At 44.1% G+C, this 71691-nt stretch overlaps 2 protein-coding genes across 5 annotated transcripts in view; both read right to left on the bottom strand.

Moving 5' to 3' along the window:
* The window catches only part of Slc45a3 (solute carrier family 45 member 3), a 20034-nt gene extending 16401 nt beyond the window's left edge, over positions 1-3633 (bottom strand). The window contains exon 1 of one of the 3 annotated variants that reach the window (XM_021170009.3): positions 3568-3633. The gene's annotated coding sequence lies outside the window, so the exon portion shown is untranslated. Of the gene's footprint in view, positions 1-3544 lie in introns of all 3 variants that reach the window. The other 2 variants (XM_021169982.2, XM_085840917.1) reach the window with 2 other exon arrangements.
* A 23806-nt stretch (positions 3634-27439) lies between these two features.
* Positions 27440-50851, bottom strand: Nucks1 (nuclear casein kinase and cyclin dependent kinase substrate 1). Of its 2 annotated transcripts, none has more exons than XM_021166964.3 (7): positions 50581-50851; positions 44776-44825; positions 42052-42157; positions 39454-39509; positions 35527-35679; positions 34040-34186; positions 27440-32695 (listed from the first exon to the last, which is right to left on the bottom strand). In XM_021166964.3, the coding sequence occupies exons 1-7, from the start codon at positions 50595-50597 to the stop codon at positions 32523-32525; spliced, it is 702 nt and encodes a 233-aa protein (XP_021022623.1). In that variant the 5' UTR covers positions 50598-50851; the 3' UTR covers positions 27440-32522. The 2 variants fall into 2 exon arrangements, with proteins under 2 accessions (XP_021022623.1, XP_021022614.1); XM_021166955.3 differs by having other exon boundaries at positions 34040-34189; positions 50581-50848.
* Positions 50852-71691: the final 20840 nt, after the last annotated feature.

Genomic DNA, 71691 nt, shown 5'->3' with positions numbered 1-71691 from the left:
CTGCCATTCAAGGAGGGAGGGAGAAACACAGACCTCATAGCAGAAAATGAGATTAAACAGGTAATTCTGGCCACAGGTCAGGACACTGATAGAGTTCTGTCCCTAGCCCCTGCCCCCAGGCAGGGACACTCAACACTAAACAAAGCTGGGCACTCCAGCTCTGTCGCTGTGAGTCAAGTGGCACCAGCATTTGAGACACTGGGCCTGGTACCAACTGGTCCAGCCTCCACACGCACTGTACAGCAAACAGGGCCACTGGCTTGTCAAAGGAAGTTAGGCTGAGAATCTAACTCAGTGACAGAATACATGCCTAGAAAGCTGGGCTAGGTTTTCCTTGTGGATACCAAAGAGTAGCATGAAAGACCCCACACCCACCCCTACCCCCCAAGGCTGGAGAGAGAAGACAGAGCAGAGTCCTCACTGCAGGGCACCCCCCCCCCCACAGTCTTCCTAAAATAACATGTAACCTTTCTACATAGAAGGCTCTTAACCTTTCAGGGCAAATATTCACCTCCTTTGCCTCACGCAATACCCTCCCCCAGCCTGTGAGTATACTCTTGGAAGGGAGGCAAGCAACGGTTTCTGCACTAGTCATAAAACCCATCAGGAAGTAGAGAGAGGGGAAGAGATCAAGATGTCCACCCTGTCTTGGTCTGTTCTTCACACTGGACCCAGAATTCAATTGCAAATGTGTTACTGGTGGCTTACATATGTTATATATGGTGGTGTTCCCTGCCTGGCTAGGAAACCATTTTCTAACTTAATCCACAGTGATCGACTCCCCTGTCACCAACTAGCAGCAGCTGACATTTATCAAGCTCGCAGTAACCAGCTGCTCTGCTCAGAGGTTTACCTGTAGCCGGCTCCTTAATCCCCAAATCCTGGAAGACAGGTCCTAGAATGCTTGGTTTACAGAGGACAAAGCAGAATCAGGAGACTGATAACTTACTTTGGAGGAAATGGGATTCAAGCCACTTGCTAGAACCAAGTCTCTTAGCTACTTAAACTTCTCAAAGCCCACAAGACCTTGTCTTCAAAGAAGTAAGCCTAGAACAGTCTCTTTAAAAAAGAAAGAAAAGAGCAGGGCTCAAGCTGAGCATGGTGGCATACACCTATAATCCCAGCACTAGCGAGGTCAAGACAGCTACATAGACACTGTCTCAAAAAAAAGAGAAAAGAAAAGAAAAAAGAAAACCAGAAAGCAGGGCCCCTAGAGTATTGAACCATCTGCAGACCATCCATCCAGATGACAGGTGATAAATATAATAGTTAAAACCAACATTCATTGAGCATTTTCTACATTTCACACAAAACAAAATAGGTTTTGTTTTGAGGGGATTTTGTTTTGTTTTGTGTTGTTTGTTTTAGACAGAGTCTCACATAAGTCAGGCTGGTCTGGAACTCATTATGTAGTCAAAACTCTGGCCTTGAACTCCTAATCCTCTTGCTTCTGCCTCCCAAGTGTGCTGAGATTACAGGTGCAAGCCACCACACTGGGCTAAAGACGCAGTTGAGTTCTACATGTGTTATTTAATGAAGTTATAATTTTAGACTGTGTGTGTGTGTGTTTGTTAGTGCTGGTTGTATTTGCCATCATTAACTTCAATCACAAAGCTGTGCCGAGGGTATGATCATTGTCATCATCATGGTCCCCACTTTGCAACAAGGTTGAAAAGTTAAAGAGACTCGCGGAGCAGAACAGGCAGCAGAAAAGCCAGCTTTGGGGCAGTCTGCATTCTCATCCCTGAAGTGCTGCAAGGTTTCCGTCCAGAGGTTACCACCAGAAATCAGTCTTACTTCCTTGACCTTGGACCATTCTTCTCTACCTTTCTGCCTTTCTCTCTCCAGGGCTCTGCCTAGGCCCAGTTCTAGCTTGGGACCAGTACACATCTTTTCACAAACCAGCAGCCTGCAGGGCATAATGTACTACCCAAGGACCTTGTCAAGTTCCTCCTCTGTTCCTTTAGGGTTACTCAGTGAGTTAGAGGGATTGGGGGAGGGGGTGGGGTGGGGGGTGGGGATTTCACTCTCCACTCCAAAAGTGCATAGGAAAGCTTCTCTTGGCAAAGACCCTAACTGGGGCCTGCATGTCCACAGCTGTACTATTATCTTTAGACTCAGCCAGTGAGTCAAGCTTCATTTTCTGGGCACTTTTGGTTTTAGTACAGTCTTGCTTCCAGGCCAGCCCCGGAGTTGGGGCAGGCGGGAGATAAGGGAGGAATGAGAGGATGAACTGGATCCAACAGAAAGGCCAGAGGGTTCAGATCCCGTCCCACTTACTCCCTGGGACACAGTGTTCTGTGTGGTTCCTCAGCTTTCTGTCCAGCATCTAGCTCCTGGGCCCTTCTCTTCCCAGCTCCATATGTCAACCGGTTCTCCATGCCTTAGGCACGTGGGCCCACACCGAAGCTTCAAACTCTGGGAAAGGGATTGTGCTTCATGCGTAGGAAACAGAGGCTAGAAACCTTAACAACTTCACCCTCCTAAGAAAAGCTTCCAGAAGCCCAGCCAGTCATTCTGAGCTGCATCTACTCTGTGCCCGTCTGCGAAGCCCTAGTTTGGCTATTCAAAATTCAACTTAGTCAACTAGGATTGGGTCTGTCACAGCTGAGCATCAAGTTCTCACCAGGTACCCACCGGGCCAAACTCTTCCTACCTCCAATTCATACTCCTAGGGAAAGAGGAAGCACCGAGTTCTCCGTGGCCTTGGACGAGTCAAGTGTGTGTCATGAAGGAGGGGGCTGAGTCGGAGGGCAAGGGACAGAGCAGTCACAGGGTTCCCTGTCAGGGAGCGGAGACTAAGGAAGAGCTGAGCCTGCAAAGCTCCTGGAGTCTCTCCACCGGGCGTGCTGCCGCCCGCCGAGCGCTTTCTCGCTCTGTAGAGTACTCCCCATCCCCACCTGAGCCTCGGGACACAGCAGCCACAGCCGGAGCTGCTTTTACTCTTCGCAGGTGGGTAACGGAGGCAGAGAAGGAAGGCGCAGGATCGCATACGTACACTTACACTCATTATCCCAGCCTCAACTCCACCAAAGCCTTGTTCAAATTCTAGGGTCAAGAGAGCTGGGTCCCCTTCTGTCTCAGACCAAGGCTCCCGGTTGAAGGACCTCCCAGGGCTTCCCTAAGTGTGGACCGTGCGCGCCGCGGTGACTCATCTGCCCCTTTCGGGCGCAGCCCAGACAAGGGAAGAAATAAACGCAACTTTCCAAAGAAAACTCTGCGGCGGGAGGCTGCAGCAGGGGCGGCCGGCCTTCCGTCGGCCTGGCCCGGGACTCCGCGGCTCCGATCGATCCCGCCCTCCGCGCGCGGCCCGGGACAGCGGGCACCACAGCACAGCGCTCCGGGAGGAAGCGCACTCAGCGCGGACCGGAGCGGGCGCCCGCCCTAGGCACCGGGTCGCCAGGGGCCGCGCCCTCCCCGCGAGCCTCCGCTCGCGCAGGGCCGGGACGCCACGGAGCGGCCCCATCCCGCGGGGTGCTGAAAGCCACCGCCGAGCACGGCCACCCGCGCGCACCTTTCCCGCCGGGACCAGCCCCTCCCCTACCTGGCCCGGCGCGCGGCTGTCACCTGGGGCTGGCGCGTGCGAGCTCGGACCCCTGCTTTCCCAACGCGCGCCAGCGGGCGCCTTTTAAATCTCCAGGTTACTCAGTGGGGGGAGAGAGCATGCGCGCTGGGGCTGCCAGGAGGGGGGCGGGGCAAGGCGGGTCGGAGGTGGGGGGGTGCTGGGAGGGGATGGAGGGGTGGGGCCGGTCCCCAAGGGAAGAAAGCGGGAGGTGGAAAAGCAGTCTCCTTTCTGGTCGCGACCGGACGGGCAGCCCCCGCGTGGCTCCTAGACTGCCCTGTCATTACCTAGGGCCGTGCACCGCCCCCTCTGCCGCTCGCCACCAAAACATTTAGGTAAAAACTACCCAGCTCCACGGGGTACCTCCCCTCTGCTCCTCAAGCCAGTCTGCGACCATTGCCCGCGCGTGCCATTCTGGACATCCTGCTGTCCAGACACAGCTGCGACCCACCCGCAGTGGACCATGCCTTCAAAGGATCGGTCACATTCTGAGAGCTACTTTTCCTTGCTCTCAGAAAGCTAACTCAGTGCCTCTTTCTGCAACTCAAAGACAAAACTCCCACTTCTTTTTTCTTCTTTTACTTGTGGTTGCATATAAGGAAGGAGAGGTGATAAATTGCCACCAAAATGTTCCCAGTCAACGTTTCCAAAATGCCTGGACTGGCAGGAAGCGGGTGCAGGTGGGAGGCAGAGCATTGCAATCGTAGGCTAACCCCGGGGTGGGGGTGGGGACTTTATTGTATCTCTTTCATCCATGGATTTGTCAAAGGTGGAGAGAAATTCACTTAGGCGACTTGTTGACCTCAATACCACAGGCTAGACATTTCTGCAGATATTTTTGGTGCACGAGACTAAGTAATCATAAAAATATCAAAGGGAAATGTGTTGTTGATGAATATTATATATTGGGCTAAGGATTGTTTTCATCATCTCGGTATGAATATAAACAGACATTTTTCCCTTTGTCGTTTTCTCTGAGCAAGATAGATATAGCCAGAGCTTACATATATGAGCATTTACATCGTATCAAATATGTGTGATGTCTCAGTGAGAAGAAGTCCACAGGAAGATATGTGCAGGTTTATGTACAAATACTACAGCATGCTGTCTTGAGACCCTGAGGTGGATCGGGTATCCATAGGGTCCTGGGACCATCTGCACTACAGAATCCCAGGAGATGCTTTTGACATGGAGAACCTGGATGGCCTTAGATGGGAACTGGCCGCTATGGTGCTGGATTGCAGTGTTTTGTTTGTTTGTTTTTTGTTTTTGTTTTTCGAGACAGGGCTTCTCTGTGTAGCCCTGGCTGTCCTGGAACTCACTTTGTAGACCAGGCTGGCCTCGAACTCAGAAATCCGCCTGCGTCTGCCTCCCAAGTGCTGGGATTAAAGGCGTGTGCTACCACTGCCCCGGCCTGGATTGCAGTGTTAACCAAGTGTTAACTATTGTGCACCGTGGGGGCAAGTCCTTCCCATCTTCTGGGTTCTATTCGAGGCAGCTAGTCAGCTATTCCCCAAAGGCACCCCCAGGTAGGAGGATAAGGACAGAAGAAAATGAGAGATGTCAAAGGGAAAACAAGAAATGGGCTAGTGGGGAAGAGAGCATATGTACAGGGGGAAACAGAGAACAAAATGTTAAGAGTCTACATTCCGAGTCATTACTTGAAAACCTTCTGGGCATAGCCTCCCTGGGAGCACATGAACATTCATCCTAACTGGGATCCTGGCTTTCCAACATTTTTAACATACTTATCTGTAGCCAGTAGAGAGCCCAGGGTGGAGTTCTGGTGACTCCGAGGAAGCCAGTGTCCCCTTTGCCCCAGGAAAAAGGGGCAGGAGTCATGGGGAATGCCAGGTCAGGTGGAAAATTACAGAGCCTAGAGAGTGGACAGTGGTATTTTCCAGGCTTGTGAGAGCAGTGGGAGCAAGAGTGTTGTCCCACCTCAGAGGACTGAGTGTCCTCTTAGTTGTCCTTTCCTCGTGCCTTGCTAGAGGACTGTATGTATTCTCCTGGGTGGCAAGACACAGTGAAGAGGGGGAAGGACTCCAGAGATCCAAGACCATCCCCTAGAAACCTGCCATCTGAACAATTGCCTGAAATGCTGTTCCCAACAAAGGTACTTTCTTCCCAAGCATTTACTGCTGGGGCCTGTTCTAAAATCCCTTCCCCTTCTGCAGGTGTCAGTCAAATTGATACTAGTTAACCAGTATGCCAGGAATGGTTTCTAAATGCTTAGGACAATCCGGACCTTACAGAAACCAAGGTAATTTCTCAGTTTAATTCCTTTCTCCCAAGTCCCCAGTCACAGTCTCCTGCAGAAACAAGGAGTCTGTCATCTAGCTGTGATTGTAACTTCAGAGCTCAGAGGAATTCATCACACCTGTGTTCCTCCCCACCACGCTGGGGCCTGTGTGAATAACTTCTCAATTCTCCACTAAGTCAGCTATAGGAAAACCATCATGACCCCTTTCCTTCCTGTCTTCTCCCTCCCCCATTGCTCACATGTGCACACACATACTAAAACCCTACTCCCTAGCCACTTCCCATTTATAGGAAATGGGGGATGATGTGAGGAGGAAGGCCATCCTTGGGGAACTGCTAATAGTCTGGCTGGATATTGGAGAAACCAAAGATGCTGGCAAAATGCATTAGCAGCTTCTGCCCCACCCCCTCCCCATCTTCTCCCCATTATCCTTGGGCTCAGAGCGAGCAGCCTCCTTTCTAGGAAGATGAGATACCTAGCTGAGAGTGGTAGGGTTTGCTGAGAAGGCTGAGAAGCCAGGAAGGACCTACAGTTCCTTTGATGTTCTTCTCTCTTCTCCCCAACTGGATAATCCAAAGACTATGGTCATATCACGGTGTCTTTGCCGCTTCTCCTGCCTGCCTTAGGGAGAGAGTGAGCAGTCTCTTGAATCAGAAGGACCTGCAACACAGTCAAATCCATGCTCGAAAATTGGAAGAAAGAATGGACCCCTTGGGTTCTTGGGAGTTTTCTTACAACAAAATAGCCAGAGATGTGTGTTTCAGAAGCATGCAAGTTAAGTTCGTCTCATTATTCTTCATAGTAGGAAAAGGCTAGAAACAAAGTATAGAATAACAAGACCCTGGTTCTACAGATTATGGCATGTCCACACAATGAAATGTTCTGCTACCAATAACAATGATGACAGACTGGTAAGGGTGACTGTAATCACAGCATTCCAGAGGCAAAAGCAAGAGGAGCCTGCATTCGAGCTAGCCTGGGCTACAATAGTAAGATCTTATCTCAAAACACTAAGGAGCAGAGGTATAGGTCAGTGACAGAAGATGTGTTTAGCATAGTCCTGAGCTCCATCTGAGCCAAGGGAGGAAAAACTGGATAACTGTGATTGGGAAAATGTTTGTGATGTGTTCTCAAGTGAGAAGAGTTGGTTACAAAATAGCATGCACAAGATAGAGATTTGTCATTTACTCATGGAATAGGATTGAACCTTGAAATGGAAAGGGGTGCCAGTGGAAAGGGCACTCAGAATAAGATCCTGTTTAAGCAAATAGCACCCCAGTATTAATTTCTCAGTTTTGGTCATTTTGCTGTGGGAAACTGGTCCAGTGGAGAGGAATTCAGTGTCAACTTTGTCTAGAATTCGTTCAATGTTTTTTAAAAATGATTTTAAAGTTATATTTTCAAGGAAATGATTTTTTTTTTAAAGATGTAGCCAAAAAGGTGAATACTGGGTTTTGTTTTATGTTTGTTCAGGAGAGCTATTTTTTGTTGGTGGTGTTTGGTGTGTGTGTGTGTGTTTGACAGGGACAACAGGGACTTTTCAGTTTCTCTAAGTTGTTTTGTTCTTAAGGAGCTGGACCTGGCAGTGCATGGCTTTAATCCTAGCACTTGGGAGGCAAAGACAGGTAGATCCCTGTGAGTTCAAGGCCAGGTTCATTTACATAGCATATTCGAGGACACTTGGGGCTACATAGAGAAATCCTGTCTCAAAAAGAAAAAAAAAAAAAAAAGATTGTGAGTGTGTGTTATGGGTGCTCTTGAATTTGTGTGTGTGTGTGCATGTGTTGTGTGTGTGTGTGTTCCTGTGGTGGGATACATTACTCGTCTTCATCAGGAGCCCAGAGGCTGACTGTCTTTCTTACCTTACTCTTTTGAGACCAGTCTCACTGAATCTGGAGTTCATCAATTGACTGGGCTCTCTGGTCAGTGAGAGCCCCAGGAGCCTCCTGTCTCTCTGCCTACCAGCTCTGGGATTACAGTCATGTACTGCCATGCCTGGGGTTTTTGTTTTGTTTTATTTTTTATTTATTGTGTGTGAGTGTGTTGAGTTTTGATTGTGTTTTGTTTTTTTTTGTTTTGTTTTTTGAAACAAAAACTTACACTATTGCTCAGGCTAGCCTTGAACTTGAGACTCTCTCTTTTCCTCCAAGCCCATCTTAATAAGCATGCATTCATTTATTTGCTTGTTTGTTTATTGTGTGTGTGTGTATGTGTGTGTGTGTGTGTGTGTGTGTGTGTGTATGTGTGTGTTTGAGCATGCACGTGCGCATGCTCTCGTTCATGTGTGTAAACTTGCAGGAGTTGGTTCTCTCCTTCCATCACGGCAGTTCTAGGGACCAACTCAGCATTAAGCATAGTATTAAATGCCTTAACCCTAAAGCCATCTTGTTGGTCCAATACATGCTAGTTTTGTTTTTGTTTGTTTGTTTGTTTGTTTGTTTTGTTTTGTTTTTTCGAGACAGGGTTTCTCCCTATAGCCCTGGCTAACCCAGAACTCACTTTGTAGACCAGGCTGGCCTCGAACTCAGAAATCCACCTGCCTCCGCCTCCCAAGTGCTGGGATTAAAGGTGTGCGCCACCACCGCCCAGCCCAATACATGTTATTTATAAATAGCAAAAATAAAATGAAATGAAGGAAGGAGGAAGAAAAAGAGAATTGAGTAGCCAGCACTGTGACTGCCTCTGCCACCTGTCTCCAAAGGGCTAGAGGTAGGGAGACCAGAAGCCAGACAGACGGCCAGGGCTGAGCAAAGTCCCTGACAGGGGCTCCATGGTGAGCAAAGAATCCAGGAGAAGCACTTTGGAGAGGGTGAATAAAGAACAGCCAGGGAGGATGCAGGGCAGCCAGCTGGACCAGGCCTCCCAGCCCTGAGCTTCCCAGCATGCCAAGCTTCAGGACGTTATGAGAGTAAGAGAAGAAGAAATCGAAAGCACTGACAGAACCAGATGGCTCCACTTCCCTCTCCAGCTCAGCTCAGGGATGCTCTTGGCCTCTGGGTCTTGGAGGTCACTGTGCCCCACCCTAATGGCTATCACAGGCCAGAGGGCCTTACAGCTATTGACAAATGAGGTCTTCACCACATAACTCGGGTCACAACAGCAGGCCTGGAGAAAGCTCCCCTTAGAGAATGTTCTGGAACCCTTGCGTGAGGAATCTGTCCTTTGCCTCCTTGTTGAGGCTGTTGGACTCTCCCTCTCTGACCTGACCAGGAGAATCTTTGAGAACCAGGTGCCGCCCCAGCTGTACTTTCAACAAGCAGGGGCAGAGTGTACGGGGAGAACAAACAGAGCAAACAAACAGGATGGAGCTCAGATACGGAGTCCGTTCCTGCTGCAGAAAGTTCATGGCTTTTTCATGGACAAAGTCAGTGTGTAGAATCTTCAGAGGGCAAACTAAAACCAGAGTCATGGGGTGCCAACCAGAAACAAAGCTTTTGAAGAGGTCTAGAGGGAGGAAGAGGAAGTTCACCTGGAGGCAAGGCCCAAATGATTTCAAGTAACCTTAAAGATTTATTTATTTATTATTATATGTAAGTACACTGTAGCTGTCTTCAGACACACCAGAAGAGGGCGTCAGGTCTCATTACGGATGGTTGTGAGCCACCATGTGGTTGCTGGGATTTGAACTCTGGACCTTCGGAAGAGCAGTAGGGTGCTCTTACCCACTGAGCCATCTCACCAGCCCCTCAAGTAACCTTAAGCAAGGCAGGGCAGTGAGGCATTGGGGCATCAGGGGACGGAGAGAGTGGATGAACTCTGTCTCTCTCTCTCTCTCTGTCTCTCTCTCTCTGTCTCTCTCAATCCCTCCCCGCCCACCCCCCACCCCCATTCTCTTGCTTCACAGCTACCACATGAACAACCCATGGTGCCTCTTCTTGTAGGAGCTTAAGTAGGAGGCTACACTGGGATTGGATAGACACCTGGTCAAGGTATTCAAGTCAGGCCTGTGAGATCATTGCATAAAAATAAAGCTGTCTCCCTCCTTATGGAGGTAAGGGAATCCCATCCTCCCTATAGGTCCCCAGTGTTAGTAGCTCACCAAGCTGTGTGACTGCAGCAGCAAGCCTCAATGCCAGGGGAGATACTGTGTGTCTTTGTGAGCACTCGAACACTGAGATCCGATGAGGCAGCTCAAATTGCCTGCAGGGCTAACTTACCCCATTCAAGAGATCACAGAGCTCCAGTAATTCCACTTCCGTGTGGACATGGAAATCCTTCACCAGTGAGCCTCTGCCACCAGGAGACTGCTACAGTGGAGCAAATGAGGGCTGCGGTATCACAGCTCAATAGACAGCACAGCTGCCATTTCTTGCCCCACTAACATTTATTTAAATAACAAATGAAAGCCACATTGGGCATAGGGCTCGGCGTAGGGTTAGATCACTCACCTGCAAGGGTCAGATGAAGGATGCTTTTAACAAGTGGAACATATCTGGGCTCAGAGCAGGTGTACCCATTCTGTCTTTGGTATGGACTCCTAAATTTGGTGCCTTGATGAGGTGAAAAATGGCTTAGAGTAGTTTCTGCCCCACGGAGACCATAGTCAGCCCCAGGAGGCTGAAAGTGGTGTCCAGAGGCGACTCAGCCATGTGTCCCCAATCATAAACTCTGCAGGCTCTGCACCAAGCCTAGATGTAAAGATACTCCTGGCTTAGCGGGCCAGTCAGGGAAGTAGGCAGAGTACAGAGCCACTGGGGCTTCTAGGATGCAGTTGGGGGGTGGTGGTGGGGGGAATGGTGACCACTTGGTCCTGTGCCAGGCTTCACCTGGAGTTGGTTTTCACAGCTATGACTAAAGTATGTAGGGACCACTTTGACAGTTGGGAAAATTGAAGACAGGCAACTTGCCTAAGATGGTAGAGCTGAGGAGAGTGAGAGCCTTGAGTGACCTGTCCTGCAGTGTGGGGACTGGCTCAGATAACCCAGCCATGTGACAGCAGCAGAAGGCCCAGACAGAGCTCACACCAGCTGAGGATCACAGAGGGATTTGGTTTGGCTGTTTTCTATGACTCCAGTCGATGGAGTAGGAAGAGCAGAGGGGTCAAGCAAGGGGCAGGAGGGTACAAGGAGAAGCTCTGGGCTCACAGTGCAGAGCACGAAGAGAAGTAAGTCTTCTATACTGTCAGTGCTTCCACAGTGTTTGCTCAACTGGTCTGCTGAAAAGCAGAAAAACATTGGAACCACAGCATGAAAGATGAGAGGCCTATGGTGTCTCAGCAAGCTATAAAATCTAATCTTGTTCCTGTAAGTGTCTAATGTCCCTGAATCCAGTGCAAGGTAACCCAAGGGTAGCAGGCAGGTGAGATGAACTGGCTCCTTCTTCAGGGTCTGAGGATGCTGAGAGTCGGGATGGCTAGCAAAGGCTAGGAGCTGGTGAGCAAGGCCAGCACTGGAATGGCTCTGGTTGTATTCCCTGCTGCAGCTGGTCCCTTGTGTGTCTGTGTCTGAGGAAGCCAGCGGGGCTGATACCAAGTTAAGTGGCTATAAAGTGATTCTCACGGTGCTGATGCAATGTTCAAGATAACAAGGGAGCAAGTCATTAATAACCAGGTTCTGAAGGAGCCTACAGCCACAGGGTGCACACAGCTTATCTGGCCTCTGGGAAGGAGGGGCAGCCCAATCCAGGTATCTGGGCAGGGACATGGGCTCCAGAAGTGATGGTGTAGAAGTCTGAGGGCTCCGGGGCAAGAAAAGGGAGCAGGGATAGCTATCTTAGTTCAGTGAAACATGGGAAGACAGATTACAGAGCAGCACGTGAGACCACATCAGCCGTCTTAGATGTATAGGCTTCATCAGGAGTGTTGAGGACATACTCAGCAGACACTGACTCAAAGGAGGGGCAGCTGTTCCTTCACCTCCCTCCTCTCTTCTTCCAGCTGGCTTCTCTCCTCCTACCCCAGCTCAATCTCATGCCCATATCCAATACAGGTACTCTACAGACCTGGTGGGGCATGAAGACCAGAGCAAAAAGTTAGGTCTTACTTGAGCTGGCTTGTCTACAACCCCTACTATGTGCTAGGGACCTGCCTTTGCTGAATAGGATTCAGTGGCAGTCTTTGTCCCACAGGCTAAAGGGCCAGAGCGCACTGGGGTACAGGATGGAACACTCTGCAGGAATCCCACTTTCCTGTCCCTGCCCCCTCGCCTGCAGCTCCGTGCCTTGGCCTGCCTATGTCCTCATCGCCGGCCATGCTTGCGTGTGTGCATGGCATCTCTGTCGGCACATGCCATGGGTCTCCTCACAGCTGTGAAAGGCGAGCAGAGGGTGTCCGTTCTGCTTTATAGGATGAGAACCTCCCCTCTTCCCCACACTGGAGAGCAAGTGACTTGCTAAGGGCCACCTGGACAGAATGGCAGTTCTGGCTGGAACTCTCAGTGCTGCCCTGGTACTGGGCTCCCCTGAGTCACATGGGCATTTCTAAAACCTTCACAACCTTCTCAAGCATCAAGGATGAGAGAGATGCCAACTGTAGCGCATGTAATCACTTCCTCTCCTTCTAACCCAACCCTGGGAGGCAGAGCAAGCAGTAGGCTGGCGGAAGCCAAAACCCACCCTATCTTATTCTTAACGGCCTCTGGGCTTAAACAGGAAGCCAGGGCCCTATCAGAGATGTACCACGGGGGGGGGGGGGGATAATGAGAGATGAGGAGCCCCACGTGTGAGCCTGCACAGACATGGCATATGCCAGTACAACCCTAGATGGCCTGTCCCCAACCTTGGGGACAGAAGCCCTTTCTATTGGGGAAATACTCTGCTTTTTCTGTAAACTGATGGGGACCTGAGTCACGCTGCCGGCGTGATGAGCATGGTGTCCTTTGTCTACCCAGACAGTGTGAGCAGAAAGATTGTAGCTCGTTTAGTGAGTGTTCCTGCCTGGGCTTCCTGGTTTTCAAAGTGGTTTTTGTGTGCAACCTGTCATTTGGTTCTTACAATGGCCTTGAGAGACAGGTGTTATTATGGGGCGGACATGTAAACCCAGAGGAGCCATGAGTGGCTCGCCTGGGCCACAGAGCCTCTGTTGCATGAGCCCAGCCTTGACCTCTTCTCTTCAAACTAGGTCCTTCTCTAAGGAAGGCACCTCAAAGTTAGGCAGGACCATACAATATATATATCTGCTTCCCCCAGGGCCTTTAGAAAAGGGATTTCTTTCCCCTAGAGGAAGCAGCACTGTGGATATTCCAGTCTTGTGCTCTAGACTCCCCAGGCATGGTGGAAGATCAGAGAGGAAGAGAGATGTGTCCAGAGGGCGTGTGGCTGCCCTGTGTCCTTCCCTGCTGGGCAGCTAGCCTCTCCCTCCTCTCACACCCTGATCTTTGGCTTAGGCCAGGCCGGAGCTGTTGAATACATTTTGCATTTTAATTTATGTCCCTTCCCACTGTGGCTGTGAGTATGTGCCACCCTCTTCCCGGACAAGGCCACATAGCAGCTTCCTTCCATGTCCTGGTCTCCCTCAGACCTGGCGTCTCTGTCACACGAGGATTATTATATATTCCCCAGAGAGAGAGGAGAGAGAGAGGCCTGTTATTAGGAGCAGACTTCCCATCTCCCTGAAGCCACCATTTCTCCTGTCCTCTCTAAGAATAATTCAACTTGCTCTTGCAGGTTGTCTCCCACACAGGCTGCAGAGCGGATGTGGGTGGGATAGTTTTTGGCAGGACAGAGGACACACAGGGTAACTCCCTGGGGTAGGTCACCTTTGTCTTAAAGAGTTAATGTCTCAAAGAAGTGAAACCACTTTGACTGCTGCACTCTATCTACCAGAGAGGGGAGAATGAGGCCGGCAGCAACAGACAGGTCTCTCTCAGGTGTCACTATGGAGCTCCTTCCCAAAGGTCCAGGAAGCTGCTGCTGCTGCTCCTCCTCCTCCTCTTCTTCCTCCTCCTCCTCCTCTTCTTCCTCCTCCTCCTCTTCCTCCTCTTCTTCCTCCTCTTCTCCCCCCTCCTCCTCTTCCTCCTCCTTTTCCTCCTCCTCTTCATCCTTCTCCTTTTCCTCCTCTTCCTCGTCCTCTTCCTACTCTTCCTCCTCCTCTTCCTCCTCTTCTATCTCCTCCTGCTCTTCTACCTCCTCCTCCTCCTCCTCTTCCTTCTTCTTTTACTTTTTGCTTTTTCCAGACAGGGTTTCTCTGGTAGCCCTGACCATCCCAGAACTCAATCTATAGATCAGACTAACCTTGAACTCTGAGATCTGCTGGCCTCTGCCTTCTGGATGCTGGAATTAAAGGTGTGTGCCTTTCACACAGCCTGCAGCAGAGCCCTTGAAAGGGACTGGTCTCCTGGGGCCACCCTGCCCTTCATTACCACCTCACAGACCTCTTAGAAAGGCTTTTGACTCTTTCCAGATAACAGATATCTTAGAGCCCATAGTCTTCCCAGTTTCTTGCCTCTGCTTATAGCACAAAAGAAGCCATAGATATCTGTGAAGGCGATATTGAATCTAATGAAATGTTACCAATGGTCATGGAAGTTTAAGTTTCATGTGTCGCTCCCAAAAGTAATTTTTCCCCTAAATACTGCAGATGGAACCAAGGGCCTTGTCCTGGAAAGGCAAGGACCAGTGAGCTACACACCCAGCCCCATCCTCCTTCGATTTTCTTTTTAACCACTTAGTAATGTAAAACACCAGGGCTGGGGGGGATGGCTTAACAGTTAAAAGCATTGGCTGTTCCTGCAGAGGATGACAGCTCAGTTTGCAGAATCCACATGGTGGCTAATAACTGTAACTCCAGTTCCAGGGGCCCTAGTGTCTTCTGGCCTCCATGGGCACCAGGCATGCACATGGTGAACAATATACATTCAGGCAAAATGTTTGTACATATGAAATAAATGAATCTGAAAAACAAAACCAAACCTCCTCTTTCCCTGTGAATCATAGAACCCCATTAGTAGCCTGGCCTCAGACTGTGGTTTCTGTGTCCCCCACCCTATCAGAGTGCCTGCCAGTGGCCAGCTTCACTTGTAAGTGGAAAGTATGACAGCGCTGATTAAAGGTATGAAGAAGAGCTTCACAGGCTGCAACCTGACGCTGTTCCTCTCTCTCTTTGGATAAGCACACATGGACATAGGTTGAAGCCAGAGTGTATTCCACGCCCATTTGTTCTTTCATATAATCCTCTCCTTTCCACACTCTCGTGAAAGCCACATGGTAGCAATGTCTACTGTATCAATGAGGAAAGCTAAAATAAAAAAGCTGCTTTGGTCTCCAAGACCCACATTCTTCCCATAACATGGGCCTTTCTCAATCCCAATAAAATCCCAGGTGCTCCTCTTGGCACCACCATGAAATATTTCTTAGGCTCTTTGATTATCTGGGGTCACATAAGTGACGTCCCTACGGATGTGGAGAATATATCTACCCACACCCACCCCCCAAAGTTCACAGACTCACTCCTGACTTTGGACGGTGATGGAGAAAGTCAGACAGGATGGGGCTTTTGGAGTAGGGTCAGGGAGAGCAAGCCCTTGGGGGTGATGTTTGTGTTGGTTCTGAGAAGGTGCCCACCCCAGGGAGATCTAGGAGGAAAGCAGTAGGAAAATGGAATTTGGAGTTTCAGGAAGAAAGCCAGTCAGGCCAAGGGGAAACAGAAACAGGGTCAGGTAAGCTGGCAGAAGCCAGATTGTGTGGGTCTCATTTTTCTGTAACAGGAAGTCCTTCAAAAGGACACACAAAGGTGTGACAGGGTTTAATTTTATAGTTTTTTTGTTTTGTTTTGTTTTGCTTTGTTTTTTTCAAGACAGGGTTTCTCTGTATAGCCCTGGCTGTCCTGGAACTCACTCTGTAGACCAGGCTGTCCTCAAACTCAGAAATCTACCTGCCTCTGCCTCCCAAGTGCTGGGATTAAAGGCGTGCGCCACTACTTCCCAGCTTAATTTGTAGTTTTAAAGATCACTTTGGGGGTTATGTATTTGGCAGGGAAAAGTATCAATCCATCCAGCGGAAAAAAAAGTGCTGATGAGCCAGGCGTGATGTTGCATGCCACCTGTACCTTGTCACGCACATCAGACTACCTTTTGTTCTCTTGCAGTTCTAAGCACTTTGTGATAATTTTGCCTCTGTCTTTAGGGCAATCCTTGTTTCAAATGGGGCCTTGATTTTTTTTGATCATTGATTTTGTTTTTGTTGTTGTTTTAAGATTTATGTATTATATATATGTGAGTACACTGCTGCTGTCTTCAGACACCCCAGAAGAGGGTAATCAGATTCCATTCCATGGTTGTGAGCCACCATGTGGTTGCTGGAAATTAAACTCAGGATCTCTTGACCACTGAGCCACCTCTCCAGCCCCTGTTTTTATTTTTGGGGAGAGTTTTGTTTATTTGTTTGTTGCAACTATCATGAGCTACCCTCACTTTGCTTTTTCCCTTCCCCTAACTGGGACCAAACTACCGAAGATCAGTGCCTGAGGGTCCACAGTGTACCCAGAAGGATACTGTAGCTAGGAAGAAACTCAAGGTTTCTACACCAGTGCTGGTACAGGTGGGCAAATAGCAACCGTATCTGCTCATCACCAAGCTGGGGGAAACCCACATGTCCTTGAACAGGTGACTGGCACATGTGTATACTAGGAGACTGGGAATAAAAAGCAATGAATTACTGATATATGCCACCACTTGGTTAGCTCTGCCAAAGATTGCACTGAGAAATAAGTATCTCCAAAATCACATGAAACATTCTGCTTAAAAGATATTTATTTATTTGTGTGTGTGTGTGTGTGTATGCACACATACATGCCAGTGCCCATGGAGGCCGGAAGAGGGCAGCAGATCCCCAAAAGTCATAGATGCTTGTGTGCCACCCAGTCTGGGTGATAGGATCTAAGCCCAGGTCTCCTGGGAAAGCAATCCCTCCATCTCCCAAGTGCTAGGATTATAGGTGTGTGCCACCATGCCTAATTTCGTCAGTGCGAGGGATTGGACCTGTGATTCTGTGTGTCTTCGGCAAAGATTCTATCAAGTGAGCTATGTACCCAGTCCCACAGTAACATTTTTAATTGGGGGGTGGGGTGGGGAGGAAGCTTGGCTAGGGTTTGGTTCAGTGGTTTGTGGCAAGCCCTAAGTTCTGTCCCTAATGCTGTTTAAAAAAAATAAATAAATGTTTTTGCTTTTGCTTTTCAAGATGGAGAGACCTGTCCTTATGAGTTTATAGTCTCTAATGTATCCTGGCATCATCTTCCTGGTTCTTTGTCCTGATTTTCCTCAGGGAAGAAACTGCTGACTAGCCAGCAAAGGGCCACACCATGACTTCATTTCCTCATTTTCCCATCCCCGTCACCCCAAAGGTTGGTATTTTATTTTTCTGGAGAGCTGGAAGGGATGATTGAGAGAGGGAAGAGCATCCTGGCTCTGCATCCCTACCTCCCAGCTCATCCCTCTCCTCCTCCCTCTCTACAGTGGTCCCCAAGGGTCACATCCTGCACTGTGCTATAGGACTGACCACTCTAGCAAAGCAGCAGCCCAGATGTTTCCTGTCCCCACAGCTGTCCCCTCTGTCTCCTCGCCTATTGCCCCACAGAGACTGTTTTCTAAAACCACCTGCCAGGGAAGGCACTGACCCAGGAAAGCCTAGTGGCAGAGGATAATCCTGCAGGCCTATCCTGAGAAGTCAGCCAATGTCACCTGCTCCCCACTGTGTCTGTGCTGGTCAGCCAGACTTAAAGCCGTCAGCTCTGTGCCCAGGGGCTGTCCACAGCAGTGGCAGGGGACAACCACACTCCCAGGCAGCAGATAAAGGATTGAGAATAAAAACTATCTGGGTCCAGGGCTGGAGAGATGGCTCAGCAGGTAAGAGCACTGACTACTCTTCCAGAGGTCCTGAGTTCAATTCCCAGCCACATAGCGGCTCACAACCATCTGTAATAGAATCTGATGCCCACTTCTGGTGTGTCTAAAGAAAGCGATGTACTCACATAAAATAAATAAATCTTTAAAAAAAAAAAAACTATCTGGGTCCTCTTCTCCCATACAATCTCATCCTCCATTCAGCTTCTCTGGAATTGCCCATGTCTAGCTCTGCCCTGAGGCAGGTTTGGAACCTTCTGCAGGCTGAAGGAAGTAGTCCCTGTCCCAGGCTGGACTGGGCTCCCTAGCAAGGATAGAGAAAAGTTCAGGCAAGAGAAACAGCTTCTCTTCTTTCCCTTCCCAGCATACTCCTGAGGAGGGGGCATCAGGGACTTGGGTTCCCCAGCTCAGCCCTGGAACTATTTCCTTTCATTATAGAAGCGTGTAATTTGCCCTGGGAACTGGGAGAAGTCTGAGGCGGAAAGGATCCAGCCTCCCAGAGTTTGCCTCTTTTTTAGGGTTCAGAAAACAGTGTCTCAAGAGGAAGGCCCCTGAGGCCTCATTTGGGGGATTCTCTGGTCGTCTGTCTCATATCCTTTCTGCTGAGACAAGCTTCACACACCAGATTTTCTCCCCTCCCTCAAGGTGGGTTACAGATGCCGAGGGCCTTCCCCCGAGAAGCCAGCCCTCTGAACTCTAAGTCCCTCTTTCTGTGTAAGAGTTAGTCATAAAGGAATTTTTATCAAGGTCAGACACTCCCCTCCCCCAACACACACACTCCAGCAGAGTCCCACCCCACACGTCACAGAGAGGCCAAGGAGAACCCAAACAGCCTTGCCAGGTCCTCCTCGGTAATCATTCTGTCAGGCCATTTCCCCATATATCTGTTCCTTCTTCATCAACCCCACATAAAGGTGGAGAGTTTCTCCTGGGTCTTTGGGTCGTCCATCTGAAGGTTCGCACATCACATAAAACTTTGATGACGCCAGGCGTGGTGACACACGCCTTTAATCCCAGTACTTGGGAGGCAGAGGCAGACAGATTTCTGAGTTCGAGGCCAGCCTGGTCTACAAAGTGAGTTCTGGGATAGCCAGGGCTATACAGAGAAACCCTGTCTCAACACCCCCCCCAAAAAAAAAAACCACTTTGATGACATAAATCTGTTTTCTTTCATTGACATGCCTTTTGTTTTACCAAAGGGCGAGGACAGGGAACTGAGAGTTGTCTGGATGCAAATGTGGGCTAGTCTTAGTAGGTGAATGGCCTGGAGAGCTGGGTGAGCTGCAATGGTCAATACGGAAAGCAAAGGGCTTCCTTTGGGCTCCTCTGAGCTGCCTTTGGAACGTGGAGGCCAAATGCTGAGAGTCTTCACATCAGCCTGCTCTACCCTTGACCCTCAGAAGGGGCCTCTGGGACAAAAGCATCCAATCAGGAACCAGTTAGGTTGATAGTTCTCAACTCAAGGCAGTTTTGTCTCTTGGGGCACGTTTGTGCATCTGGAGACAGTTTTTGATTATACCGTGGGGGAAGGGTGTTGTTAGCACCTACTGAGTGAAGGTCACATGTGCTGCTAAAACCTCCTTCAGCACACAGAATCGGCCTCCTGCAGAGTCAAAGTTTGGAGGCCCTCATCTAGATAAACCAGTTTTTCTGAGGTTTCAGTTCTGAATTCCTCTTTCCTCTTCTATTCCAAAAGGAGGAATGAGGCAAGCTAGATTTCTAGCATTTGGGAGGCTGAGGCAGGAGGATTAAGAGTTTGGTATTCTGCAAACTCTACAGGGAGCCAGAGGTACCTAAAATTGTACTGGAGGGATATCTCAAGTGTAGCCCACTCCACGAGACTCAGGCACACTCAGCCAGGATCCAGCAAAAGAGAAGGAAGAGAGAGGCTTCTCACAGGAGGCATCTGCTCACCCTTCCCCCTCCACTTCAGCATCAGAGAGTGAGGACGAGGTAGGAGCTCATGACAGTGTGTTCCTTATCAGACTAGGGGATACTAGTTTTCTGCCACTCCCACCTGCTTATCACACTCATGGTCCCTAAACAGGAAGATCTGACCAGTCAAGAGAATCCTGGGAAGTAGGCCTGGCTTGTACCCTTACTAGATTCTAGGACATTCCAACCAAAGCCCTTCTCTGGATCACTCCACATGCATAAAGACATACAGAAGCACCTTGTTTACCAGGTGGTTCTCAGGATGAGAACAAACAGACAGACAGTACCTAAGGCAAGGCATGCAGGGGCCCACGGGGTGGGGGTGGGGGCGTGGGGGAGGGCACACTGAGCGGAAGGCTGTGTGAGTCCCAGCTGGCACTCCCTTTTGCTTATTCACCTAATGACGCCATCCTTCTACCCTTAGAGAAAACAGAAAGATAACTTCCCTGTACAACAAGAGCAGACTGCACTGTGGCTCCGCTCCTGTGCCTTGCTTCTACTCCATGTTATTGCCCTCTCAGGCTCCAGGAGAAACCCTTCTGCGAATGTTCACAAGGTCTCATCACAGCACTCAGGAAAAGCATTTGATGCAGCCAGCTCACAGCAGTAAAAAACCCTGGAACTCAGGAAGACTAAGGATCTTACTGAGGCCCTGGCTTGTTAGTGGAGAAACAGAACTTAAACCCAGGCCCTTGAGTTTTCCTCTAGATGCTACTACAGCCATGTTCCTTTCACTTAGCTTCTGGTCGTCTGGTGCTTCTGCCAGAAGCTGTTCTGGGACACATGTGATGGGAACCAAATTGCAATCGATCCCAATCGACTTTAGTCAATCAATATTTGCCCAGTGTTGGGGTATCAGGCTATCTGTGATGTGGGTGGGGAGCACACTGTTTAACCATTTCTAGACTGTGGCAGCAGTCCCAAGATGGCGCCTGGGACTGAAGCTAAGTCTTATGACTTGTACCTGACTTCCTCATACACGGTCATTGTGAGAGCTGCGCAGGTGTACCATGATGCTGGCGGTTTAAACAAGTCCATATTTGGTGGAGACGTGCCCCTGCTGCCCTGATTGGCTGAAGCTGCGTGCCTGGTGAGGTGACGTGGCCTGCTGTGAGTGGATAGGGACTGAGAGTATATAAGAGTGAGAGGCCCAGGGTTCGAGGGAGAAAAAGATGAAGCAAGAGAGATTAAGACTGAAGCTTGCTGAATAAACTGCTGTTAGAAGAACTGGTGGTCGTGTTGTTCTTGCTGGTCGAGAGTGGACGCGACAAGTGGGGGTGGGGTGGAGAAGAGAAATGAGGAAGATGGGCAAGAAAACAGTGAAACTGAGTCCAGCTGATCCTTGGGCATACTTTACATTGAAAATGGCCAACAGAGTCAACAGGAGGGCTTGTTTAACTCGAACTTCTAGGTCCTATGCCCAGTTTAGGATTCAGCAGGTCAAGGATTTTACAGTTCAGACAAGTTCCCAGCTAAGACTGAGGCTACTAGCCAGGGCCATGTTTGGAGAAGCCCTGATATAAAACACTTTTATGGGCAGCCAGAGTATCAATTTGCAGAGTCCTTCCTTAATACCTCGCTCTGCAACTGCTCTGCTCTGCCTCTGGGGTTAGAAAAGGGAGATGAATATGCTTAAATTCCAAACATCATCCTGAACTGGGCGTGGTGGCACATACCTCAAAGTCTAGCACTGGGGAGGCTGAGGCAGCTTGGGCTACTGTCTGAGGCAAGACTGTCTCAAAAGTGAAATAAGACATTAAAACCTGAGCATCAATTCTACAAGAATTGGACAGAGCCAAGTATGGAGGAAGAACACTATCCTAGTTTTTAGGGTTTTTTTTTTTTTTTTTTTTTTTTCAGTACCACGCTATTAATGGGAACAAAAATACAGTTCTCACGCCCTTAAACGCTGACACTTGTTCAAAATGTCTAGTGAGGGGAAGCGTGTGTCATGCACATTAACGGAACTCAGTGATAGCAACTGAGCAGAGAAAACTGAAAATCTAACTAAAGCCAAAACGAACAGCCAGATAACACAAGAGGAACTTAGGACTCCTGGGAGTTATCGATGCTTACAATGATTTGAGGGAAGAGCTGCTGACATGATAACAGCTTCCTGACCAACTGTATTTATACAGACTGACCACTGCCCAACAGACGTAAATCACACCCCTTACTATCTGTTGAAACTGAGTCTTTGTTCCCTGCAGATTGAAGAATTCGTGGGGGGCAGAGGCATCCATCTTGTGGCTTGTCCCTGGGTTCAGCTGCCAAAATATTAGTCATAAAGGGGCTCGTGATTAGGCCCCAGAAAAAGCATTTCCCGCCTGGCTTTAACATTTGAGAACACAGGGCATCACATTTCATCAGCTAAGTGGTTCTGCAGGGGACTGGGAGTGTACTTTTGTGTTTTCCTTTCTATTTAAATTCCAAATGCAAAGGACACCAAAATAAGCTCATTTCACATACCAAAAAATATGTCATTTTTCTTCATTGCTGGGGATAAAATCCATGACCTCACAGAACACAATGAGCAGTAAGTGCCTAAGTAAGAGCTCTACTCCCTAGCCCTGAACAAGTATTTGTAATCTGTGTTGCAGACCCACATTAACACTTCTCTAGTTGGAATATGTTATCTATATAACTAGGGATACAGTTTGGAATCACTGGGTAAAATTCCCTTTTCCTACAAGAAACTAAAAAGATGAACATCAATCGTTCTGTGTACTGACGCTAAGAAAAACCACCCAACGCCACCTTAGTAATTCAGGTGACTTGGATGCCACTGTCAACCCTCTTTCCCTGTAAAAACCACTCCTAGTATGGGCCTGTTAAGGATTACCTTTCTGCTGGGCATGGTGGTGCACGCTTTTAATCCCAGCACTTGGGAGGCAGAGGCAGGTGGATTTCTGAGTTCGAGGCCAGCCTGGTCTACAGAGTGAGTTCCAGGACAGCCAGGGCTACACAGAGAAACTCTGTCTTGAAAAAAAAAAAAAAAAAAAAAAAAAGAAAAGAAAAAGGAAGAAAGAAAAAAAAAGGATTACCTTTCTGTAAGTATATGTTCCTACTTATAAATAACTCATCTATACTTGGCAATGCTAAAGGCTTCGGTGTGACAGGAACGGGGCTTTAGACTCTAGCGTACCTTGCTTGGAGATAAAACTGCATTCTGTGAAGCTGGTGAATCTGTAGTGCCAACAGCGAGGCTGTGCAGACAGAGCCTGATTTCCATCCTCGCTTGGGCTACTATGTCCCTTTGAAGTAGAAAACTGGTCCCTGTCCCTTATAACCTCATCCTAGAAGAGGGCAGGAGAGTTGAGGGGTAGGGAGGCTGGTGACTTGCTCAAGATCTTCCTGTAACTTGATCTTCTGACTTACTGAGACCAGTCACAACCCTTCTCTGAAGCCACTGGGTCACAGTGGTAGATGTACATGTGTTGGGGTGTGGGAAATCAAACCTACAATGCTGCAATGAGTACCCTGGGAGACTCCGATGCTCCCATACCTTCTCGTTTTCTAAACTGCTCAGGTCAGTTTTCCGGGATAATCTAATTATCTATATTGAGCTTTAGTTCCTTAAGCCATAAAATACTGGACATGCCAATGTTCAGAGTCCTAAACTGCTCTTGACCTCATTCCTGTCAAGATATCTGATGTACTGGTGTGTGTGTGTGTGCAGCTGGTATGTGAGAATAGAGCTGCCATGATTTCCACTGTCAATAAAAACTGCCTGCCAATTATGAGGAATGGGCATTCTAGGAACTGTTGTTGTCACTGCCTGGCATTGCTAGTGTGGCCCCACTCAGACTGAAGTTTCCCAGAGCAAGTACCTACTTCTCAGACTGCTCAACAGTGTTGACTTCTAAAGAAGGCCGAGTAGCCCAGAGGGCAAGCAGTAAGTAGGCTTTATTGCTCCATGGGAGTGGGTGGGTAGGGAATCAAGGAATACTGGGTGCCAGGGATGACCTGCTTTGTTGATGATGGCCCAACACTGACCCATTGTGCAAGGTCTAGGACAATACCCACACTCTTGAACTAGCTGCTGTCTATATCCTGCATACCTAAAGCCAGACCAGCATTCACAATAGAGCTTTGGAATCTAAGCTCCGCATTGTTCCAGGTTTACAAGGAAATGCTGTTTGTCTTGCATGTGGGCCAATTGTGTGACTCTCAACAGGACAGCTGGCTCCTCATCCACCTCCAGGGGACTGCTTCATATCTAAATAATATGTTTGTCTCAGAAAAATCTCAGCCTATGGAAAAGAACTGTTCGTTCACAACAACAAGCAAAGGAAAAAGAAATAGTGGCAAATCAGGCCAGATGTAGGAGGCAGAGATAAAACGCTGAGCTTGTAATTGGGACGAGCCATGTGGTAGATATGAAGTTAGGGTACCAATTCCCAGCTAACGACTCAAGTTCTAAACAGAATGTCAGGGCTAGGCATGGTGCTACACACCTTTAATCTCATTGGTCAGGAGGCAGATCTGAGTAAAGGTCAGCCCAATCTACAAAGAGTTCTAGGCTAACCAAGGCTACATAGTGAGATCTTGTCTCAAAAAACAAACAAAACAGACAGAATGCCAGCTGAGTCTTTGAAAATATTAAGTATCTTACAAGAGAGCTTTGTTATGTCATTATTTTTAGTTACTTTGGAGTAAAACCATAGATTTTTTTTTTTCCTGTTTTGAGCCCTTTCTCCAGCTCTCAAAGAGCTGTCTTAGACATTTAAACAGAAAGGACATATATATGCGAATATACACACACACCAACTCTACACACACACATCTTAACAGCTAAAACATTATCAATCACACATGTACACACATTTCCTTGCTGTTCCTTAAATTTAATAACCATCACTGTATGCCTGCTTAGAGCAGCACTAAGTCAAGGCCAACCATCATTTCCAACATTTTGTTATCACGCTTAAGTAACTATTTGCCTTACTAAGCTGGAAACTCTGGCTACACCCTCTGGCTCCCTGTCCCCAGAATTAGCACAGCTTGCATTCCACAATATTTGTCTAGGACTTCACTATCGAAACAGGGAGCACACCCCAGAGTACAGATTTCTCCTGGCAGTGGTCCAGAGCATGTTAAATTTGGTAGCTGTCCACTGGGCTGAGAGAATGGAGGGAAAGAGAAACATGCCATCAAGATCAAGGAGTGGCCAACCACTCCACAGTCTGAAGAACAAGGCTCTGTATTTAATGTGTGAATACTTGTCAGGATTGAAACCTTCAGCATGGAGGACAACTGCAAAAGTCAACACCTGTTTCAAAACAAGAGTTACCACTGAGTTTTGAAACCTCAATGCACACATTCATTTTAGGATGCTGTTTGCAAAGCTTCAAAATCCTAAGAGGGGAACAGTACAAGAGAACATGTGTAAGAATCAGGAGATCTGACTCCCCATTTAAAACTCAGGTGGTAACTGCTGCGCGTTCCAGTGGACCCACCAATCACAGACTGTAAAGCAGAGGTGACAGGCTGTGCTGACAGGTGGGATTGATAAGGCACAGCATGGGGAAATGGGGAGCAGGCATGGCTAACAAACACTGCCCTCTATTGGCCGAGGGCAACTGCTATAAAGTCGATTGTTCTTAATACTTGTTTACTTGATTGTTCTTAATATCTTATTTGAGGCAAGGGCTATTATGTAGCTCTGGATGTCCAGGGACTTGTAGGTAAACTGGGTTGGTCTTATTAAACATAAAGAGATCCACTTGCCTCTGCCTCCCAAGTCCTGGTGTTAAAGGCAAGTGTCATTAGGCCTAGTCCTTAGTAACTATCTATAGATATATCCTGCCACTTCATTAAATCTGTAATGTAATTTTTTGGACTGGTTCAAGTGTCCTGCAGTACATGGAGATGCCAAAGAACAGCAAAAGGCAGGCTGAGGATGCAGTTTAAAGGTGGAGCTTTTGCTAATGTGTAAGGCCTTAAAGCCTCACATTATTTGAACACCTTCGATTTCTGATTATGTTTAAAGATGGTTACTGAGATGAGCCAGGCGTGACGGCAAAGTATCTGAAAAAATGATCCAGAAAGCAGGCACGCCGCTTGCTTAGTGTTGGCAAACACTGCCCTCTGTTGGCAGAGGATGACTGTTGTGACATCAAGCTCATTGTTTTTTTTGCAGATTTCTGAGTTCGAGGCCAGCCTGGTCTACAAAGTGAGTTCCAGGACAGCCAGGACTATACAGAAAAACCCTGTCTCGAAAAAAACAAACAAACAAACAAAAAAAGATTTATTTATTATGTGTAAGTACACTGTAGCTGTCTTCAGACACTCCAGAAGAGGGCGCCAAATCTCGTTACAGATGGTTGTGAGCCACCATGTGGTTGCTGGGATTTGAACTCTGGACCTTTGGAAGAGCAGTCAGGTGCTCTTACCCACTGAGCCATCTCACCAGCCCAAGCTGATTGTTTCTTAGAGACAGTCTATTGTGTAGCACTGCATGTCCAGGAACTAGCCCTCTTCTGACCTCAGTAGGCACCAGGCATGAATATGGTACACAGACATACACGCAGGCAAACACTCATACACATAAAGTACAATAGATAGATCTGGGTGTGATGGTGCACACCTTTCATCTCAGCACTCAGGAGGCAACATTAAGGCCAGCCTGCAAGTTTGAGAGTTCCAGAATAGCCAGGGCTACACAGAGAAACCCTCTCTTGAAAAAACAAAACAAAACGAAAAACCAACAGCAGAATACAAAGTTTGAGAGGCATGGTGGTACATACCTTTTAATCCAAGTACTCAGGAAGGAGGAGAAGCAGGTGGATCTTTGTGAGTTCAAGGCCAGCCTGGTGTACATAGTGACTTCCAGGACAACAGGGCCTACATAGAGATCCTGTCTTAAAACAAAACAAGCAAGCAAGCAAACAAAAACCTAATATAATCTCCACAGAAGATACAATTACAGTGTCACAGCAAGTATTTGGCTATTTTGTCAAGTAAGAGAAAATATTGGGGAGGGGGGTACCCAAATAACTAGTCTCAGTTCATTTCCAAAGAGGGATCATATGCCATGTTCCCAATCTAAGCAATAACACACCACAGAAAAGACTATGGTTCTTCACCCTTGGGAAGTGTACTTTTCCTTCATAAAGTTGATTCTGGCTTCAGTAGCTGGTCTGGTACTATGTGTTACAAGATGGTTTAGTGTAGTTCCAGTGAGTACTTGACAATCTGTGTCCTTGAAGCATAAAAACACTAACTTTCCTTATTCACCTGGTTGTATTGCCCTTCTCACTTTACAACTTTGCAGATGAGAAAAACTGCAGACGAGAGATCACATATCCAATCCCTCTTCACCAATCAAAAACTTAGTCACGGGGGCTGGAGAGATGGCTCAGTGGTTAAGAGCACTGACTACTCTTCCAGAGGTCCTGAGTTCAAATCCCAGCAACCACATGGTGGCTCACAACCATAATGAGACCTGATGCCCTCTTCTGGAGTGTCTGAAGACAGCTACAGTATACTTACATATAATAATAATAATAAAAAGCTGGGCGGTGGTGGCACATGCCTTTAATCCCAGCACTCGGGAGGCAGAGGCAGGTGGATTTCTGAGTTTGAGACCAGCCTGGTCTACAGTTCCAGAACTGCCAGGATTACACAGAAAAACCCTGTCTCAAAAAACCAAAAAACCCCCCTCCAAAACCCAAAACACACACACACACACAAATAATAACACTATATATATATATAAAAACAACAACAACAAAAAAAACGTTGTCAACCTATTGTCCCTTGATTGAGTGTTTCTAGGCACTGACTTCTGCTGTGTTCCTTTTTCAGCACACGGGGGAGTCAGAGTGATGGGTTAAGGTAACTGCTGCACAATGGTCAGTGTATTTGCTCTCAATATCCCAAGAAGCACACGAAGCACACATCTGGGTTACAAAAGCCCTTTTATAAAGCCATTTTTAAACAAAACAAACCAAAAGGTTTACAAAAGAAAAGAAAAAGATACAGAAAAAGAATAACTTGCTTCATAATGTCCCCAAGAGAAAAAAAAATAAAGGGGACAATACCAACATGCTCAACAATAAGGGGTTCTTTTCCTTATTTCTTAATACAAAATACAAGCAAAGGATACGCATACTTAAAACAAAGTTCAGGAGCAGACAGCAGTCCTGGAAATCCTTCAATCAGAGCAAGGCAGGAGTTTGTTGTTGTTTATGCAAATGCGTACAGACCAGGATTATGTAAATGGATGAAATGAAGTATCACATCAGACCATCACGTGAGCCTACCAATGCATGTTGCATCTATAATTCATGAACATGGTCAACAAAATCATGTTCACTTCAACTCGGTATCATTTAAATTAAAGAAACAAAAAACCTTTAAATAAAGTGGTTACATTCAAACTTTAGCTTCCTTAGTACCATGCTGCAAATGTCAGCACTGCTAAGGTATTGCAAGAATGCCCAACACTCTGTTGTCTAGCCATGTATCAAGCTACACTGAAGTATGAAGAAAAGGATGCCAGGCTCTCAGCCATGGCCGAAGACAGGCTAACTTTCTGACCCTTTCTGCTCAGAACATGAAAGATTAAAGACTAAAATTGAGGAAGACTAGGAGTTTTTAGAACTGTCAAATTAAGTCTAAAAGATGAATGAAGGCAAACTGATCACGGGAGCTGAGCAACCTGGCAAAGTATTATGCCTTGCAGAGGAATGAAGCATGTAAGGCTTGCTGTAATATGTTCACGGTACACAGACTATGTAGAGCTCTTATTTACAAATCTTGTAACAAATACTTCCAGAGGAAAAGGGAAAAAATTCACTAACTTCCAGAAGACAAAGGTTTAAATGCCAGACAGTTACAAACACACACTCACACATACCCACATCACACTTCAGGGTTTTATACATGTTATTTTTAGGGCATAACTGAGTACTATACTCCCCAACCCTCCATAAAAAGCAAAAACAAAAAACCCCCAAAACTGAAAAAAAAAAAAAAAAACACCAAAACACCCCACCCAAAATCATTTTACCCTCCCCCATGATCTAGAAAACCCCCCACACCCAATATACAAAGTGTCCACCCAACTGTGATGCTCTACAGCCACAGAGCATGCTCAGATGTCACCAGTTCACTCTTCATTGGCATGGCAACAGGTAGGCATATGGGATCCTCCTAGTGGTTAGTACAATAATACCACCGTGAATTAGGCTTTGAACAAAAGTATAACCTATGGATTTGATATTCAGAATCATGTATTTTCTTTTCTAAGACAAGGGGGAAAAAAGGAGGTTCAAATAGTAACATGGCTATTGACAGCTTGACATTGCAATACTCAAAAAACAAAAAAACAAACCTTCCCCATCTTCAAGTAACTCAGCAGCGTCCTCCATAGAGAAAATGACAATATTCTACCCTCAAGAGCAACCAGTGGCTTTAACTTCCCCTCCCCTTTGGCAACAAGCAAGTACTGCTAGTCTCTGACCTCCATCCGCACACCACGAAGTGCCCAGCCTGCATTTCTTCCTACCCAGTCACAGGTGGGGATGTTTCTAGGGTAGCTTCTGGTGCTACTGGTAGAGAGAACTGTCCAAACAGGCACGATTCACAGCAGCAACAAAGCTTTCTGTTTCTTCAAGTCTGCTCTGGCAGGGGCCCCTAAACCTGAGTTTTGTTTACACTATTTCCCTCTCTAACCCACATGTTCCTGGACATAAAAATAAAAGCCCATTTAAAAAAAAAGTGTCACCTGACATGGTGGCATTAATCCCAGCAGTGTGAGTGAGGGGTGGGGGGAAAAAAACTCCCAGACACACTACAAAGTGGAACCAGGCTCAAAAAAGGTCAAGATCAGCTGACTATAAGTCCCTCTAGATTATAACCTCAAACTCCACTGATTTTTATGTGGAAGAAAATGCTATCTGAACTAATACCATATATAAGTATTGAAGACAGGAAAAAAAAATCAGTTGTTTTGAAAAAACAAAACAAAACAACATGAGTTTAAGATCAGCTATGTAGCAATTTTGAGGCCAGCCTGGGGCACACAAAATACAGGGTTTTGGTAAGGTGTTTGTGGAGATTCTCTGGCGACCCTAGAAAAAAGAAACATTCATCCTACCATTATTTTTCCTTTGTAAGGTTAATATGGAGAGGGAGGTACTGAAAGCAGTTAAGTGTTTCAGCAGATATGTAAATACACCCTTTGGGTCCTCTCTCCAAAACCCCATCCGTGGTGGACGGTTAAAAGCAGCAGTAAATTACCACTGGGCAACACAGAGGCTACCATTTCTGACAGGGGAGACAAAGGCTTTAACCAGAGCCTAGAGAATTAGAATTTATTTAGTGTTAGCTCAACTGCTGCATCTACTAAAGAGGTAAACCTAGCTGAGCATCGGTAACAGACAAGCACCTTCAAATGAGCATCCCATTCCTGAGCACTGCAAAGTAAGACAGTTGAATACATTGCCACTTCACTATAGGCACACCAGAAAGAAAAAGACAAAGAGGAAAAGAGGACGGAGAGTCAGCCATGGAGGTGCCAAGGGCCAGTCATTATGAACTTATGGACACACCCTCATGTCATTGTTACACCTAATTGCTGAGCACCTGTTTCCAGTTGAGTCACATTAAATGTCTTCCTGTTTCTATGCATGATTTGAAGGGAAGACCAGAGTGTTATAAACCACTAAAAAAAAGTGAAAACAAAGGTCACTTAGAGCCTGTGTACTCATTTGAGACACCATTAACCCAACTGACCTGTAATTAGAAAATATATCTTCAATCTAATGAGTCAGTTTTAAAAGGAATTCTAAACAAGTCCAATCAGACACACCTTTTACACAAGTAACGTAGAAGATGGTATTATTTCTCAATTATAGGTAGATAAAATCAGAGATGTTAGTACAGATTATTAAAGAGATTGTTAAAAAATTGAGGCTTAAGTTGAAAGAGACCCTACCCACAACTTTTCATGAAACATAACCTAAGAAAAGCCCAAATGTCACTAGGAATGTAAGACTGAGTTATAAACCCCTAAAAGGGAGAGATGCCTGGTGGAAATGGTGAGTCTCTTCTTTTTTTAAGGACGGGTTCCTGAGCAAGCCCACCACAGCAAATAGAATAATCTGTGATAGCAACTACATAGCTCACAGTCTTATATCCCATTACAGATACAACAATCCAACTGCTTATGTTCAAGTGTCTATTTTTGGCCATGTTAATACTCATTTATTAGCAGTGCAGGGCTGAAATAACTCTCTGCTACTAGGTGCTTTATTTATTCATTTATTTATTTTAAAGCAGATCTAAGAATGTTCTTTAAAGTGTCTTAAAAACCAGAGTAAAAATATTTCTTAAATAACCCTTTGTCCTATGAACACCTATAAGAAAATGACACTGTCTGAGACAAACATGTCACTTAAAAAACACAAAGGCAGAATACTGAGGGAGCAAATTTAGCTTAAGTGCAGAAAAATATACAGAAATTACTCCACTAAATCTTTAATAGCATAATATGACCCCTAATCTTTTCTTCTATTGGCGAATGGGACCTGAATGTGGAGGATCAAACCTGATCTTGATGCTTTGCTAAGGTATCTAGCAGTTATCAATGGCACAGAGGCACCCTAAATAAAATACAGTTCATTCATCCCATTGAGGCTCAGGCTCTTGCTTTAAAAAGAAGCATAAACAGAAAGGAGGGGTCAGACCAACTAAGAAGCAAGCAACTCCACAGCATGGAAGCAGCGGAGGCGGTTGTGAGATTATGTCATTGTCATGTTACTATGGAGGAAAGATTTAAAGATCCAAAGGAAACAACTGTGGCATGGTTCATGGGCCCTCATTTCAATTATTTGTATTCATAAAGAATAAATCCCCATCTTTTATATCTGAGCTTCACACTAACTCAAACTTTATTTACTTAAAACTTTACCATTGTCAGCCTGTGAAGAAATGCACTGTGAGGTAAACTCATCATCGAAATCCAAAGAAATCTCTTTTTAATTTTGGATCATTGGTGAAACTTTACCCAAAAACAGGATGGATTTTAAAAACTTGAATCAATGAAAACATGAATAAAATATGAAATTAAGACTGATTCTGCTGGCCTACTTTAAAAAAAAAGAAGAAATAAAAAAAAGAAAAAAAGACTGTTATCAAGACAAAAGAACCACTGGCTCTGAATCTCTTTGAGAATAACAAATATACTAAGTTCCAGGAACACCATTCCCTCCACACCCAAGAAAATGTGAGTGCTGAGTTAATCCAGAATTCATGTTCACCCCAACTGCCTCACTAGTACTAATTTAGAGTCATGATTCTTTCTGACACTTACAGTTTAGACATATAAACTCATGTTAAGTGACAACTGGTCTGTCAAAAGTACAGGAAAAGAAAGAACAATTATTTAATTAAAACCTTTCTAGTTTTTTGTTTTTGATTATTGTTCAAGTTGCTGTTCTCTAGCAAGAAGCAGTTTCCATGGCGTCCACCTGAAATCTTATTGCTTTGCAGCCATGGCATTCCTTCCCTCCATTGACAACACGAAGATCAAACAGTCACTCCAGTGATCGATTGACATGGCTTTCGTGGGGGGAGGGGATTGGCAAAGAAAAGACTGAGACAAAATGGCAACTTAAACATGTCAGCATACAATGGTTTTAAGAGCCAGGCGGTGCAGAGGCAGACGGATTTCTGAGTTCCAGGCCAGCCTGGTCTACAAAGTGAGTTCCAGGACAGCCAGGGCTACACAGAGAAACCCTGTCTCGAAAAACCAAAAACCAAAAACCAAAAAAACAAAACAAAAAACAACCAACCAACCAACCAAACAAACAAAAAAACCCCAATGGTTTTAAGAGGGAAAGAGATAGATGATAGAGAGAAAAACATTATTCTAGACAAATGAAATAGCACTGAAAGCCCATGAGTCAAGCCACAGCCCAAACCGTGTCCTACAGAGGTTTCCTTTGTTTTTAATAAAACCTCTCCCTAAATATGACTTTTAATCTTCCCCGGATGAGGCCTCATCCTCAGAGCCTTCGTCTCCGGACTTCTTTTCTGGAGGGCTTTCTGCTTCCTCATCCTCTTCTTGGGGAGAAGGAGTTTTTTCCTTTGATTTCTTTGAAGCTGTGGGGCGACCCACTTTCGCTTTGCCTTTCACTGGACTTGGCGTCACTGAAACATGGAAAGTAACAATTTGGGAAACAGAAGAAAAATACCTTTTAAAAAAATCAGTTACAAAAACAAAAGTCTGTAAGTATAAAAATTTATTCCATCTCACTAAGAAGGAAACATACGAAAAGGCGCGTTACTCCTAGTGAGGATTAGGTAACATTCTGAGCGGAAACTACAACTATCAAACAGGTTTGGAAGCTCTAAAATATGGCGAGATGAGTAAAACTTTTTAACAAGAAACATATTAATTATATTTGCCAGAATGAAACTCTAAGCAAATCTAGACTTCTTATTTAACAAATTAGCTTGAACCAGGAAAATACCTGGCAAAGGCTTTGAAGACCCAGGAGATAAATCTTTACTCTCAAAGGTAGTTTGGTTTCTGCTATCAGTATCCTGACAGAACAGAAGATGAGAATGGAAAGCCTTCCCCAGCTGCTAGGACTACTGTCCCCAGAAGCAGCCAAGGCTTCCTGAATCTCTATTAAGGTACATTGTGTCTGAAATGAAGATGTCATTCCTACATATTGTCCAAGCCCATAGACTCTTTTCATTAAAACAAGACAAGACCTTATTTATTTTATATACAATGTTGTTTGCCTGCATTCATGTTTGTGTGAAGATGTCAGGTTACAGAACTGGAATCATAGACAACTGTGAGAGACCATGTAGGTGCAGGGAATTGAACCCAAGTCTACTTAACTACTGTGCTATCCACTATCCATCCCTTCAGCCCATTCTTTCTGTTTTTTTTTTTTTTTAAAAACCCAAAGATTTACTTATTATTATAAATAAGTACACTGTAGCTGTCTTCAGCTGCACCAGAAGAGGGCGTCAGATCTCATTACGGGTGGATGTGAGCCACCATGTGATTGCTGGGATTTGAATCAGGACCTTCGGAGAAGCAGTCAGTGCTCTTACCCACTGAGCCATCTCGCCAGCCCTTTTTTTTTTCCCAAGACTATCATTTCTAATTACATGCGTATGTGCGTGCCTGTGCATGTGTGCAGGTGGCTAAGTCAGCTGGAGTCACAGACTTCCAAGTGAACAAAGGGAAAGAGTGCTGAGAATGGCGGAGGAGCGGGGCTTGGGAGCTAAGCACTACTGAGTCAGTAGTTAGTCACACAATGTGGCTATGGATCTGAACTTGGGTCCTCTGGAAGCAGTATGAGCTTACTCACTGAGCCATCTCTTCAGCCCTCACCAGTCTTGAAGGGAACAAAGGCACATGTGTAAGACAGAACCCCTTTGGATTTCTTGTATTTCTACGAGATAGATATAGGGCCAATGCTGAGGCAACACTTTAGTTTTTGAGAAATGTGGTTTTCCTCTCACAGGTCTCACCTGTAGCCTTTAGTCTGGGTTTGGGCATTTTCTTTTCTTTTCTCTCAGGTTTGGACTTCTTAACCATCTTTTTGTTTTTCTTTTTGGAACTGCCGTAATCACTATCATCGTCGTCTTCCATTAGGAAATCTTCGTCGCTGCCAGAATCTTCTGAGAGGAAAGAAGAATTTCAACGTCCAACTTAAATGTACACATCCTTCCAAGTGAACAAAGGGAAAGAGTGCTGAGAATGGCGGAGGAGCGGGGCTTGGGAGCTAAGCACTACTGAGTCAGTAGGAAGCACAATGCCACGGTGGAGTTGCCCCTGCCCACTGAAGGATGGGCACAAGATGGACCTTACATATGCTACACGACTGACTTGTTCTAAATACTTTCTAAAATTTAAACTTATGAACAACTCTTTTGAAGAACTTGTTGAAAATGGAATGTGTAAGACACAAGATCTGGCCCCAGCATCCAAGAGGCTCAAGTCAGAAGATGGCAAATTTGAAGCCAGCTCTAGCCACATAGTGAGACCAAACAAGCTGTTGGAGATGAACAGCTCAGAGGTACAGCACTTGCCTATCTATACTCACTGTGCAGGACCCTATGATTTTGAACCCTAGTACTAAAAGATACAAGCCTGGAACCCTTAAGTACCAAGTAACTTTGGTAGCTGCATCACTCTCATGTATACTGTTGAAACTAAACTGAACTGACTGCTAGTTTTTTTAATACCAACTGTAAATAATGAAACAAGAACACTCTATAAAGTAGGACTTCATATAATCTGAACAACCTGTGTGTGTGTGTGTGTGTGTGTTTAGTATCTAAACTATGTAACATTTTGGTAATTTGAAGTGGTCTACAATCCTATGACAGGCTAAAATGCAAATTGTAAACAAAGTACCCATTAATAATGGTTATTATAATATTCACTCAGTGTTTAAACACAGAATAGAAACTATAATAAATGATGGACAACCATAAAATTCTGTTTATGTAAAAAAAAAAAAAAAGATTCAATGTATAGTCATTTCCTTTTTAAAATTCAGGATTGGATAGCTCTATTGCTAAATTCTACTAAATCCTATTTTTCACTTATATAAATATACATGCACAGAAGATCCTCTGGAAGAGGAGAGGCGGAGCCACTCCCTATCCCCATAGTTCTATCTTTTCCTTTCCTTTCAAGACAGGCCTGTGTCACTACAGATGCACAGTGTTATCTTTTAACAAGTAGTATCTACTTACTGTAAGGAACTGGATACAAACGTTTACCTAGAAAATACCACAACTGCAAAGAAGAACCCAGACTGGAGCTGCAGTTCCACTCACAGAATCTTGCCCAGCATGCACAGAGCTTTGGGTCTCCATAAAACCAGGAGCGGTGGTACCGGTGCAACAGTACAGTCCAGGCTACCCTCAGCTACACACTAAGTTGAGGGCAACATGATGGGTTATAGAGGGACCAGTCTAAACCAACAAGCAAAGGACAGTTCACATACTCTCCTGGAATGGCGCCTCATCATCTTCTTCCGGCTCTTCCTCGCTGCCAACATCTTCCAAGAGCATCTCTCTCTGCTTAGAAGCTGCTTTAGATGCTGCCTGTCGTTGCTGGCGTACATTTTTATGATCATCTTTTTCATCTTCGCTGTCTTCTGCAATGTAAAGTTACAGTGATAGAACAATCAAAGCCTTTTGCATCTGCAGATACAGAATATAACAGATTATTCACTCAAAAAGGAATGAAATCTACCATTATTCCACTTAGAGGATGAAGAGTTCAAGACCTATTTGTACTTCAAAGACTGATTTAAAAAAAAATTGGGGCGCTGGAAAGATGGCTCAGCAGTTAAGAGCACTGACTACTCTTTCAGAGGTCCTGAGCTTAATTCCCAGCAACCAAATGGTGGCTCACAACCATCTGTAATGGGATCCAATGCTACCTTCTAGTGTGTCTGAAGACAGCGACAGTGTCTGAAATAAATAAATCTTTTAAAAAAAGGAAAATCTTGCGTAGTGGTGCATGCCTTTAATCCCAGCACTTGGGAGGCAGAGGCAGGTAAATTTCTGAGTTCAAGGCCAGCCTGGTCTACAGAGTGAGCTCTAGGACAGCCAGGGCTACACAGAGAAACCCTTGGCTCAGGAAAAAAAAAAAAAAAAAAAAAGAAAAAAAGAAAATCTTGAAAATATAGTGCTAATGTTAAAAATCAACTTAAATTAAAAATAAATGTAATTGTAATATATAAAGACTTGAGTGGCCACAAAAATTACAAAGCTGAATTATAAACTAAAAATTATAAACAGTTTCTCTAAAACTTTGTAACTGTTTAATCCTAAAATTATCAATCACATGCAAATCTATGTTTACAGATTTTAGAAGCTAAAGTCAAAAACATACTTCAAAATACAAGAAGGCCTTCTTTCCAATTATCTCTACCCTAAGATTTAAAACACAAAAACAATGCTGAACTACTACTCCTTATAATGAATTGGTGACCTTTTCAATTTAGAAGAAGGCAGAGGGAAATCTTTAAAACACATTTAGATGAGACAGCTAAAAATCTGTAGAAAAGATTATAAAAAATTACGCTCATATACTAAATGAATTAATATTTCATCAATAGTTAATTAGTTTGCTATATGTAAGGCATGTTGCTAACCTACTAGTTCCAGACTAAACTTTACTCATTAATTCACTCACCTATTCTTTGGGTTTTTTTTAAGACAGGGTTTCTCTGTGAAGCCCTGGCTGTCCTCACTCACAGAAGATCCACCTGCCTCTATCTCTGGAGTCCTGGAATCAAAGGTGTGTACCACCATAACCAGGCAACTAAGCTTTATTTTACCAGTCTCTAATGAACAGCTCTGTCCTAAACTTTTAGACTTCCCTACTCTATTAAGGTTTAATTGTCAGTTTTTCTCCTTAAAAAAACAAAACAAGCAAACAATGAACAACAACAAAACAGGGTGCCGAAGAGCTGGCTATTCAAGTAAGATTTGTTGCTCTTGAAGAGGACCCAGGTTCAGCTCCCTCACCTGTGTAACGTTTCATAACCATCTCTCTAGCTCTAGAGGATCAAGCACCCTTTTCTGGTCTCTGTGGACCCAAGGCATGTACAGGTTACATAAACATACATTCAGGAGGAACACTCATACATATTAAAGACATAGTACCTTTTATTTATTCTTTTTTTTTGGGGGGGAAACACATAATACAATGCATTCTGATCATATCCTATCTTCCTCCACCACTCCACTCCAACTCCCTGAAGTTGGGAGTAACTCCCAACATGCACCCCTTCTAACTTCATGGTGTGTGTGTGTGTGTGTGTGTTTAAATAAGCCAGTAAGTCCAATTAGTGTTGTCAATGTATGAATAGGTATGAGGCCTTCCACTGGAGCACAGGCAAACTACCAGTGATCACTTTCCAGCAGCTATTGACTGTCAAAGAGTTCCTAAGCCATGGTTGAGTTTTGTGAGGCTCTCCCCTTTATGGTCAATGTTTAACCACTTCTATGCCAAAAATCTCATCTAGAGACAATTACAGAATAAATCTGACTAATGCAGACCATAAAATTAATCGACTTAGGAAAAGTTGTGCTTAATACAAGTACAGAGCATTCAAACATTCAATAAAGGTAAGAAATTCAAATTAATGTTCAGAGGGCAGATGAATGCCAAGTCACACCACATTATCACTGGGTACAACTTAAGTAGTAAGGAAGGCAAAACATCTCAGCAGAGAAAATTTAGCTAGCAGAAAAGGGAGACCCAGGAAGACAAAGGAGGGGCATACTGGTCAAAATTTAAGTACCAAGAGACAGTAGGGACTACAATTCTCAATCCTCAAGAGTTAAAATACCAACAGTAGGATTAACCGGGCTTTCCTCAAACTCACAGATCTACCTGCTTGCTGTGTTATTTTACTTTCAATTATGCATACTTGTGAATTATGTGCATGTAAACAAACACAACTGGCTGAGGAGACCTGAGATACCTGATATCCCCAGAGGTAGAGTTACAGAAAGTTGTAAACCACCAGATGTGGGCACTGGCCGGGCGTGGTGGCGCATGCCTTTAATCCCAGCACTCGGGAGGCAGAGGCAGGCGGATTTCTGAGTTCGAGGCCAGCCTGGTCTACAAAGTGAGTGCCAGGACAGCCAGGGCTACACAGAGAAACCCTGTCTCGAAAAACAAAAACAAACAAACAAACAAAAAAAACAGATGTGGGCACTGGAAACATAACTCAGGGCCTCTGTAAAAGCAGCCAGCACTCTAGGCCTTTAATTTTAAGATAGGTTCTGTACTTCGAAGTAACCTAGAACTCTGACATTTTAGGCATATTCCACCATATCTGATTCACATTAATTATTTTAATTATTTAAAATTTTTTCCATATGGTTATTGGTTTTGTTTTGTTTTTTTGAGACAGGGTTTCTCTGTATAGTCCTGGCTATCCTGGAACTCACTTTGCTGACCAGGCTGGCCTCGAACTCAGAAATCCGCCTGCCTCTGCCTCCCGAGTGCTGGGATTAATGGTTATTGTTATAATTTCTTTATTCACAAGTTTATTCCTATATACCTTTTATCCCAGCATTCAAAAAGCAGATGCAAGTAATTGAAGGCCAGTCTGGTCTATAAAAGTTCCAGGACAGCCAGGGTCACACACACACACACACACACATATATATATACAGAGAGAGAGAGAGAGAGAGAGAGAGAGAGAGAGAGAGAGACTGTCTCAAACAACAAAATAAAGTATTTTTTAACTTCATTTTAAAAAAAATGTGCATTGGTATTTTGTCTGCATGTACATCCACGTGAGGGTGTCGAGTCCCCTGGAGAAGCAGCCAGTGCTCTTAACCACTGAGCCATTTCTCCCCCCACACGCTGATAAAAAGATTTAAATCTCAATTTTGCATGAAAATAACCTGTAGATACTTAAAAAAGCCAAAACCAAATCAGCCATCAGGATGGAGAATAAATTTTTACCTTTGTGAAAATAGAAATGTTTTTATAATCCCAGTATTTGAAAGAATCGGACATAATTAATAAATGATGAACTATTCCTTGTAGAGACTCTTGTGCACTATGTGAATACAACACCTGTCAATTAAAGCTGACTGGCCTGCAGCTGAGGCAGAAAACAGAAGGTGGGACATCTGACAGGAGGAGGATTGTAGGATAGAGCCAGGTGTGGGAGGATTGGCCTCCAGAAAACCCTAAGGAGCAGAAGCTTGGGGACCTGAGGAAAGGTAGCCTGCTACATGGCAGACTTAGATCAGAATGGGTTATGAATTGATGAGCTTGTCAAAAAACAAGCCAAAGCTTATGGCCGAGATGTTTGCACATACATTTTGAGGGTCAAGAGTTGTTATTCTGGGAGCTTAGGCCCATCACAACTCCTACTGCAATCAACATGGCTTACCTGCCGAGTGGGAATCATCCTTCTTGGTCTTCACATCTTTTTCTTCTGAGTCTTCACTATAAGGCAAAGGAAAAAGAAAATGCTTAAAAGTCTTAGACAAAGACTGAATGATCATGTGCATGGTGGCTACACTTGTAACCCCAGCATAAGGGTGCTCAGACAGGAGGATGACACCAGCTCAGACCCACGCTGGGCTACAGAGTATTTTAGGCCAGCTATACTAAAAACAGGACCCTACACTGGGTATAGTGGTGCATGCCTTTTTCTCAGCACTTAGGAGGTAGAGACAGATTTCTGTGCATTCAATGATAGCCAAGTATAGAAACAAAGACTTTGACTTTTAAAAGTTAAAACCTTGTCTTGAGGGGGAAGAAAAAAATGCAGAATTAAAAAGTACACTGACAAGTACCCCTTTCACATCACGGCATCAAACAGGTGCCGAGGAATGGAACTGCTTCAGTATTATTGTACCTTACAGGGATGCTAGAATAAGTGTAATTTTACTCCTCATGGCAAAACAAACTAAGTCCCAACAATGAAAGAAAGCTTACAAATCTAACTTATGAGGAAGTGTACAATTTTCTCATTATTTCAATGAACAAGTCAAGAAAATGCTTTATTTTTAAATAGAAATGAATAGAAAACAAAGCATTGGTTTGTAGGTTAAAGATCAACCTAAAGGCTAGCCTGAGCTACTGCCTGGCTCCTGACCAAAAACTAACCAACAAAACAACAAAACAAAGAAAAAACTCAGGCCAGATATAATGACAAACTGTAAATGTTTCATATTTAGAAGAAACAAACAAACTTTTAAGAGTAGGGGGTGTGTTAACAATGTGGAGTAGGGGTGGTATCAGGACTCAGGAGGCAGAGGCAAGCAGATCTTTGTGAGTTCAAGGCCAGTTTGGTCTGCAGAGTGAGTTCCAGGACAGCCAAGGCTACAAAGAGAAACCCTGTCTTGAAAAACAAAAACAGGGGCTGGCGAGATGGCTCAGTGAGTAAGAGCACCCGACTGCTCTTCTGACGGTCCAGAGTTCAAATCCCAGCAACCACATGGTGGCTCACAACCATCCGCAACAAGATCTGACTCCCTCTTCTGGTGTGTCTGAAGACAGCTACAGTGTACTTACATATAATAAATAAATAAATCTTTAAAAAAAAAAAAAAGAAAAACAAACTGAGTAAGAGCGATTTTCTTAAAATTACATTTCTGAAATTCTCTGCTAAAAACATTAGAAGTTAGATATATAAAAAACAAAAACTACTCAGTAAATGAATATTCAGTGATTTTAATATTCAAAGACTTTTCTTTTTTCTTTTTTTTGGTTTTTCCGAGACAGGGTTTCTCTGTATAGCCCTGGCTGTCCTGGAACTCACTTTGTAGACTCATTTTGTTTTAAAATATTTCATGTATATGTGGTGTTTTGCCTACATGTGTAAAGTATGCCTAATGCCCACAGAGACCAGAAGATGACATTAGATCCCCTGAATCTAGGCTTGCAGACAGGTGTGGAGTTTGAGTTCCCCCAGGGATAGTTTCAAAGTCTGCTGTTCTAATTCCTTGGTAACCCCCTGCTTCAATTAATGAACTCTCAACCTTATAGATGCATGATAAGAACTAAATGATATATAAAACGCAATACAGCCTGACACTAATATTCTTCTACTCCACCCACATTTTAAAGTATTACACTCTGAAAAGTGTTTGTGCACATTGAAAACCAGGAGGAAAATCTAATCATCCTGCTCTTAATGAATTTTACAGTTAAATTGCAATCTGTGTGAACATATTTATTTGTAAAAGTAAGGGAACAGAGGTGTGGAGCACATGTAAGGACCAGGCTCCATTGTTAATACTACAGTAAGAGGAAAAAAAAAAATTAAGGAAAAGCAACTGTCAAAAATGATTATATGAGGGCTGGCAAGATGGCTCAGTGGTTAAGAGTGCCGACTGCTCTTCTGAAGGTCCCGAGTTCAAATCCCAGCAACCACATGGTGGCTCACAACCATTGGTAACAAAATCTGATGCCCTCTTCTGGAGTGTCTGAAGACAGCCACAGTGTACTGACATATAAGAAAATAAATAAATAAATAGTTAAAAAAAAAAGTTAATCCCAGCACTCGGGAGGCAGAGGCAGGCGGATTTCTGACTTTGAGGGCAGCCTGGTCTACAGAGTGAGTTCCAGGACAGCCGGGGCTACACAGAGAAACCGTCTCGAAAAAGACAAAACAAAACAAAGTACAATTCAACAGGATATACAAAACTTAGAACTGCATACTCTTTAGTTATGATTCTACTGTTGATCTAACTGACGAGGACACCAATGAAATGTCAACACCAACCTTAGATAACAAATCAGAACTGAAAACTTTCTTTTGGCTCATGCTCCCAAGTTCCAGCAAGAAGCATTCTTGGAGCTCACTGCTGATCAATAGCTGAGACCAAATTGCTTCTGGGGAAGAGGCTGACCTCCACACCTGAAGCACAGCCTCTATGTGAAACAGACTGCACGCAGAAGGCTCACCCTTTTGGAGCTCATAGACTGTCTTTACTTCAGACAGTGTAAGTGGGAAGATACCAACAATGAGGCCTCCTACCTGTCTTCTTGTGAATTTTTTCCAGATCGCCTCTTATTTTTAGCCTCTCGGGGAGATGACCGAATCTTCTTAGCAGGAGGGCCTGAATCTCTTCCATAATCTTCATCTAAACAAGAAAAAATTTCAAATTCAGTTAATTGTGTTTACATACTGATATCACACATTACTCCTTATGCTTTTAAAATTCCCCCATAGTTCTTCTAATTAAAGGGGAAGGGGGATGTGGGGAGATAGTTTAGTGGTTAAGAGCACATATGCTGTTCTTCCAGAAGACCTAGGTTTGATTCTCAGCACCACACACTAGATCCAGAGGACCTGATGATGTCCTCTCTTCTGGCCTCTGCAGGCATCAAACATACATGTAGGCAAAACACACAAACAAAAAGTATTTTTAAAAAATTGGGGCCAGGCCGGGCGTGGCGGCGCACTCCTTTAATCCCAGCACTCGGGAGGCAGAGGCAGGTGAATTTCTGAATTCGAGGCCAGCCTGGTCTACAGAGTGAGTTCCAGGACAGCCAGGGCTACACAGAGAAACTCTATCTCTAAACAAACAAACAAACACCCCCCCCCAAAAAAAAAAACCAAAAAAACAAAAAAATTGGGGCCAGGAGCATTTATTATCTAACATGCAAAAGGCTGAGTTCTATTTCTATTACCATAAAAATAAATAATTTAAAAAGAGAAAGCAAGATGGGTCAGCAATGAATGGCATTTGACTGTGCAAGCCTAAAACCTGACTTAGACCCCCCCAGAAGCCATGGTACAACACCACATTCCCAAAGGTTTTCCTGACTTAAGCATATGCAGCACAAACAAGCAACACACAAGTAAAAAGAAGTAAAATCCACACCCCAGTCTCACCTATTTTAATTCCATGTTACATAGTGACTAGTCCTTCTATAAGACCCCTCAACTATCTACACCATAACTGTTAGAACACTCCCATTTAGTTGAGGATTTCCCCATGTTTTAATAACTTCATACTCATTTGAAAATTATAGCAATATGGTTTTATCATAACCATCCTAGAATGTAAGAATCTAAAATTTCACAATCATTTTCCCCCCAGGGTTTCTCTCTGTGTAGCACTGGTCATCCTCGAATTCAGAGATCCGCCTGCTTCTGCCTGAACTGCTGGGATTAAAGGTGTGTGCCACAATGTCTGGCTTAAATTCTACACTCTTAATACAATATTCACAATATTGTAATCAAGTAAATTACTCTTACTGAAGTATTAAATATATCACATACTCTGCATGTTTCTAACTTTAGGAAAACACACTATAATTTCAAAAGCTTCCTAAGAAAGCCTCCCCTAGCTGCTGATTACTCTCAAAGCTGCTGCTCCATTTCCACAAGTCATGGCGAGAAATGAGAAAGAGGTTGGCACTTCAGCAATTCTTAAATTGCCGCATTCATTATAAATTCTGAAACAGAATTTAGCCATTTTTAGAAGTTAATTCTAACCATTAATAGCAATACTTATTTTAATTATGTGTGTGCAGGGTGTATTCTGTTATGCGTACATGAGCACAGGAAATTGACCTGAACTCAGGCCCTCTGCTTTTTAAAAATAACTTTAAAAGAGAGGAGGAGAAAATCCGCCCTAAGTGAGATGAGAGGGGAGCTTAAAATTCTACAGGACGACCCATAGCCATATTAAAAAAAAAACAAACCAAGAAACAAATTACCACAACAAAACAACCAAACATTTATTTTTATGTGTATGGCTATGTATGCCTGACAGGTCATATGTGTAGAAGACAGACGACTACTTGTAGAAGTCAGTTCTTTCCTTCCACTGTGAATTTTCTGGGGAGTACTTCAGTTGTCAGGCTGGGCACCAAGCACCTTTGCCTGCTGAGCCATACTGCAGTTCAATTACATTTTTAAAAGATGATGGAAGTTGAGAAGAAAAAGATCAAAAGAGCTATATATACCCCAACTAAGGGACCTTAAATTAAGTATCAACTCTACTTCAGTTTCCTTAAGTGTAAAATGACACAAGAGATCCCACAACAGCAATGCTCTTAAAAAAATAATTAGGGCTGGACATGGTGGCGCATGCCTTTAATCCCAGCACTCGGGAGGCAGAGACAGGTGGACCTCTGTGAGATCCAGGCCAGCCTGGTCTCCAGAGTGAGTTCCAGGATAGCCAGGGCATAGAGAAATCTTGTCAACCCGCTCCCACCCCCAACCAAAACCTTACTAAACATAAACATTTAGAACAATTTCTGGTATGTTTCAGAAACAGAATTATGTAGCAAGTTTTTAATTCTTCTGTACATCTTGCAAGGGGTACACTATCTTTATAAAGTAAATTTAAGATCGCTGGTTCATCTTCCAGATGACCAGGGTTTAATTCCCAGTTTAGCTAGCAGTGGGTATTTTACATATAAAAACCTGCATCAGTTACTGGACATTTAACCTTTGGATCCTAAAACCAGATTTAAAAAAAAAAAAAAAATCAGGTGTTTATTTCAATGATTTACAAGAAAAAGCTACAGGCCAGGCATAGTGGAACACACCTGCAATCCAGCAATTCTGAGGTTTGAGTTCAAGGACTGCCTAGGTCACATAGCAGACCTTATCTCAAAGAAAAATGGCCAAGTCCATCATTTGTTTTCTTTGACACACTCCTGAGTAATTTTAAACAATAGAGACTACTAAAAGCATGGCATAAAGCATATAAGCCTTGTAGAAACACATAGAAACAAAACATACCTGCATCATCTGATTCCTGAAACTGAGAGTAATCGACAACCTTCCTATTTCTGCAGAAAGAGACAAATTCAGATTATTAAAAAGAAAAAAGTTCGGCTTCTAAGACACCAGAATACACATTTTAGTTTTATAAACATAATAGTTCTCAGGCCAGGTGTAATAGTGTATGCCTTTAATTCAGTTCTTGGGAGAAAGGTGGGTAGACCCTGACTCAAAGACAACCGACTTAGACTCACCCCAGCGACAACTTAAACACTGTTCTTCTTAAGCCTTGCATTCCCCATCTCCCCAAAACAGACCAGGCCAGGCAAGTTCCCCATGCGCATTCATTATACACAGACTATTACAGTCACAGGCTAAAGTTTTAAGTATTATTTTACTATCCCATTCTCATATATTATGTAGACATGACTGTCCCCTGACTCAGATTCTCTTTCCTCTGCCTCCCCAGTGCTAGATTAAAGGTATGAGCTACACTGCATGGCTGTTATTTTACTCTTACTGTTATACATACAAACACTTACATGTGAAAAAACAAGATTACTGCTAGGCAAAAAAAAAAAAAAAAAAAAAACAAAAAAAACAGCTTTTTAAGGTATAATATAGTTATGTTATAATGCAATCAAATATGGTAACATTAAGCTTTAGAAGAAAAAATTGTTTTATTGGTGTAGTCAAAGCATGCTTTAAAACAAAAGAAATATTTTATACATATGTGTATGTTATCTATGTACATGCGTGCACATCATGTGTTTTGGTACCCATGGAGTGAAGAAGGTCTCAGATCTGGAACTACAAGTGGTTGTAAGGTTGCCAAATAGTGTTTGCTTGTTTTGAGACAGGATCTCACATGTAGCAAAAACTGACTTAAACTCAGGATCTCCTGCTGTCATTACAGATGTGTACCACCATACCCAACCAATGGAATTTTGCCTTCAGTTTTGTTCTATGAAAATGATGAAATCTGGAGATGATTTTGAAGTGTGGAGGAGAATGCGCACGGGTCACAGACAGCATTTCGAATAAGGAACCCGAAAGAAATGTGTTTAGACTCTTGTTGTATTAGGGCTAAAAAAAGTACCTTTTTAATGAACTTGGTCTTGTGAAACTGGAAATGGAGAAAATCTACTATGATCAAAATTTAACATTTAAGAGGAGGATTACTTAAGTACAAGGGCATGAGACGTTCTGTTCTATCTATTCCTAGCCAAAACAAACAAAAGTCTAATCAAAATCTTACTAGTGAGCCAGAAATGGTGGCACACACCTGTCATCCCAGCCCCCAAGAAGGTCAGGAGTCTGAGGTGGAATACGCTGGACTATAGAAAGCCCTAGCCTCAAACTTCTACCATTTAAATGCCAAGTAAAACTAACTCTCCAGTTGAACAATAACTACCAGAAACGTGAGCAAATACAGAATCTCAACACAGCATAGACGACTAAACTAAATGAACAACGGCTCTGCCACAAACTAGATCTCTGTCCTCGAGTAAGGGATTTCCCTCACTGACCATGGTTTTTCAACTGTAAAATCAGGAATACAAACTACTCAATTGTGGGGCTGGAGACAAAGCACGGTGGTCGATGTGGCTCTTGGCCAGTTCCATTTCCAGCAGGTGGTCATCAACTCTTGTAAATCTAGCTCTAGAAACTCTGACCCACTCCTCTGGACTCCACATGCACATACTTACACATAATCAACTATACACATCTATGTATTTAGTTGAGACAGGGTCTCACTATATAGTCTTGGCCAGCTTGAACTCAGAGACCTGCTTACCTCTGGATTTAAAACATGTGCTACCACACCCAGCAAAAATAAATCTTAAAACAAAAGGACTCAGTGGGCGGTGGTGACGCACGCCTTTAATCCCAGCACTGGGGAGGCAGAGGCAGGCGGATTTCTGAGTTCGAGGCCAGCCTGGTCTAGAGTTCCAGGACAGCCAGGGCTACACAGAGAAACCTTGTCTCAAAAAACCAAAAAAAAAAAAAAAAAAAAAAAAAAAAAAACCCAAAAAAATGACTCAAGATTGTCCCAAAAAGGAGTGGTAGATAAATAACGACTAATAAAAGACAGTTGTGCTGGGCGTGGTGGCGCACACCTTTAGTCCCAGCACTCGGGAGGCAGAGGCAGGCGGATTTTTGAGTTCGAGGCCAGCCTGGTCTACAGAGTGAGTTCCAGGACAGCCAGAGATATACAAAGAAACCCTGTCTCGAAAAACCCAAAAACAAAACAAAACAAAATTTGTCTCATAGACTGGAGAAATGGCTTGGCATTTAAAAGCACCTACTGTTCTTCTAGAGGTCTTGAGTTCAATTCCCAGCAAGCACATGGTGGCTCACAACCCTCTGTAATTGGATCTGATGCCCTCTTCTGGTGAGTCCGAAGAGAGCGACAGTGTACTTGCATACATAAAATAAATAAATCTTAAAAAAAAAAAAAAAAAAAGAGTGAAGCCCACCCCTTACCCTTATTCAATTTTTGTAAGTTTGAGTTCTGTAAAACTTACGGGCTTTCCTTATTTTTGGCTTTTTTGAGACAATCTCATCATATAGGCTTGGTAGGCCTTATTTTCCATTATTTCTGCCTCAGTCTCTTAAGTACTAGAATGATAAGCTGCACGATCACATTTAGATTTATAAAATACCCCTGATGCTTTAAAAATTAAGGTCTCCAGGTGGGAATTTCTTTTAAAGCCATACTTGCTCACAGGCACATATACATCTGATAGTAAAGAAGAACAAATACACGGAAACAGGCGCATCTCTAGATACACAATGGGATACTAAATTTAAGCATGCTCTTGTATTTATTTGTTAAATTCTAAAGTATCTCCAATTTTCAAATTTCCCCTTAAGCCGGAGATTTCTTTTTTATTTTGAGAGACAGGGTTTCTCTATGTAGACCTACAGAGATCTACCTCTGCCTACAGAGTACTGGGATTAAAGGTATTCACCACTACCACTCAGTGAACTAGGGACTTCTTAAAACTACATAGCAAGTCTAAGTAAGACTGGCTTGGAGCTGCATAAGACTCCAGCTTAAAAAAACAAGCAAATAATAATTTAAAAAACTCCACAAAAGTCAGAAAACAAACAATACACTCATAGTGTCATGCCTCATGAAGACAAGAAGTTTGGATGCCAGCACCCACATAGTAAGTGTCCCAGGGCATGTCCCACCTCAAATCATGGTTAAGAGGCTTCTTCACACACAAGTACATGGGCACACACAAGTACATGGGCACACACAAGTACATGGGCACACACATTGCAGAGGAAAAGGCCAGTGAGACAGCTCAGAGGCTAAAGGCACCTGTGCCAAGACTACAGTCCATCCACAGGACCAACAAGAACAGAGGTGATTCCACAAGTTGTCCTCTGACCTTAACCAGACAGGTGGTAGTGTACACCCACATACTTACAGGAAAGTAAAGTGGTCACTGTGGAGGTGGAAAAACGAGCAGGACTCTATTAACTATAAAATCTAGGTTCTGTAGGCCACTTGGACACATGATGTCTGCTGTCAAAGTTTGCCACCTAATTTTTTTATTCCCTTTGAGAAAAACAAAACAAACCAAAACAAAAATCCATCAAAAACTCCTTTTAGGACATGTGCCTTTAGGAATGTCTTTAACTCCAGAACTCAGGAGGCAGAAGCAGGCAGATCTGTTTGATATCAGCCTGGTCTACAGAGGGAGTTCCAGGCAGCCAAGGCTCTTGCACAGAGAAACCCTGCCTCAAAAAAACCCAAAAACAACAAAAAAATTCTTTTAGAAAACAGTACTATTATTTTGTGGAGTAAGGGGACATTTCTTCTTCTTTTTTTTTTTTTTGGTTTTTTTCGAGACAGGGTTTCTCTGTATAGCCCTGGCTGTCCTGGAACTCAGAAATCCGCCTGCCTCTGCCTGTGCTGGGATTAGAGGCGTGCGCCACCACGCCCGGCATAAGGGGACATTTCCGAGGTGCTCCCAAGCCACCAGGAGTTGTTTAGCATTAAAAGCACAGTGCAGAGTGCAGGCCCATACCCTACCAGAAGTACTGAGTGAATGAGAAACACAAGTTTTATTTCCAGTAATCTTTACTTAATTTAACTTTCAATAGCCACCAAGTGGGACAGTTAGTTACAAAGTTAAATGAGCCAGGAGTAGTAGTGTCTCACCTTTTTGTAAGGCAGAGGCAGATACAAACCAGTCTGGTCTACAGAAGAGTTCCGTGGGAGCCTTGGCTCCATGAGACACCCTCTCCCCAAATTAAATTTTTCTTTTTTAAAGAAAAGACATATCTTTATAGCAAAAGGACCAACTAATTTATTATACAAGAGACCTCAGCTGAGCAGTGGTGGTGCACGCCTTTAATCCCAGCACTTGGGAGGCAGAAGCAGGCGGATTTCTGAGTTCGAGGCCAGCCTGGTCTACAGAGTGAGTTCCAGAACAGCCAGGGCTACACAGAGAAACCCTGTCTCGAAGAAGGGGAAAAAAAAAAAAAGTAAAGTAGTTTGAGTTGGTGGTACAGTTTGGTTAGATTTATGCCCCCAAAGTACTCACTATAACCTGGAACTGTCATATTGACTATTTCCCAACACCACACAGAAGACATGGTAATTTGGAGGTGCAGGTTAAAACAGAATGGAAAAAGCAAGCTGGCAGGTAATTCATCCTCCGCAGTTCCATCTCGCGTGTGGGAGGAGTATTCAGTCCCAAACTACCACCAATAGATTATCTTGTCAAGGAGACATAGTGGGGCACAAAACCGTTGCCAGATCCAAACCTCTCCTTGGTATTAGGATACTCTCGATACCAAAACTTGAAATGAATTCATAACTGTAAAAATAGTTAAGAACTAAAGGCAATGGGGCCAGGTAAAGCTCCTTTACAAGTAACATCTATTGACTTTGGTCTCGGTCGCTGTCCCTGTCTCTCAGGCCTCAATAGATTGGACTAAACCACACCCTCCACCCAAGCCACATTCTATACAACGGCTCTGGAGGACATTAAAGGGGAGCCCACCGAGTGAGGGGAAACCGAAAACTTCTTGAAGCCATGTGAATAAGTCTGATCGCTAGTGGATCATAGTCCATTTACGATTAACGTCGCACGGGGAAAGAGTTACAGAAATAGCAAGAGATGCGTACTGCGGGGTAAGGGGGAACGAGAACCACACGGGATTTGGGTTAACAAGCACGTCCCTGGAGGAAGGGCATTTGTCTGCAAGCGGTGGAAAGAGAAAACTTGGGGTTAATGCGTTCAGAACTCCCAAGTGGGGAGAGGCTGTGGCTCTTATTTTACGGGGCTCTGTGTCAAAACTCACTTTTGCCCCAAGGGGAAAGGAAAACGTGGGTTCCGCCCAGGCCGGGCTAGGAGGCGGGGCCTGCCGCGACCCCGAGAATGGAGGCGGGGCCGGGCGGCGGGGCACAAGCAACTCGCTCGCCAAAACGCTAAGCCGCCCGCGAGCCTCGGGAGGACCGAGTCCCCCGTGTTCGCACCCGGGTCGGCCGCAGGCTCCAGCAGAGCCCAGGGGTGCGGCCTACGGTGTGCCTGGTGCGCGCCAAGCCCACGCCAGGGCCATGGCGGAGGTCCGGGCGGCCGCGGAGCCGACCCGGACCCTGCGGGGTGGAGGCGACGCGCCCGTGCGCGCCGCCGCCATCCTGCGCGCCGCCGAGCACCCACGCGCAAGGGCGCGCGCGGCCCCCGAGAGAAGGCCGCGCGTGGTAGTCAGGAGCCCGACTCCAGGCCCGTTGCCCAGGTCCTTCGTCACTCACCCCAGCCCGTTCGGCCCGCCCCGGGCCTTGGACTCCGCACTGACCTGACAGGCCGAGACATGTTCGCTGTCGAGGCGCGACCAAGTCGAGGAGCCGAGGACCAGGACCCCCCTCCCCGCGCACTCGGCGCCCCACCCCCCCGCTCCGGCCGGCGGGGCCGCTGCTGCCGAGCCCCGGGCTGCTGGCTTCTCAGAGTCCGCGGCTGCTGGTTTGAGGTCCCTGGATCTGACGAGCCCCCCGCTCCCCCGTCTCTTCAAAATGGATGAATCAAACCAGCCGAAAATGCGCCAAAGCCGCGGTGCAACCAAACCCCGTAGGGTTTGTGCGCTCCGCCCCAGCACGCCCGCTCATTGGTGACTCCTGTCAGATGCGCCCTAGTCATTAGTCCATTTGAATCATCACGCCTCCCAGCCCCGCCCCACTCCTGGATAGGCCCCACCTCCTCCATGGGGTCCTGTTAGTCAAGATGCGCTGAGAGCGCACGGCCGCAAAACAAAAATGGTCGCCGATTGCCCGCCCCCTGTCTTCCACGCCAGAGCTGCAGATTCGGCTTGGGTTATTACTTGGACCCCCTTCCAAATAACCTGATTTATATAGAGTTTGCTGTGGACTAGGTGGTTCTGTAATGGATTTAATTTCTCCTGACTTGATTATTTTGCAAATCAGCTAATTGAAAGACTCATGGGATAGGCAGCAGATTCGTCACTTAAGAATTGGAGGGAAATTACTTAGGTTCAAAAATTTGACCTTAATCTTAGAAATCCTGTACTCTGGCTTCAGCGTTAACCTCCCAGGGCTCAGTCACGCTGCTGAAGTAGAGAGTTGGGTTCACAAGGAATATCTTCTACCCAATCTGTTCTTTGAGAGCTACTTAACACTCATTAAAACCTCAATTTCTGACATTAGCATTTCAAAGAGAAAGAGGTGATTAATGGTTAAGAGGGAGACTGGTGACAAAACGCTTGCTTCAAAATTCTAAGTCCACCACTTAGTACTTAACTAGGTTTCCCTCTGTGCACCTCAGTTTTATGATAAGTAGAGTAGACTAAACTACTCTAAACAAGGTGCTATGTTGAAAGGCCTTTAGTCTGGGCTTAAGTGTTAGGTTCCGGTTTTAATAGAACATAAAAGTAGTTCGGGGCGGGTGGGGGGGGGTGTGGCTGGAGAGAATGCTCAGTGGTTAAGAGCACTGACTGCTCTTCCAGTGGTCCCCAGTTAAAATCCCAGCAACCACCTGGTGGTTTACAACCATCTGTAATGAGATCTGATGCACTCTTCTGGTGTGTCTGAAGACAGTTACAGTGTACTCATATATAATATATAAATAAATCTTTAAAAAAAAAACGTAGTTCGAGTTGCCTCAAGACTGAATGCCTAAATCAGAAGTAGAGCACAGTATCTTTGTATTAATATCTAGGATTTACTTCCTGTTATAGTTTGGATTCGATGTTCCCTAGGGACCCATATGCCAAAGATTTAAGAGGCAGGACCTGGTAGAAGTTAGGACATTAGGAGTGAGCACTTTAACATGATGTGGGGACCTTGACTTGACCACCCTCTGTCTTTCTTGCTTGCAGCCTGTAAACACAATATCATCTGTTTCACTCTGCTGACATGCTTTCCACCATGATGCTCTTGCTCTCTACAGACACAAAGCCCTAGGACCAAGCAGCCCTCGACGGAAACATATGAAACTGTAGAAAAATAAATCTATTCTTTTTTTTTTTTTTTTTTTTTTTGGTTTTTCCAGACAGGGTTTCTCTGTGTAGCCCTGGCTGTCCTGGAACTCACTTTGTAGACCAGGCTGGCCTCGAACTCAGAAATCCGACTACCTCTGCCTCCGGAGTGCTGGGATTAAAGGCGTGTGCCACCATGCCCGGCAATAAATCTATTCTTGTAAATTGATATTTCAAGTCATAGGGATAGAAAACTAACACACTTTATGATGTTGTAAATCGATTTCAATACTTGCTAGAGCCAGTGTTTCACTTGAAGAGTGGGGATGTTGCTCAGCTGAGAGTAACTGCCCAGCACACAGTAAGCACTGAGTTCAATCTTCATCACCTCCTGAAACTGGACAAGGCGACACACACACACCTATAATGCCATCAGTCAAGGAGATAGACGTTCAAGGTCATGCCTGGCTACATAGGGAGTTTGAGGACGGTTTGGACTGCGAAAGCCCCTGAGTGAAGATACAGTCCCTAAGCAAGAACCACATCACTATCTGCTTCCTGAAAGCCTCCCAGTGTAAAATTCTACTTATCTAAGGGAAGAATGCAGCAAAAGAGAAGAATTTTAAAAGTTATTCTTGATCCTTTCCATTCAACGTCATTTCCTCTTCACTTAAAAAAATATATGGTTAAAAAAATCTCTAACAGCTGGGCAGTGGTGGCAAATGACTTTAATCTTGGCAATCAGGAGGCAGAGATAGGCAGATCTCTCTGAGTTCAAGGTCAGCCTGGTCTACAGAGCAAGTTTGAGAGCAGTCAGGGCTACACAAAAGGAAATTTACATAAAATGTGCTGTCTTAGCCATTTACACTTCTGTGGCATTAAGGACATTCATGTCGTTGCATAACCACCACCAAAGCCCATCTCTAGAATTTTTTTATATGTCTCTGGTGTGTGTGTGCATGTGTGCAAGTGTGTATACCATAGCAAGAATGTAGAGACCAGAGGAAAATTAGACAAAGAATTTTATTAACTTTTCTCAAACTTGATTCCCGCCCTGCTTCAGTTTAATTTGCTGCGAAGGGTGAACTGTGTGTGTAACCAACAACTAAAAGGAGCTGCAGAGTCCAAGGGGCTTGAACATAAAAATAGTAAAGATGTAGGTCTTATCAGAGTCATAAATTTTTTAAAGCAGTCATGACATGAAATAGCAGCCCAGTAACTTCTTTAAGTTTCATCTTCCTCACAAATTGCCTCAAGTCAGTTGCTCCATTTTTCTTTTTAAAGATTTATTTATTTATTATATGTAGTACACTGTAGCTGTCTTCAGACACTCCAGAAGAGGGCGCCAGATCTCGTTATGGATGGTTGTGAGCCACCATGTGGTTGCTGGGATTTGAACTCTGGACCTCCGGAGGAGCAGTCGGGTGCTCTTACCCACTGAGCCATCTCACCAGCCCCCCAGTTGCTCCATTTTTGAAAACCTCATCAAAATTCTCCACAGGACTGCAACTTCATCCCTCTCCTCTCCAGTAGCAGCTGGTGCTTTGCCATTCCCAGGTTGTCTGGGCAGAGCGACTGCCACTCTCTGTCACCCAGTCAGAGTGTCTGCACCAAGCTGGTATAGGATGCTGGGAAGTATTTCTGCCGGCTTCGGTATTGCAGCCCAGCCTGTAATGGTGAAGGTGTTCACTGACAGAGACACCTAAACTTTAGAGTTGTCAAAGAGGATTGTCACTGTTCCTCTTCAATACCAGAGATTTTTTTTTATTAAAGATTTATTTATTTTATGTATATGAGTACAACTATAGTTGTCTTCAGGCACACCAGAAGAGGGCATCCATCAAATCCCGTTACAGATGGTTGGGAGTCACCATGTGGTTGCTGGGAACTGAACTCAGGACCTCTGGAAAAGCAGTCAGTGCTCTTAACCACTGAGCCATCTCTCCAGCCCCAGAGACATTGTTTATGCCCAGCTTCTTTAAAGAGAATCAAAGTTCTAGTTTTTTTTTTTTTTTTTGGTTTTTTGAGACAGGGTTTCTCTGTGTAGCCCTGGCTGTCCTGGAACCCACTCTGTAGACCAGACTGCCCTCGAACTCAGAAATCTGCTGCCCGCCTCTGCCTCCCAAGTGCTGGGATTAAAGGCATGCGCCACCACACCAGGCTAAAGTTCTGGTTGTTAAGCATCTGCTGTGGCTGTTCCAGGAACCACCTTCTGTCTGTGAATGGTTCCTTTCCCACCAATATGCACTGTCCTGCAGGTTGGCAATCTTTTCCTGGGTCATGATAGTTTCTTTTCATTTTGCTGGAGCAGAAAAGGGGCTGTGAGGGGGATTAGGGTTTGTGTTCAGGGTGTTTCTGGCAGACCGGCTGAGATTAGGTGTACTCACATGAGGATACCAGAAGGCAGCTAGAGGGAGGTGGGGAGTCCTGGGAACTTTTAAGCAAGTTCTGTGCATACTCTTTGCAAGGCATATCTAGTTCTGTTTTCTTTTTCTTTTTGAAGGTATGTATATATGAATGAGTACACTGTTGCTGTCTTCAGACACACCAGAAGAGGGCATTGGATCTCATTACAGTTGGTTGTGAGTCACCATGTGGTTGCTGGGTCTAGAAGAACAGTCAGTGCTCTTAACTGCTGAGCCATCTCTCCAACCCCTCTGTTTTCTTTCTAGTTCTAGTTCTCTTTTTCTGTTTCTTCTTCTTCTTCTTCTTCTTCTTCTTCTTCTTCTTCTTCTTCTTCTTCTTCTTCTTCTTCTTCTTCTTCTTCTTCTCCTTCTCCTTCTCCTTCTCCTTCTCCTTCTCCTTCTCCTTCTCCTTCTCCTTCTCCTTCTCCTTCTCCTTCTCCTTCTCCTTCTTCTTCTTCTCCTTCTTCCTCCTCTTCCTCCCCTCCTCCCTTAATGAGTGTCTTTTAATGAGACACAGTGTAAATAACTATGTATTTTATGTGTATGGGCATTGTGCCTGAGTGGTGTGTGTGTGTGTGTGTGTGTGTGTGTGTGTGTAACTGGTGCCTGAGAAGGCCAAGAAAGGGTATAGACACCAGCAACTGTAGTTACAGACAGTTATAAGCTGTCCTATGAGTACTGGGATCAAACCTAGATTAGAGCCTTTGAAAGAGCAGTCAGTACTTTCAATCACCAAGCAATTTCTTCAGGCCCTACAGTAGCTGAGGATTATTTGAATACGTCGTCCTCCTGCCTTTGATTTCCAAGTGCTGGCATGGTAAGATGGCAAGTCTGTGCCACCATGCCTGATTCATGCAGTGCTGGGAATTGAACCCAAGACTTTGTTCATGACAGGCAACTAAGCCATGTATCCAGCCCTCGAGTATTCTGTTTTTTTTTTTTTTTCCTTTGTTGTTGTTGTTTTTGATTTTCCACTCTAGACATCTTTCTTCATCTTTGCTTTGAAGAATGTTAAGAGCTAAGCTTAGATGACCATCTGTTACTAAGACAATAAAGATGTACAACTTGACATTTATTTTAAGCTGAAGAAAAAAAAAAAGCCAAAGACTCATGCTTGTTGTTTTACTAGACACCAATAAAATCTATAGAAAACCCACTGGTGTGGTACTGAAGGTTTATAGCTTTATGTATCTAAACCGCTAACAAATTCTGTGCTGTGAACATTGCTGAGAAAGGGAGGCCCTGAGGTATAACAAAAGCACACTGAACTTGTAAACAATACTTGTCTTGGGGCTGGAGAAACGATTTAGCAGTTAAGAGCATTTGCTGCTCTTCCAGAGGACATTTGTAACTCCAGTTCCAGGGGACTCCAGCACCCTCTTCTGGCATCCCCGGGCATCTACACACATATACATACTCCCCCACCCCCATACATGTAAAACACTAATACAATACATCTATTTAAAAAAAAAAATAGAATATCTGTCTCTGGTAACCCAAACAACATTTCTTGGGGTAAACCTAACCAAGTTAGGTTAGGTTCTAACCTTAGTTCTTGTCTTAGTTATGGTTACTAGTACTCTGATGAAACACCAAAAGTAACTTGGGAGAGAAAGAGTTTATTTGGTTTATGCTGTCACACCATTGTTTATTACCGAAGGAAGTCAGGTCAGGAACTCAAATAGGGCAAGATCCTAAGAGGCTCTGGAGAATCTGCTCACTGGCTTGTTCAGCCTGCTTTCTTATAGAACCCAGAACCAGCTAGGAGTGAGCTCACCCACAAGGAACTGCCCCTCCCACATTTATCACTCATTAAGAAAATGTCCTACTGGCTTTCCAGAAGCTCTGTCTTAGGGAGGCATTTTCTCAGTTGGATTCCCTCCTCTCAGATGATTATAGCCTGTGCCAAACTGACATAAAATTAGCTAACAGAGATCTATGAAAACTTTTGTTTTGCTTTTCAAGACTGGCTTTTTATTGTTGTTGTTTTGTTTTATTTTGTTTCTGTGTAGCCCTGACTGTCCTGGAACTCACTCTGTAGAACTCACTCAGGCTGGCCTCAAACTCACAGAGATCCACCTGCTTCTGCCTTCTGAATGCTGGGATTAAAGGCACGTGCTACCACTGCCTGGTCTACAGTGAAAACTTAAAACAATGAAGAAGGAAATTGAAGAAATCAAAAGATGAAAAGACCTCCCATCCATATGCATTAGCAGGATTGAGATTGTGGAAATGGCCACCTTACCAAAGCTCCAACAGATTCAATGTAATCCCCATCAAAATTCTTCCCAGAAACTACTAATAAAAAAAAAAAACCCTCAAAATTCACGTGGAAAGCTCCACAAAGCCAAAACCATCTTATACAATAAAAACATTGTTGGAGGCACAACCATTCTTAATTTCAAGTTAAATTACAGAGCCACAGTGGTCATAACAGCATCATTCTGGCACACAAACAGGAACAGTGACCAAGGAGATAGAACTGAGGACCCAGATGTAAGTCAGCCCAGGCACCTATCACCACCTGACTGGTTTTTGTTTTCAATGCCAAAAACATTGGAGAAAAGACATAAACTTTAGCAAAAGATGTGGGGAAAACTGGATATCTACATGTAGAAGAACTAAACAACCCTTTTCTCTCACCTCACATACAGATTAATTCCAAACAGATCAGAGATCTCAACGTTAGACCTAAAACTTCTTGATGGAAGAGACCACTTCAGGCTCAGTTAGGAACTTTCTGAAGAGGGTTCCAGTTGTCCAGGAAAAGGATCAGCATTCAACAAGGGGGACAGCATACAGTTAAGGAGCTACTGTGTTGCAAAGGAAACTGTTAGTCAACCAAAGTCCTACAGAATAGGAACAAATCTTTTCTAGCTGTACACAAAGTGAGAATTAGTATCTAGAGTAGCCAAGGAACTAGAAAACTAAATACCAGGAAAACAAACAACCCACTTAAAAACTGGGCTGTGGAGACCTGTGGTAAGTAGCACCGGCCTCTAATCCCAGAGGCAGGTGGATCTCTGAGTTTGAGGCTAACCTGGTGTATAGAGCCAGGGCTACAAAGAGAAACCCCATCTCAACACCCCCCCCCCACTTGCACATGTACGCTGCGGAATTGAAGAGTTCTCAGAACACAAATGACTAAGAAGTGTTTTTAAAAGTTAGCCATCAGGAAAAATGCAAATTAAAACTATTTTGAGGTTTCCCTTTATTGTCCTCAGAGCGACTAAGATTAAGGCAACAAAGACAGAGGTTGGAGAGATTCCTTAGAGGATAGCAGGGCTTTCTACTTTCACACAGGACCCAAGTTCAGTTCCCAGCACCCACAGAGTGGCTCATAGCCACTTGTAACTCCAGATTCAGGAGATCTGGTGACCTCTCTGGCTTCCTTGGGCTGGTATCCACACAAGACAACTAGACACGCACAAATTGGAAAATATTCTTTTTAATAATAATAAAAGAAAAAAAAAAAACCACAACATGCTGGGAAGGCTGTGGGGGGAATCGGGAAGCCTCATGCACTGTGGGCAAGAATGTAAATTGGTGTAGCCACTATGGAAATCAGTAAGGTGCTTTCTGAGAAAACTCGAAATGGATCTATCAAATGACTCAGCTGTACAACTCCTGGGCGGGTACCCAAAGGACTGTTTCCTGCTACAGAAACACATGCTCAGCCATGTCCATAGCTATCCACAATAGCCACTCGAAACAATCTAGACATCCCATATGCAGTCTGTTCAGCTGTTGAAAAATGAAATTCGCAGGTAAATGAGTGCATCTAGGTAACATCATATGGAGTGAGATAGCCCAGACTCAGAAAGAGAAACTGTTGCGAGAATTAAATGTTTAGATTTGTGTGTTTAGAGTATCTGTAGAATCCAGAAAATAAGGTCGGTAGAGGAAAGAAGTAGGAGAGACAGTAGAGCATAGGTGATATTAAGGGACAATAGAAATAATGGGAGGGACAGTTAAGTGGGGAGAGGAATGGGATAGCAGAGCGGTGGAAGCTCACAGGGAGGGTCACCTAACATTTAGGGTGTTTCAAAAGCTCATATGGAAACCTACAATTTTATATTATTCATATCTTTTTCATTAAAGCATTTAATTGGAGTTACCCTACACAGAGGATAATGCTGTTCCCAGAAGCTAAGAGTTGTCCAAAAAAAAAAAAAAAAAAAGACAAGTGCCAAGTGTGGGGTACTTCCCCTCAAGTTGTTGGTCAAAAATGTTCCAGAGACCTCCAAAACAATACAACCAGAACTTGATGGCAGGACCCTACTGTTCAAGCAAGACCCCACACTCATCGGTTATAGATAGGAAAATCAAGTTGGTACTGACCAGGAAGTATCTACCCTCCCTGATGGGTGGCTTTCACAGTACTGGAAGGAGCTATGCAGGCTGCTGTAAGAAAAATGAATCCTGTAAGCTTGAATAATGACCATCTCCACAAGATATGGCCCTGGGCACAATAGTGGCATGGGATATTCAGGGAGGAAGCAAGCATTTTCTGACTGGATTTCAGGCCTGCTCCACAGGAGGAAACAGATGCCTGGTACTAAATCCAGCCAAGATCTCATGATTAGGGTGCTTATAGACCCAAGGGTGAAACTACCTCTATTATTCTGTTAAATGGACATAGTACCAAAGTGCACTTTAAATTTGTGTCTCTATATTCATGGATTCATGAAGTTCTCTGATCTGATCAGAGAAGTTCCTTTATGTAATGGACAATGACTATCACAGAAACTACAGTTCGTCAGAGTTTAGGGAATAAATGTTAGCTCAGGTACACATGGGGTGTCTATATTGCCGTCCCCCTAAGGGTTGGGGCTGTTGCAGAAGAGAGGATGAAAGGATTTTTTTTTTTTTTTTTTTTTTGGTTTTTCGAGACAGGGTTTCTCTGTATAGCCCTGGCTGTCCTGGAACTCACTCTGTAGACCAGGCTGGCCTCGAACTCAGAAATCCGCCTGCCTCTGCCTCCGGAGTGCTGGGGTGAAAGGATTTTAATGAGTTGGGCAGTGGTGGAGCATGCCTTTAATCCCAGCACTCGGGAGGCAGAGGCAGGCGGATTTCTGAGTTTGAAGCCAGCCTGGTCTACAGAGTGAGTTCCAGGACAGCCAGGGCTACACAGAGAAACCCCGTCTCAAAAAACCAAAAAAAAAAAAAAAAAAAAAAAAAAGAAAGAAAAGAAAGAGAGAAAGAATTTTTGTTGTTTTTGTTTTTGCTTCCCCCCCCCCCCCCAGACAGGGTTTCTCTGTATAGCCCTGGCTGTCCTGGAACTCACTTTGTAGACCAGGCTGGCCTCGAACTCAGAAATCCACCTGCCTCTGCCTCCCAAGTGCTGGGATTAAAGGCGTGCGCCACCACGCCCAGCTGAGAGAAAGAATTTTTAAGAACCGGAAGCCAGGGACTGCTGGAATGAACGGTGTCTTCTGGGCATGAAAAACCCACCGCACTAAAGAATTCACAATAGGTACGGTTCTCCTGCTTAAGGCCTGCACATCATTAAGCCTGGGGGAAGGGCTTCCTGAGCTCCCCCTCCCCCATTCATAACAGAACTAGCCGAAGATGGTTGATGACTTCTCAGGGAGGGAAAGTCAGTTTTCTTTTAAGGGTGTGGCTTCTGGCAGTCCCATCATTCTTCAGAGCTTGGTCCTATATCCAGGAGCACAGGAGCAACCCAAACTGAATTCAATGGGTTATTTAAAAAGATGGCACGAGCAGGGCGTGGTGGCTCACGCCTTTAATGCCAACACTTGGGAGACAGAGGCAGAGGCAGGCAGATTTCTGAATTCAAGGCCAACCTGGTCTACAGAGTGAGTTCCAGGACAGCCAGGGCTACACAGAGAAACCCTGTCTCAAAAAAAAAAAAAAAAAAAAAAAAAGATGACACAAGAAATGGCTCAGAGGTTAAGAGCACTGATTGCTCTTCTGAAGGTCCTGGGTTCAAATCTCAACAACCACATGGTGGTTCACAACCATTTGTAATGAGGTCTGATGCCCTCTTCTGCTGTGTCTGAAGACAGCTACAGTGTACTTAGATATAATAATAAATAAATCTTTGGGCTGGAGCAAGCAGAGGTCCTGAATTCAATTCCCAGCAATCACATGATGACTCACAACCATCTATCTGTACAACTACAGTATACTCATACATAAAGTAAACAAATCTTAAAAAAACACCAATGCGGGCTGGCGAGATGGCTCAGTGGTTAAGAGCGCCGACTGCTCTTCCGAAGGTCCCGAGTTCAAATCCCAGCAACCACATGGTGGCTCACAACCATCCATAACGAAATCTGATGCCCTCTTCTGGAGTATCTGAGGACAGCTACAGTGTACTTACATATAATAAATAAATAAATCTTTAAAAAACCACCAATGCACATAAAATAAAAATAAATGATCATTTTTTATAATATTTTAAAATTTGTATTTACATATTTTATGTCTATGAGTATGCTATCTTCATGCACACCAGAAGAGGGCATCAGGTTAAGAAGGCTAGGCTGATTTCATGACAGACTTCAAATTGGGAGTAAAGGAGACTAGGCCTAAAACCTGGGCAGACACAGGCAAGTCTATTACTAACAGAAAAAAATCCCCAGGTTCCAGCCTTCATGCCCAGGTAATGGAATGTCCTAGCTACCTACCTGCCCACTAGCAAGGACAATGGATCACCAGCAGTTTCCAGACTTCCTCAGCTGCTTCCTCAGTAACAGTTCCCAGACCTCCCCAGCAAGTTTCCAGCTTTCATACCCTGGCAATGGAATGTCCGCAGGGATGGACCCAACAGATTAACATAGAGGCTACCTACCCTGGAATTCCCTCCTGTGCTTTAATTAAAGCAGGCCTTCAAGCTCACTTGGGTGTCTTTCTATTCTGGAAATGGGAGATCCCAGCATGCTGGACTTCTGCAGACTAAAACACTCTGGGTTTACATACTATTTGAGTCCAGGGTATCATTCTTTGGCAAATCATAGACCCTTATAAGACTTCATTACAGAGGGTTGTAAGCCACCATGTAATTGCTAAGGATTGAACTCAGGACCTCTGGAGGAGCAGTCAGTGCTCTTAACTGCTGAGCCATCTCTACAGCCCCCTAAAAATAAATTGTTAAAAAAAAAAAGACACAAAGTTTAGAGGTAGGGTAGGGAAGAGGGAGGGATCTGGGAGTAATTATGAGTGGTAAAGGTGAATACAATTCAAATACATTGTAGGTCATTCTTTAAAAGGTTATTTTTGCTGCTGTTTTGTTCTTTGTTGTTGTTCTTTGTTTGAGGTTGCTTGTTTTTCGAGACAGGGTTTCCCTGTGTAGCCCTGGCTGTCCTGGAACTCACTCTGTAGACCAGGCTGGCCTGGAACTCCGAGATCTGCTGGCCTCTGCCTCCTGAGTGTTGGGATTAAAGGTGTGCACCACCACCACCTGGTGAAATTCTCAAAAGTTAAAAAAATATATTATATTTTTAAAAATACCTGACAGAGCTTTGTGGTTTACTATCTAGATGATGATCACACATTTCAATCACACTGGGCAGTGCCTTCCTCAGCAAAGGGAAGATAACAATTTTGGTTCTTCCCCACTTCTCAAGGTTAGCAGAATAGCAAAAGATAAAAACAGGGTCTCTTGTGGATGTAGTTTATATCTGTGAAGAAGCACTGTGTGCATTGGATGGCATCACATTGTTTTCACTAAAGGAAAAAAAAAAAAAAACACCTCAAAGTCCAACAGCAGCTCTGTTCCTCCATGCAGCCCCCTCGGGAACAGTTAACAATGCCTGTCCACAGCTCAGATAAAGGCGAGCTGGAAGCAGCGCTCTGAATATTCCAGGTGCTGTTCCACTTTCCACAGACCTCTTTACAACCCCTAAGGCATTCGTTCCAGCTGTGAGCCTGATGGATGTGTTTCCAGTAACCTGTGCTGCCTCCCTCAAATCTGTGCTCCAGTCCAGGATCACTTGGGTACCCAGAAGCTCCGGAAGCAGCTCAGCTTGCTTATCCTATGCCAAACACATTCTTCTCCTCTCTCTCTCTTTTTCTCAGATTTATTTATTTTTTTGCTGTCAATCAAGAAATCTTTTTTTTTTATTAGATATTTTCTTTATTTACATTTCAAACATTATCCTCGTTCCTGGTTTCCCCTCTGAAAACAGGCTATCCCCTCCCCACTCCACCTGCTCACCAACCCACCTACTCCTGCTTCCTGGCCCTGGCATCCCCCTACACTGGGGGCACAGAGTCTTCGTAGAACCAAGGGCCTCTCCTCTCATTAATGACCGACAAGGCCATCCGCTGCTATATATGAGACTGGAGCCATGGGTCCCTCCATGTGTTTTCTTTGGTTGGTGGTTTAGTTCCTGGGAGCTCTGGGGGTACTGGTTGGTTCATATTGTTGTTCCTCCTATGGGGCTGCACACCCCTTCAGTTCCTTCGGTCCTTTCTCTAGTTCCTTCATTGGGGACCTTGTGCTTAGTCCAAAGGTTGGCTGAGAGCATCCACCTCTGTAGTTGTCAGACAGTGGTAGAGCCTCTCAGGAGACAGCTAAATCAGGGACCTGTCAGCAAGCACTTGTTGGAATCCATAATACTGTCTGGGTTTGGTGACTGTATATGGGATGGATTCCCAGGTGGGGCAGTCTCTGGATGGCTTTTCCTTCAGTCCCTGTTCCACACTTTGTCTCTGTAACTCCACCCATGGGCATGTTGTTACCCCTCCTAAGGAAGACCAAATTATTCATATTTTGATCATTCTTCTTCTTGAGCTTTATGTGGTCTGTGAGTTGTATCTTGGGTATTCTGAGCTTCTGGGCTAATATCCACTTATCAGTGAGTGCATATCATGTGTGTTCTTTTGTGGTTGGGTTATCTCACTCAGGATGATATTTTTTAGTTCCATCCATTTGTCTAAGAATTTCATGAATTCATCATTTTTAATAGCTGAGTAGTACTCCATTGTGTAAATGTACTACATTTTCTGTATCCATTCCTCTGTTGAGGGACGTCTGAGTTCTTTCCAGCTTCTGGCTATTATAAATAAGGCTGCTATGAACATAGTGGAGCATGTGTCCTTATTACAAGTTGGAACATCTTCTGGTTATATGCCCAGGAGTGGTATTGCTGGGTTCTCAGGTAGTATTATGTCCAGTTTTCTGAGTAACTGCCAGACTGATTTTCACAGTGGTTGTACCAGTTTGCAATCCCACCAGCAATGGAGGAGTGTTCATCTTTCTCCACATCCTCTCCAGCATCTGCTGTCACCCGAAGTTTTGATCTTAGCCATTCTGACTGGTGTGAGGTGGAATCTCAGGGTTGTTTTGATTTGCATTTCCCTGATGACTAAGGATGTTGAACATTTCTTTAGGTGCTTCTCAGCCATTCGGTATTCCTCAGTTGAGAATTCCTTGTTTAGCTCTGTACCCCACTTTTAATAGGGTTATTTGGTTCTCTGGAGTCTAACTTGAGTTCTTTGTACATACTGGATATTAGCCCTCTATCGGATGTAGGGTTGGTAAAGATCTTTTCCCAATCTGTTTTGTCTTATTGACTGTGTCCTTTGCCTTGCAGAAGCTTTGCAATTTTATGAGGCCCCATTTGTCAGTTCTTGATCTTAGAGCATAAGCTGTTGGTGTTCTGTTCAGAAAAATTTCCCCTGTGCCCATGTCCTCAAGGCTCTTCCTCACTTTCTCTTCTATAAGTTTCAGTGTCTCTGGTTTATGTGGAGTTCCTTGATCCATTGGACTTGAGCTTAGTACAAGGAGACAAGAATGGATCAATTTGCATTCTTCTACATGCTGACTGCCAGTTGAGCCAGCACTATTTGTTGAAAATGCTGTCTTTTTTCCACTGGATGATTCTAGCTCCTTTGTCAAAGATCAAGTGACCATAGGTGTGTGGGTTCATTTCTGGGTGTTCAATTCTATTCCATTGGTCTACCTGCCTGTCACTGTACCAATACCACGTAGTTTTTATCACAACTGCTCTGTAGTACAGCTTGAGGTCAGGGATGGTGATTCCGCCAGAAGTTCTTTCATTGTTGAGAATGGTTTTTGCTACCCTAGGTTTTTTGTTATTCCAAATGAATTTGCAAATTGCTCTTTCTAACTCTATGAAGAATTGAGTTGTAATTTTGATGGGAATTGCATTGAATCTGTAGATTGCTTTCAGCAAGATGGACATTTTATTATATTAATCCTGCCAATTCATGAGCATGGGAGATCTTTCTGTCTTCTGAGACCATCTTCGATTTCTTTTTTCAGAGACTTGAAGAAGTTCTTGTCATATAGATCTTTCACTTGCTTAGTTAGAGTCACACCAAGGCATTTTATATTGTTTGTGACGATTGTGAAGGGTGTTGTTTCCCTAATTTCTTTCTCAGCCTGTTTATCCTTAAGAGTAGAGGAAGGTTACTGATTTGTTTGAATTAATTTTATATCCAGCGACTTTTCTGAAGTTGTTTATCAGGTTTAGGAGTTCTTTGGTTGAATTTTTGGGGTCACTTTAAGTATACTATCATATCATCTGCAAATAGTGATATTTTGACTTTTCCTTTCCAATTTGTATCCCTTTGACCTCCTTTTGTTGTCTAATTGCTTTGGTAGGCCTTCAGGTACTATATTGAATAGGTAGGGAGAGAGTGTGCAACATTGTTTAGTCGCTGATTTTAGTGGGATTGCTTCAAATTTCTCTCCATTTAGTTTGAGGTTGGCTACTGGTTTGTTGTATATTGCTTTTAATAAATTTGGTGTTTTGATTATTATGTGACAAGAGGAATTTCTTTTCTGGTCCAGTCTATTTGGAGTTCTATAGGCTTCTTGTATGTTCATGGGCATCTCTTTCTTTAGGGAAGTTTTCTTCTATAATTTTGTTGAAGATATTTACTGTCCCTTTAAGTTGAGAATCTTTGTTCTCTTCTATACCTATTATCCTTAGGTTTGGTCTTCTCATTGTGTCCCGGATTTCCTGGATGTTTTGGGTTAGGAGTTTTTTGCATTTTCTCTGACTGTTGTGTCAATGTTTTCTATGGTATCTTCTGCCCTCAAGATTCTTCTTCTATCTCTTATTCTGTTGGTGATGCTTGCATCTATGACTCCTGATCGCTTTCCTGGATTTTCTAGTTCCAGGGTTGTCTCCCTTTGTGATTTCTTTATTGTTTCTATTTCCATTTTTAGATCTTGAATGGTTTTGTTCATTTCCTTCACCTGCTTGATTGTGTTTTCCTGTAATTCTTTAAGGGATTTTTGTGATTCCTCTTTAAGGGCTTCTACCTATTAACCTATATTCTCCAGTATTTCTTTAAGGGAGTTATTTATGTCCTTAAATCCTCTATCATCATAATGAGAAGTGATTTTAGATTTGAGTCTTGCTTTTCTGGTGTGATGGTGTATCCAGGACTTGTTATGGTGGGAGAATTGGGTTCTGATGATGCCAATGGGTTCTGATGATGCCAAGTAACCTTAGTTTCTGTTGCTTATGTTCTTAAGCTTGCCATTTGAATATCTCTAGTGCTACCTGTCCTTGCTATCTGACTGGAGCCTGTCTGTCCTTCCTTCCTGGTTGTGTCAGAACTCCTCATAGTCCAGCTGTCTCTGTTATCCTGTGATACCAGGATCCTGAGATCCTGAGATTCTGGGTGTGTCAGAGTTCCTGGGATTCAAGCTGCCTCTGGGACCCTGAGATCCTGGTTTGACCAGGCTCCTGGGATCCTGGCTGTGTTAGAGCGCCTGGGATTTGAACTTCCTCTGGGTGCTGTGGGACTAGCTGCAGAATTTGTGCACAAGGTAAACCTTCCCAGACCAGAAGGAACTCCAGCCACTGGTTGGGTGGGGTTCTTGTGTCCCTGGATCCTATCCTGCTAGTCACAGTTACTCATGGTGGTGTTGAAACAGATGTTGTGTCCTACTCACCCCTGATCCTAAGATCCTGGGCATGTTAGAGTGCCTGGGAGTGGAGCCTCCTTTGGGTGCTGTGGCATATATATATATTCTCTCTTCAGACACACCAGAAGAGGATATTGGATACCATTACAGATAGTCATGAGTCACCATGTGGTTGCTGGGAATTGAACTCAGGCCCTCTGGAAGAACAGGCAGTGCTCTTATTGGCTGAGCCATCTCTCCAGCCTCACACATTCTTCTCTTGATGCCCCCAATTCTATTGATTATACCTCCAGACTTATCAAGATATAACCAAAGAGTAAAAACTGTTAAGTATTTAAGTAGTACATAATATTCAGGAGATGTCATGAAATGATCACCAGAGTCAAATTACTATGCCTGTCACCTTGTATGTGGTGTGGTGAGACTATTTAAGACTTATTATCCTTGAACATTTCATGAAGACTATTCACCACTATTAACTGCAGTCATTTTGCTGTACATTATTAGGTCTATAAAATATATCTATTTTATAACTGAAAATTGCAACCTTCTATCATCTTCCCACGTCTCCTACCTCTGCCCTATGGGAACTTTTCTTCTGTTTCTTATGAGTTCAACAGTTTTCAAGATTTCACACGTAAGTGAAATATTTGTTTTTGTGTATGTGACTTATTTTACATGGTATAATGTCCTCCATGTTGTTAAATGGCAAGATCTCTTTTAAAGGATGAATAATATTCCATTACTACAGATGTCAAATATTCTTTATCGACTAACCATCAATAGACATATTGACCCGTCCAGCAGGTCCAGTTATTCGAGGGTCTCGAGGGGACCTTCTCCTAAGAACCAAATGGGGGGTAGAGAGATACGAGGGTCTTGTGCGAATAACGACAGGGAAACGTTCTGAATTGCATCAAGACCCCAATGTATTAGCCAGGCCCAAGGTTTAAATGCACAAGGAAAAGGGGAAGTACAGATACTTATCAGTGGGAGGGGTGGGGCAATAGAATTGCACAAACAAAAGGAGAAGTACTTATCAGTGGGAGGGGGGAAAATAGAAATTTTTTCTTTTGGCAGCTACACGGGGGAAGCAGGAACTTGGTGTTATCAGGGTGTGGTCAGGACATCAGCGATGACTTAGGGCTGGGACATTCTGTGGTTGTTCTCGGAATCGGTGTGTCGGTGGCCCGCTTTTGACCCCCTTTTCTTCTCGGGGGGAGAGGCCCAATTCAGAGATCAGGACAATTATGTTGTCTTAATGGCTCCCAACATCTCCCCCGTTTTAATATTTTTATAAAGGCATATTATATAATAAATTTGTAGCCACGTTTTTTAACGATCGCCTAAATGTCTGTTTGTTCACCGGGTGATTCTCTAAGACCACGAAGGACACAAGGACAAGTCATCTATGAGGCTTGAATTAATGGTCCCAGTCTGTTGGGTATAACCTGGGCCAGCCAAGGGATTTAGGAACGAAGCAAGCTCCATGGGTAGAGGTAGAGGTCTGATCCCCAGTGTGTAATGTTAGGGGCCATGTACAGGATTGACTCTCAGGCCCACACATTTTTACTCAGAGTAACCCTGACCTGCTCCTGTGCCGTTTTTTCCTGGGGGGAAGGACCCTAGGGCACTCAACCTTCATGCAATTAGACATGCCTCTCAGAGACTGTCTAACAGCTTCCAGACTAATTTCTGTGCAGTACTTAGTCTTACAACTCTCACGGGTGACGGCTTCAAGTTCCAATTTTTCGATGTGTCTAGCCTGGGATGACTGTTTAGTTTCCAATGTGGCGAGAATGTATATTACCATGTCGGAAGCACAGACTACGGCAATCTATAAATGATTTGTAGCATGAGACTGATGGCCGAATTTAGGGGGAGGGAAATGATCTTACTTAAGCATTTTATGGAAATTGAGTCTCTCTCTCCGAGAAGAGGGTGATGAAGCGGCATCCACGTCTGACTCTTCTCTAGTAACCTGCTTGTTATTGCCAATGTCCAGCCGATGGTAATGAACTGAAGCAAATACGCTTGAAAGAGATGAATCAATTTGAGATTTAACAAATCGGGTCAATTTCTGAAATGCCCAAGGACCGAAGGAGATCAATAATAGGAGTCCCAATAGGGGCCCTAAAAGGGAGGGCAACAAGGTCAAAAGACAGGGGGAGGTTGAAAACCAGTTTTGGTAGTCTACCTTTCCCCTAGGCCATTGTAAATACGCGTGTATGGGTATAACTCAGCTATCTATAGTTCTAAGTATCTACTCTGGTTCCTCTTTAGGTCTTAAACTTCCTTCTTCCTAGTTGATGGTAAATTCCTGTGTAAGGCAGTGACCTAGCTTTTATTCAAAGTGATAGTGTAATGCCAGAGGCTATTCTGAATGTCACTGAATAGGCAACACTCTCCCTGAATTCCAAGCTCAAGGGCTTTATAGGACATTGGAACACCGGTGAAGGCTTGGCTATGTCTGAAATTTCCGCCTTTAACTGTTCTAAGTCATGAGAAATATCAGTATCTCTCCATACTCCCTGAAAATGAGCTTTAGTCTTTTCCCAATCAATGGTCGTATTATAAGGTAAGGGGGTGACACAAGTGTATTGGAAAGGAGCATGACATTTAGTAGCTAACCTGGTCTTAATATTTGCAATATCTTGCCCTATTGCTAGCACTACTTCTTCTAGGGCGTTAACCTTTGCTTTTAATTTTTTATCTATATAATATATTGCTCTGAGAAAGCTATGGAAATATTCCTATGCTTATCATTAACAAAATGGGCAGTATGTAGCTGCTGATCTAAAAAGCTGTGGTCGATACCTTTTCTTTTTTTTTTATTTTTAATATTTTTATTACATATTTTCCTCAATTACATTTCCAATGCTATCCCAAAAGTCCCCCATAGCGCCCCCCACTTCCCTACCCACCCATTCCCATTCTTTTGGCCCTGGCATTCCCCTATAATGGGGCATGTAAAGTTTGCAAGTCCAATGGGCCTCTCTTTCCATTGATGGCCGACTAGGCCATCTTTCAATACATATGCAGCTAGAGACAAGAGCTCCGGGGTTCTGGTTAGTACATCCTGTTGTTCCAACAATAGGGTTGCAGATCCCTTTAGCTCCTTGGGTACTTTCTCTAGCTTCTCCATTGGGAGCCCTGTGATACATCCAATAGCTGACTGTGAACATCCACTCCTGTGTTTGCTAGGCCCCGGCATCGTCTCACAAGAGACAGCTACATTTGGGTCCTTTCAGCAAAATCTTGCTAGTGTATGCAATGGTGTCAGCGTTTAGAAGCTGATTATGGGATGGATCCCTGGATACGGCAGTCTCTAAATGGTCCATCCTTTCATCACAGCTACGAACTTTGTCTCTGTAACTCCTTCCCTGGGTGTTTTGTTCCCAATTCTAAGAAGTTGCACAGTGTCCACACTTTGGTCTTCATTCTTCTTGAGTTTCATGCGTTTATCAAATTGTATCTTATATCTTGGGTTTTTTTTTTTTTTTTTTTTTTTTTGGTTTTTCGAGACAGGGTTTCTCTGTATATCCCTGGCTGTCCTGGAGCTCACTTTGTAGACCAGGCTGGCCTTGAACTCAGAAATCCGCCTGCCTCTGCCTCCCGGGTGCTGGGATTAAAGGCGTGCGCCACCACGCCCTGCGGTCGATACCTTTTCAAAGTTTGCATTCCCAGATTTTTAAACCAAGGATCATTTCTTAACTCTAATAGGCAGAAAAACATAAGCAGGTCTCTTTAACAAAATCATAACAGCAGATTCCTTATCTAAATTAGGATCTACACAATTAATTGATTGACAAGAATTACAATGAATATAAAAAGACTTGCCAAGATTGGCAATCTTAACTCTTAAAATTATCTAACAATAAGCATATAGGCAAGGTACACAAACTTTCATAGCTATGAGGAGCTGGCCTGAATGGCCAAAAACAGTGTTTCTGACGAAAGCATCTTGTACATTCTCTGTACCAGTCTTTTTGCCTCATGAGTCAGCTTTTTTAGTTGTTTTTATTTTAAGTTGGCACCAGGTTGGTACTCCTCGCTGCAGCCCCTGGTGGAGATACGAAGTTTCTTTATCTGTTTGTAAGTGGCTGCTCTCCGATTTCTCCTCTTTTGTGCACTCAACACAGCTTTCTGGTCACCACTGTCAGGGCACTCACAGGTCACAGGTCAACCTGTCACATTGGAAGCTAGCATGCTCTTGTAGCATTCTGTGGAAAAAACGGAAACATTCCCCCTTTTCCCCATATTAAGTATCTGAACAGGATCATGGCATGTGCCAATAAGTGGATCCTTTTTGTCTGCCCTAGACATCATTATATCTAGGTTTTTTTTTTTTAAATAAAAATGTGATTTAAATAATGTGCACAGGGATATAATTTCCCCCCTTTTTTGTTTTTAAAGAAGGTATAGTTTTTAAAGTTTTACAATACCTTGTCTTTGAGAATTATAAAATATCTCAGTAACATGTGTAACATTAAATTGTTGACAAAACATCTCTTGGAGGTTTTGAAAATTAAAATTTTGAAGCAAATAAATTTCTCTTTCTTAGATTTTTCTGTAACTAAAATCCTAAATATTAAAAATATATTGCCTCTGAATCTTATGGAGCAACAACTATTCTCCAGAACTTTAAACTTCCCTTTAGAGGCATTAGCTAATAAAATACTTTCCACTTAGGAAACAATATATACTGAAAGATTTAAACTCTTTGCTTCTTGTATTGAAGCAGACAATAAAAATTTCTTACATATTGTAAAGCTATGTTAGCCATACCTACAGGCAAAATTATCTAGTGATCACCAGTTCATTAAAAGCAAAACTCTTTGAATTTAAGCATTATTTTAAACATCTGAATAGATCTGTAACAAAGCTAAAAAGAAATTCCCAGCCGGGCGTGGTGGCGCACGCCTTTAATCCCAGCACTCAGGAGGCAGAGGCAGGCGGATTTCTGAGTTCGAGGCCAGCCTGGTCTACAGAGTGAGTTCCAGGACAGCCAGGGCTATACAGAAAAACCCTGTCTCGAAAAACCAAAAAAAAAAAAAAAAAAAAAAAAAAAAAAAGAAAAGAAAAGAAAAGAAATTCCCTTGAACACAGGGGAAACTTTCTCAGGCACTGTTTGCAAAATAAAAGAAGGCCACAAGCTTCCCTGGGGCTATCTTGAGCCCTACATTAACTTAAAAGTAA

Source organism: Mus caroli, unplaced genomic scaffold (assembly GCF_978045245.1).
Source record: "Mus caroli unplaced genomic scaffold, Mus_caroli_1 scaffold_1, whole genome shotgun sequence".
Lineage (NCBI taxonomy): Eukaryota > Metazoa > Chordata > Mammalia > Rodentia > Muridae > Mus > Mus caroli.
This window is presented reverse-complemented; position numbering and strand designations above follow the sequence as displayed.

Excerpts from the sequence above, each read along its gene's own strand:
- Nucks1 (XM_021166955.3), bottom strand. Across the intron at positions 35,680-39,453 it reads GGATGATTCCCACTCGGCAG|AAGACAGCGAAGATGAAAAA; the intron begins GTAAGCCATGTT and ends TTTACATTGCAG. Across the intron at positions 34,190-35,526 it reads TGAGGCGCCATTCCAGGAGA|AAGATTCTGGCAGCGACGAA; the intron begins GTATGTGAACTG and ends CTTTCCTCTCAG.